Source organism: Tympanuchus pallidicinctus, unplaced genomic scaffold (assembly GCF_026119805.1).
Source record: "Tympanuchus pallidicinctus isolate F22 unplaced genomic scaffold, pur_lepc_1.0 scaffold31, whole genome shotgun sequence".
NCBI classification, from domain to species: domain Eukaryota; kingdom Metazoa; phylum Chordata; class Aves; order Galliformes; family Phasianidae; genus Tympanuchus; species Tympanuchus pallidicinctus.
The window spans coordinates 4,904,295-4,976,383 of NW_026294749.1; the positions used below are offsets into that span (position 1 = coordinate 4,904,295).

General features: G+C 47.0%; 1 long non-coding RNA gene across 3 annotated transcripts; it reads right to left on the minus strand.

Annotated features, from left to right (window-relative positions):
* Positions 1–4,811: 4,811 nt before the first annotated feature.
* Positions 4,812–47,747, minus strand: LOC128087937 (uncharacterized). Of its 3 annotated transcripts, XR_008210081.1 has the most exons (4): positions 47,627–47,747; positions 41,881–42,005; positions 34,735–34,874; positions 4,812–5,699 (listed from the first exon to the last, which is right to left on the minus strand). It is a non-coding gene; the product is annotated as an uncharacterized LOC128087937 (long non-coding RNA). The 3 variants fall into 3 exon arrangements; XR_008210080.1 differs by lacking the exon at positions 34,735–34,874; XR_008210082.1 differs by lacking the exons at positions 34,735–34,874; positions 47,627–47,747 and adding an exon at positions 42,287–42,633.
* Between the last annotated feature and the right edge of the window lie 24,342 nt (positions 47,748–72,089).

The following is a 72,089-nucleotide window of genomic DNA, read 5'->3' on the forward strand; positions in this document are numbered from 1 at the left end:
GTGCACGGTTTCATGGGGACACGCTGGTCAGCCGACCACAGCCAAATGCTGCTGCCCCAGCGCCACCAGTGCTCCTCAGCCCAGGCCAGGCGGCCACCTCCTTCCACAGCCTGAACCTCCAAGGCCAAAAGGAAATCTTTCCAAAATCTCTCCTTCCTCAGCCACAAAACAAAGCCAGCCACCCACACCTGGTTATTCCCTCTCCAGACAGAACTGAGGCTGCTATGCCTGCAGGTGATGGACTGGTGGAAGTCCCGTGAGGAGGTCAGCTCAGGCCCGGCAGGCACCCAGCCGTCCTCCTCAGGAAAGCCTGGACATGCTTGGAGACAGCATGGCAGCAAGCAGGGCCCTGCCTGTCTCACAGCCCTGCAGGTCCGGGTGAAGCACTGGAGCAGATTCCCCAGAGAAGCTGTGGATTCCCCACCATTGGAACTGCTCAAAAAATTGGGTGGGATGGGGCCTCGTGCATCCTGATCTGGTGGGAGGTGTCCCTGCTTGTGGCAGAGGAGCTGACTAGGTGATCTTTTGGGCCCTTCCAGCCCAAACCATTTTGTAATCCTATGATTTATAGAGGACGAGTTTATTATGCCTGCTCACTTTTGTGTCAGCATTGTCCTTTAACTTAAATAGCTCCTCTTCCTCCTTAGCGCTAGCCTCCAGGATGTATTTATAGAGAGCGATCATATCCCTCTTTCAGCTTGCCTGGTGCTGGACTAAATAAGCCAAGCTCTTTCAGTCTACTTTTATAACACCAGCTCTCCAACGCCCTAATCCTCCCGCAGCCTTTCTTTGCACCTGTTCCAGTGTGAATCAATCTTTTTTGAAAGTGAATGACCATAACTGCCCAGCATTGTGTGCATGGCATGTCACATTGCTTTCTACAACAGAATTAGTATTTCCCTCTCCTCTCCAAGCACAGACCCTCTGCATCGGGCAGACAGGGATCTCCCTTGCCTTTTCATTCCATAGTGATAATGAAACGCACAAGATAAGCTGAGAAGCATCATATTTACACAGCCACAACAATTATTTGGGAGAAATGCTGTGGACAAGATTTTTAAATGTTCGAGAGCCAGAAAGAAAAAAAAAGAACAGAAATTCTTTCTCTGTGACAGTCTTAGACTTGAAAACCTGTCAAAACTGAATATGGAAAAAATAATTGTGGAAGGGCTGTGTGGAAAAGGAGTGTCGTGAAACCATTCACAGATGGTAAAATTATTCTTCCAATGGTAGAGCTAAGTAAGATGTGTGCTGTGTGAAGAACAAATGATGGCCATTGTCCCACGTGCCTTTTGCAGTGTCCCTGTGTGCCTTTGTCACCATGTCAGGGCTGCTGCTGTGCTTCTTTATCTTCCAGCATCCCTACCGACAGCAAGCATGATCTCTCCCAGTTTTGCCATCTTTGATCCTCTGATGGACTGGTGAAGGCAGCCTGTTTTCTCACTGCACACATTGGATCCTGAACATGTAAACAGTTTCTTATAGTAACTCCAGGCTTTCTCTACACTCCTATTCTCTGCAGTGATCAGTGATGTGATGCAGCCACAGCCCAGATATATTGCACTGGAGCTCATATCACATCTGTCCAGACAGCTTTGTTCCTTTCAGAGCCCCCAAACACCAGATGCCTGCACTGATAAAGGAGGATGGCTGTTCCACATACTTTCAGCTACTCTCTTTTCATCCAGTAGGATGTTTCAAAAGGCTGGAAAAGTCCTGCAATGTGTACACTCTGTACAGAGCTGGAGAGGATATGGGGAAAGGAACTTCAGCCCATCTTCCTTGAGACCTCCTTGCTCTAGGAAATGATCCTAGTGCCACCAAAAAAAAAAAAAAGAAAGAAAAAAACCAAACAGTTTAAGTGTAATACTACAGAGCCACAAATCTCCAGGTCCTTCAGTTGCATCAGCCCAGGCATTTTTCTTGTACAATTTGTTTTTCATGCTGGATGGATCTTGTTTGTTTGCAGAAGGTGACCTGGGGGAGTGCATGTTGACCTGCCAAGAGGATGCTGAGTGCCATGCAGTCGTCCGTGCCCAGCCTGCCCCACTGCTGGTCACTAGGGGCCACTTGCAGTGCTGTCAAGGAGGAGCCAGCGGCTGTGTCTTGTCACAGTCCTCCCCTCCCTGCCCTGCCTGCTGCCCTGCTCACTGGAGCTAAGCTGGGAACCGGAGGGGAGAGCTGGAAGGGAGGCAGCTGGGAGGGAAGCGGAGCAGGGCTGGTGCTGACTGGGATGGTGGGAGGATGGAGAAGGAAGGGAGCTGAGGCTGGGGAGAGGAACATGCTGCTGCAAGTCCTCCCCCTATGACAACAGTACAGAAGAAAGCTGATTGCTGACGAGGAAGATTAGGAGGCCCTCCCTTGCCCGTGCCAGCCCATTCCTGCAGAAAACTGCAGCTTTGGTCCTGCCATGAGACCCTCAGCAGAACAGAGCTGGATCAGGGGTGCGGGAATGGAGGGTCTTTGGATGTGCTTGAATATAGGTGAGGCACAACCATTGTACATCCAGGTATCATTTCCCCAAACTGCAGGTGGAGGTAGCAGCCTCAGGGCCTTCAGAAAGGGAGGATCCACCAGGAAGAGAGTAAAGGGCAAAAAAGAAGGAGGCGCTGAGAAAAGCAGAGAGCAAGTGAGGCCAAGACAGGCCCTTGCCCCCAGAGCGTCCCAGCAGACAATTCTGAGACACTCTCCTTAATATAGCACCATCTGCCCAGCTATTTTCTCCTCTGGCTCATGTACAGTGATCTCCACATTACAATCAGCATGGCTGGCATACTTGAGCTAGCTGCAGCCTCACGAGGTCAGGCAGGGAGCAATCGTCGTGTATGCACAGCAGTGAGGATTTCAGCCTCAGATCTCCCAAGCTCCTGAGCAGCTTCTGCCAAAGCTTGTGCTGCTCCCTGTCCCCTGCTTTGACCTGTGCTGGCTCCGTCAGCCAGCACGTGCTGCCCTGCACCCATTGCTAAGCAGCCTGGTCCTTGGGGAAGGTAGATTCATGCAGCAAGGGCAGGTACCTCAGATAAAAAAGAACAGGTACACACAGGCACTGGGCTCAGAAGCAGTTTGGCAGCTTTCGTGATTTTGTCCCAAAACCCATTAATCTGTATTTTTTCATCACACCTCAATACCATCTTGCAAAAGAAGCAAGTAAGAAGAATGCCACATGTGTGGTTTGCTGTTTATTTATTTCCCCGAGCCTTGTGGTTTTGAAGATAAACTCATTTTTCTCTGATTCAGGAGGATGGAAGAAGGGATATTAGGACACAACACTTGTCTGTTCGCAGAGGATGTGCTTGCCTACATCTTTTTTGTCTTTTTATTTGTTTTCACTATGCAGACTTTGTGCTCTCTGATGCAGAAACAGGACTTCACCTGCTTCTCTGTTTACCCTGCGCCTCACAGAGTTTAATCCGTCATGCAAATAATAATTACAATGATTTTTATGTCTGAGAAAAGCCTCATTTTTCTTTTCCCTACAATGGGTACGACGGAGGGACAGAACGGGCAAAGTTTGCAGAACATTTGGTGCTGAGTGCTGATTCCTCCATCTTTTCACCCCAAGCTCCCGAGAAAAGAGAGGACTCCTGAGAAGAGAGGGAATTTGCTGGGGTAGTTCCAGCAGGGACCAAGGGCTTGCCTGGCACGGCAGAGGCCCGCGCGTTCCCTGCAAATATAGCATCCGTTGACTTGCACTGAAACCAAACCCAGCGATACATTTCCTCTCATATGAAGTAATCCTATAGCACAAATCAAGATTAATTGACATCCTCGTGTCTACCACAGCTGCACAAATGGTTGGTACAGCACAAGTGGGGCCTGTTCGCTAATCGTGAAGGAGCTAAGAGCAGACCTTGGATTACTGTAGTCTATAGCAATATATCACTTTCCATAAAAAGAAAGGAACATTGTGCTCTTTCCCAAAGCTGTTTCGCCCCAGCTCATCAGTTGCCCAGCAATCGCTCTGCTCTCCTAACACTCGCATGGCAGAAAGAGTGGTTCTTAATCCCCCAGAAGTTCTGCTGTGCTCAACTGAAGCAAAAGGAGCAGGGACAAGTGCGTGGGGGGAGAGGTTGTTCACAGCAGCAAAAAACTGCAGCACGAGGGGAGTTACCAGGATATCAGAAGTTTAAAGACCAGCTTCACCTTCGTAATGGCTTCCAAGTTCTCTCCCCTAATGGTGATCAGGAGAACGTATGACGGCAAGAGCAGCCTCTGCTCTCTGCAGAAGAATTTCATCTCTCTCTGAACAGTCAGACCTGCTGCTGAGTACAGCTCCATTTCAGATATAGCAGCCTTTTAAGGCACACAAGATCTCACATTGTGAAACCAGTCATTTCGCAAACTGGCTGAAGTTTTCAGTCATTTTGCAAAATGCCAGAAGGTATGCACATTAAATCCTCACCCTCTGGCTATTACTCACTCACTCACTCAAGGAGAGATAAAAAACTATTCTTATGTTCATTCCTATGAGCAGGCAATCTTTTCTAATTACTTCTAAAGCCGGACAGCAACACCCATCGCTTGACAGAGCTAACTAGTATTTTCACAATGGAGAATTGTAACATCACAGAAACGTCATCATAGAATCTTTTGAGTTGGAAGGGACCTTTAAAGAATATTCAGTCCAACTCCCCTGCAACAAACAAGGACATCTGCAGCTACATCGGGCTGCTCAGAGTGCCGTAACATCAGCCACCACATTTCAGTCTCGCCCATAACATCTGCCTCTGTCTTGCAGAGCTCTATCCTGCAGCAGGAACTCCATTACCCAAGCCAGCCTTCCCCAAGTGAACATTGATCAACTGTCTAAATCCATTATAAAGCTTTATTTCCGTTATCAGCCTCACCACCAGGAAAACTGAAAGAATGGTCACATAAAAAGACAACACATTTTGAGAAGATCAAGACCAAAGTACTATATGCTGGGAGAAAATATCGAAGTTCCCAAGATGGGGAAATTTAGATTGGATATTATGAATAATTTCTTCATGGAGAGGGTAGTCAAGCATTGGAGTGGGCTGCCCAGAGTAGTGGTAGAGTCCTCATCTTGGATGGTATTAAAGAGATGGGACTGAGTAGCTCAGGTTGATGGTTGGACCTACTGATCTTGAATGTCTTTTTCAGTGTAAATGGTGCTATGATTACACAGAGAATCCACTGGCTAGGTACAAGTTCTTCAAGGCAGGATCAGGGTTATGCCCTGAACATCAGTCTGTGCTATAATATCACTATGAAAAAGGCATGCAACATGCTGGACTTATAAACAAGAGAATAGTCCTCAGGACAAGTGAGGTAATAGTTCCACCCTGGGGACTGCTACTCTATTTTGGACACAAAAACACCAACAAACTGGAAAAAGTCCAGAAGGGAGGAAGGCGAAAGATAAGAGGTCTAGAAAACACAGTGAAAAAAGACTGGAAGAACTCCATCCATCCAGGAATATCCCAATCTATACAAAGTTGCTGGAAGCACAGTCACCCACAGAACAGTTTATTTTTGATGGCCGCAGTGTACCTGGATGGCCAGGGTTCCAGCATTCACACAAATAGTGCAACAATCATGCCAGGCAGTTTGAAAACATCTCCAGCTTTCAGTCTCATTGTGTGGCAACTGAGAAGTAAATGAAGCAGTGAGAAGTAATGTCTGTGGTTCCTGTCATAAGTTGTCCAAACTTTTAGTCATTTCGTCAGGAAAACGTTCTGCAAAGTTAAAGAAAACTGTGGTTAATCCATGAAATTATTTAACAGAATGACGATCCCGTATATGAAAACACTTTTCAAAATTAATCTAGCCAATTGGTCACATTACCCTGTTGTAAGACCTGGCAGCTGGCAATCACGGAACCAGTGGAGACTAAGAAAAGCACTCTTGGTTTCTGAAAGGATAGAAGACACTGAAAGCTGCTTTACGTGATTTGACCACAGAAAATACAGGAGCCTTTGGTCAAATCAAGATCCAAAATTAATTTTTTTGAGTTCAAGCCTGCTGCTCTCTCCATCACCATCAACACACATTCCTACTCTTGTTTACACTCCAGTACGTGTTGTAGTGTAACCATGGCTATATGTTGCACAACACAGCATCCTATGGGATAGAACACACATTATCCCCCAAAGTAGTGCTAAATCCAGTCACCTTTGACCTTGCAGGAAAAGTCACATTCAGTCTGAGTTGTGTCTGAAGTCACATCCCACATCAGCACCCATAGTCTGCATCAGACTGGGGATTGTTTTTCCTTACTGCCTCACCTACCCCACCTCACTTTTGTGCATAGGCACAAAACAGGTGTAGAAAATACATACATAAAGAAAAGCATCCAGGTACTACAGCACAGGGCAGAAAAGGCCTGGTTTCTCTCTGTTCTGATGGCTCTCTGTTCCAATCCTTGTTTGGCTGGAGGCATGTGTGCACCACTTTCATTTCCTCTCCTCCTCACTCGCTCTCACACGCACAGTTTCCCTGGAGCGAGCTGCCTGGCAATCCTCGTTTTCTGACTAGAGCAAGAGGCCTTTATGATACATACACACACACACAAAAAAAAAGAGCTGACAGAGTCAGCCTTCTCCCCAGCAGGTCCCCTTTGGTGCCAGCCAGTCCCTCTGAGCAGAGCTGCTTCGTGTATGGCAGATCGGCATACACAGGCTGGGAGCTGACAGTGCAGGGGATGATGCAGCACCCAAGCTGGGGAAGATAAAGTTAACCCAGCTCTGTCTGCATAGCCTGAAGGGTAGATGAATTGCTGCACAGATGCATCCCAAATTTCCACGCCTGCTGGTCAGCCTCGGGATGAGTCCCGCAGAGAAATCTGGAAAAATAACTGATTCCATAAAAGTAGCCTATCAGTGCTAACATCCAAAATCTTTTTCCTCCTGACAGCTGATAGGCTCTCCCTGCAGCCATTGCAGTGCTCTTGCCCCTTCAGGACCCCGGGGCTATTGAGGTGGAGGCGTGGATTTATGGCACTGGTTTTCACAGGGTATAACTCTGAGCCTCAGGGATCAAGGGTTATGACATTTTTATGGCCTCTCCTCTCCCTCGCATATGAATATGAAGCAACCGTAAGGAAAAACATCTGGTTTCACTTTTCTTTTCCCCACCACTGTTCCCATCTGACAAAACCTTAAAAACTTGCCAGTGCTCTAGCGAGCCGTGTGTGCCAGCAGCCTGCAAGGAGCCAAGGCTTTTTCAGCATCATCACAGTGAGTGTACACTGCCCTGGAAGAAATGGCTCCATGTGCTGCTCGAAGGCAAGAAGACCCAGACCTCGTCCCACTGCCAGGTGTGCTGGCAGCCCTCCTCTGATGCTCAAGCAGGATGGAGGGCTGCTACAAGGCTGTCCTCCATCTTGATCTCATTACAGGCTGCATCTCCAGAGGGAACTGTGGGCCACCACAGAGAAGGCTGCAAGAGGAAGCGACCCCAGCTAAGCCAAGTGAAAGCAAGCTGCAAGGAGATGTCCTGCCACCCTGCTCATATCAGGTCTCATCCATCATGGACACCCTTCAATAGGTGTTCTGCAGGGCAGCAAAATGAGCTTACTTTCCTTCTGCAAAGCACAGCTGAAGGAGATGGACTCAAAAATCTATGTGGCGGCCAGTAGCCTACAAGACCTGGCCATCCCTGCTTCTGGTGTCAGAGACTCTGAGCCGATCTGGCAAAGGTGGCCAAGAGCTGAATTCACACCTAGACACCCAGTAACACTGACACGGCGTAATTCCTTCCCTCTGGTTATCTTATTTATCTGAGAAAAGTAAAAATTAAAATATTGCAAGGAATTTGAGGGCCTTTCTCCCTGATCTAAAAGAAGGAGAGGCAGATAGGCAACAGGCAAAGGGCAGTGTAGCAGATTTGGAAAAATCAAGAAATAATCTCAGTCTCAGCTTCCTGATACAGAATCAGAGAATCAGAGAACCATAGGACCATAGAGTAACCATCATCCCATAGTTCCTTCCAAGGTCTTTGGAAGAGACCTTAAAGATTGCCTAGTCTCAACTCCCACCGCTGTGGCACCCATCTCAGGGCTCAGAGCCCTAGAGGAAGCCAAGGCAGTGAGGCACTGGAACAGGTTGCACAGAGAGGTGATGGTTGCCCCATTCTTGGAGACATTCAGGTCAGGCTGGAAAGGGCTCTGAGAAACCTAATCTAGCTGTAGGTGTCCCTGTTCATTGCAGGGGAGTTGGATTAGGAAACGTTTAAAGGTCTCTTCCAGATCAAACAGTTCTGTGATTCTGTGACACTATGACTGTATCCGGTAAAAGGGGACAACTTGAAAGAACTGTGGTGTTCTGGACCCCAGGGATGTGCTGAGTACAGGCCATGTGGAGGCCATGGGATGGAGGAATGCATTTGTTTCAGGGCTGTATGGCAATGAAGACCTCAAGTTAGGCATTAGAAACAAATCTCAGAAACAACGGTTCACCCAAATAACAAAACTGAACCCTGAAAAATGTCTCCGAGGGACAGGAAGGGTTCAGAGAGAAGGATTTTGACTATCAAGCTGTATGAAGAAAATTTCTACTCTGTGCTGCGGGATCCAGGAGAAGACCCAGAGTATTGTTTTCCAGTTTCTCGATCTCTTCCTCACTGCCCTTCTTCACTATGCCAGTAGAAAAACACCACTCCCTCCCCTTATTCTTTTTCTTTGTTTACTTAACTTTTTTTTCCTCATAGCAACACATAAAGATGAAACCATCCAATATTTCCCAGTAACCGAGACCATTATTCACTGAAAGCACTGGCCTCGGTCCTAATTGCTGCTGGTCTCATGCTCAACACAAGAGGAGCACACAGCTGTAAATAGCTCTGTACAGTACTCATGTCAAGTTGACCCTAATTCCTGCAAGTCCCTTGGGATAACGAATAAAACTTCATCAATACGTTACCAGAGAAAATAGGTGTGCTAGGTTCATTTATGATGGAAAAACAACGGCAAGAGGGAGAGACAGGGTGGAAATACCATTTTGCACTCTTTTCTAAAGAATGCAGAGGGGAAGAAGGTAAAAAGAGCCAGTAGTCACTGGTACCTACAGGCCATGCGACAGGTTAAAGAAACCTTACATCTCAGTGACGCTGGACAGTGAGGACTTTCCGGATCATGTGGCAATGCCCTGAGAATGTTTGTTGAGGAGGTTGGACCATTCACTTTTCTCATCATCCTTCCAAACCTTTGCTCCAGGCACGCTGCTCTTCTGGCATTACACAATTTCTTCACCCTATTTCCCTCTATTCACACAAAGAGCCTGTGTTTCGTATGAACATTTGTTTGAGGATAAAGAGCATCAGAACTGCGAGGTAACAACACTGCACTATGCGGGTGCTGTGATCGGTGTAAAATCCCTGCTAAGGAGGAGGAAAGCACTGTGCTTTGCTTTTCTCCTTGCTGGAGGCACAGAAAGGAGAAAAGGAGAGGGCAGAGAAGTTTTGCGACTAACAGCAAAGCGTGGTGCTTTTGTTTTTAGCCTACTTTGCTGCTATAACCAGTCGCAAGAACCTGACTATTTCACAACAAAAAGTCACTGCACTAATTTTTTTTGTTTTTTTTTCTTTTCAAAATACAGTACCCTTCAGGCACAGCAGGGAAAAGACTCCAGTTTGTTACCCGATCCCTGGAAGGTGAGGAGCTTGTAACGCTCCTTCACCCTTTTATTGCCCTTATTCTTCACATCCTGCCCATCCTCTGAGTGATTTCACACCTCCCTCTTGCTCTCCGTCCCATCTATCACACAGTATCTCTTTTTCCCTCACTTCTGCCTCTCCTCTGCTCTGCTCTTGCATTCCAGCTTCCCCTGCTCACCCCCAAAGTGTGTGGGGAGATCAGCATTCCTCCCATGCCTTCAGGCCCTCAGCCCACATAGCTGCCTGTGGCCGGCCAGCAGCTCCCACCCTGGCAGCAGGAGCCCAAACCCGCTGCTCCTTGCATCCAGGCCGAGTTAGCCAGCCAGAACTGCCAACACTTTGGCCAGAGGCTTCAGCCTAACTGAGGGAAGTGAGGAAGGACAGTGCAAAAGTCCACTGCTGCATTCCAGGAGGTGGAAATTGGTACAGCTGGTACCGTGTGCTTAGCTCTCAGCCAAAGTCCTTTCTTTCAAGGTTGTGCTGACAAACTGCAAAAACAACGGCTGAAAGCACAGTGTTCAGTGAGCGGTGGGGAACCTGCCCCAGAAGAAAGAATTTGTGATGGGGAGGTTTTAGCACTATTTGTTTTCAAGTCAAGCCCTTAGCAGGGACTTGCTGACGAGGGAGAATGAAAGGTGTTGATCCAGAGTACCTCTAATGCACTTGACACATGTGTGTTTCTTCCAGCAGAAGTCTTTAAGAATCAGTTCTTAATGAGCAAGATTATGGGAAGACTCCCTGGACCCTTTCATCTGCCCCAGGACAGGCTACACTCTGCACATGAAGGCATGTTGCAAGAAGATTTTGTACCTGGAACAAATACTTCTCACCGTTCTGGATGACTGCTGTGCCACACTGCATTCTTTCCGACACTCTGGAGTGAATAAATACTCCTGGGAGAATAAATAGATTTCTGCCATCCCAAACTTCGTGCTGGCAAGCCAGAGGCCCTGCCCCAAGTAGGGCTCTGCGTGCAACTGACTGCTTGTGTGCTGGCCAGAGGAAAGAGTTACAGAGCCATAAAAATAATATTTATTAGAGGGTGACTGACAGCCAGCACAGTGGAACCTTATTCAGAACAGCAGAAAAATCCCCTGTGCTAACAAGTTGATCACTCAAGATTTCCACGGCCATTTCGTTTGATCTCTCGCTCAAGTGCCACGTCTGCTGGGCAAATGCATTCCCTCTGTTCCCAGATGCCAAGTTTCACTTCAGCTTGTCCAACCCACTGCCTGGTGCTGCCGCACTCTTTCCAAGGGAACTCTTCCCCCTCCCTCCCTCCCTGCCTCCTTCCCACAGGTCCTACTGGTTGCAGCACGGGGCTGTCTAACGTCTGCATGATAACAGCAAGAACCAGGATTTCCTGGTATGCCAGAAATGGGTTTGCCACTCCTGCCTGCGTGAAAGGGGTGGGACGGGAGGAGAAGCAGCCACCGGGCGTTAGGCTCTGGGTCTTGTCTCTGCACCTTGACATCCTGCCAGGCTATAACAGGAGAGACCTGTAGGGAGCAACATATGTCAAAGTTGGTAATTTTCCTTCCTGCCTTCGCTCCTTGAAACCGCCTCAACTGGATCAATGCCCACCCCGTTCCTTCTTTGGACAGCCAACGAAGCATGCACGCCGCACGAGCGGCTGCCAGCTCTGCTGGAAAATGTACAGACCAAAAGATCACCTGTGACTGCGCAGCCTTGGCGTGAGCCCTTCTGCACGTCTGCAGCTCCTCGCTGCTGCTGCGGCTTTTGGAGGCAGTGGCAGCCGCCTGCGGCGCAGCTGCTGGAAACGCTCCCTGTAACAGGGCGGGTGGCCGCGGTGCTTGCAGCAGCCTCCCACACCTCCCCATTTTTAAGCCCGGCTGTGCTAACAGCGCCTCCTCTCCCCTTCTCTCCCCAGTGATTTCTAGCTTCCCTATCCAGCCACAGTGTTGGTGCACTGCTGGAAAGGGGGTCGCCGGATCTTTTGGATCAGCACTCACACTGGGACCGCGGAGCCTCGCCCCTACTTGTGACCGTGCTGCACCAATGGTTCAGCTGAAATGCAGCCCTGTGCCTGGGGAGCTGGGCTGGGAGATTTAAGCTACGCCCTTTTTCCAGAGGGCCCTCCAAATTTGGTCTCCTGGGTAGGATTACCAATAGTTGCACATAGGAGCTGCAGTTTTGGAGGTGTGCAGGTATTTGAGTAAGCAGTCAAGCATCCACATTCACTGCCTCCATGGACTAAAATCAGGTGTCACGTCATCTGAGGCTGTCCCAGCCCAAATTGGGGCCACCCTGGCTAGAGATTTCGTGTGAAGAAAACTGATAAGTTCCTGGAGCTCCCACAGCTGCCAAAGCAGAGCTGCCCTGCTCGTCCTCCTGCCTCCCTGTGCCAGCCCTGCATGCAGCCATCTCTTCTGCCACTCACATTCAGCCACTTTAATTTTAAACACCCTATCGAGGTGAGCACAGCAAGAACAGAGAAATGCAAACCAGGAGAGATCTAGAAGGCACTCTGAGCTGGGTATTGCTTGATTCCTCCGTCATTGTGAGTGATTCAGAAAACCCTTTGTAATCAGCCTCATCTCCTGCCATCTGTTTGCTGAGGCACTATAGAGACTGGGTATTGTAACGCATTGCATAACAGAGTTGCCTTTGATTTAGTGTACTTTGTGCAACATGTCCCACTGCCATTGCACATAGGGATCAGGGTGAGGCTTTCAGGCTTCTCTCTTTGTGGCATCATGATTCACTGTTGGTGGATGAGGGGGCCATACTGACCCTATGCATCCCCCCAGCTCTGAGTCAGAGGCTCTGATTACAGGGACATGCTTAGGATTACAGACAAGCTTTCACCAAGAAACTTCCTTCTCTCCCAGCCCTGCCAGCATTGTTGCTAACGGAGGTTTTGTGCTCTCTCAGTTGAGGTGGGAAGGATGGAAATTCAGGGACTCTCCAGTTGGCCTGCAACCGCATATCAAGATGTCGGATCAAAGGTACCAATCGATCAGCTGAGCCAGTAACACCCAGGTACATAGTGATGAGATGACATAATCCTGTCCTTTCTCACGCCAGGAAGATTTGTTGAAAACAAAAACATGCAGTGGCAGCTCACGTAGGTGGGTGCTTTGCAGTGCAGCTGTTTGGCACTGGCAGTCTCGACGGTGAGGAACACAGGCATCATTTTACAAACCTTTAAAGTCATCTGCTTGCTGTTGTGGTGAGAAGGCAATCTTATTTCTTGAAAGCATTGCTCCAGCCCAGCCTGATTCCCTCTTTCATTTGGCTGCAGCAGAGGCCAGAGTGATGAGTGGCACAAGAGCACCCAGACCCTCGCGGATAAACGTCTGCTTGTACCCACATTAGGGGCAGAGCTGGCTGAGCCTCTGCTTTTTGAAGGTATTTCTCACCTCCTCAAGTTGAGTTAGACAAATCCCCAACTAACTGGTATCTGCCAGAATATTGATATAAATAACTGTTATTGCAGAATATCTGCAGTGGAGGATGCACAACCAGCTCGGCTCGGCTCAGGCAGCACCTCCCTGTGTGTTTCAGCGTGTTGCCAGGCTGACCCATGCAGTCACACAAAGCATCAGCATTTGGGAAGTGACTCAGAAGTCAGCTATAGACACTGAAATGCACTTCAAAAAAAAAAAAAGAGAGAGGAAGACCTGACATCAAAGTCAGTAACAGAGGACCAGAATCCTGTGGATTTCATACTTGGTCAACTGAATTAATGACAGGGAAGGAGCCATACATGTGTGTGCAATAGAGTTCTGCCCCTGCACAGCTAGAAGCTCAGCAGTCTGTGAGATGTTGCAGAGGACCCAGTTGCACCATCCCTCCCCACCTCTTGCTCAGGCTTCCCAGGTGAGCATTTGCCATTGATTCCTATAGCATCAGGACCAGGTGTCAGTGCTTGCTGACAGCCACTGCCTTCACTTCCCTGTGGGGTAGCAGAGAGGAAGAGGAGGAACTGCTAGGCTTGCCTGCATGACCCCCATCTCTGTGCCCATGGGAAGCATTTACTCAGCCCACTTGCTGCTCTACAGCCACCGTAGCAACAGCAAAGGATCAGTTTATAGCAGGAGAGGAAGTTTACTTTTGGGGAGTTCAGCTGGCCATCACTAGCGTCAAGCATGGCTGGAAAACAAAAGGCCGGGGGGTGGGAGGAAACACATTTGAAGAAGCTTCCTACGTGCAAAGCCAGCCAAGCTTTCTCAATCACCATGAGATGCTGCACCTCCCTCCCCTTGGTCAAAGGCACGGATGCCTGTGGAGTGTTATCTCCCATCTCTTGCAGATGCCTGTGAATAGGGCAGCTGTAAATCACGGTAACTTGGAGCCATATTCCCACCTGCAGCACTGTCCTGCATCCCAACACACAGAGGCAAAGGACCAATGCTCACTGGATATGCAGAGGCTGTCTGCAGGCCTTCACAATGCCCCTTGTGGATGGGAGAATCATAGAATCATTAAAGTTGTAAAAGACCTCTATGATCATCAGATCCAACTGTCTTCCCATCACCATCACGCCCGCTAAGCCACATCCCTCAGTGCCACATCTATATTTTCTTGAACACCTCCAGGGATGGTGACTCCACCACCTGCCTGGGCAGCCTGTGCCACTGCCTCACCACTCTTTCTGAGAAGAAATTTTCCCTCATATCCAATCTAAACCTCCGCTATCACAACATAAGATCATTACCTCTTCTCCTACTGCTTATGACCTGGGAGAAGAGGCCAACCCCTACCTCACCTCAACTTCCTTTCTGAGAACTGTAGAGAAATATCTAGCACCGTTCATCTGCTCTGCAGGTAAGGCAGCAGAAGTGCATGCATTCAGACTGAGGTGCTCTATGTAGGGGCACTGGGGGGTTGAACTTATTAACATGAAACTTATTTTACAGCTGTGCCGCTAGTGGTATTCTGATAAAATCTGAAATGACAGTTGCACCCAGGAAAACAATCCATTTCCAAATACTGAGGCATACTTCCAAGACAGCTCACCTTCACCTGCACGGCTCCTCACTCTGTTGTATGTCTCCTTGCAGATGGAAAGGCACCAAGTGCCAGGAATACTGCCCAAGAGCTGGAAGAGTTGCTGTCAGCTCTTGTTGTAGCACTGGGTTGATGTCGGAGTACGGTCACCCTGGGGAATTGCATCTCCTCAGAGAAAGAAGCAATAAACATAGCATCTCTGCAGCTCTGAGGGAAAACAGACCATGTCCTGTAGTCAGTCTTTCCCCAGCAGTTCCTGTCACTGGCCCTGCAGCAGCAAAAGAGAAAGGATTCTTTTGGGAACTGAGGGCAAGGGGCTGCTCTAAAATAAGATATGTCCCCAGCTGAACAACCCCAATGCCCACAGAGAAGGAAAACATGCCCAGAACATGCTAAAATCCTCAGCTGAGCTCACCACTGTGCGTCACAGTCCGGAGTGAACGAGTGGTGCCTCACACATATGTATGTAGCTTGGGGGAAACAGGAAATGCCCAAGTGAGAAAGTGTGTGTCAGCCAAAGGACCAAACTTAGCAAAGAGGCAGCAAGCCATTGCCCTGGAGAAGAAAAGAGGATAAGGAAGAGCATGGACTGGAAAAAAGAAAAGCTGCAACAAGGCAGCTCTGTGTGGAAAAGAGATCTCCTGGAAGAAGACCTTAGAGACAAAGGAGTGAAACAAAGCCAGCTACTCTTTAAAGATGTCATTCTGGGGATGCAAGAGTTCTCCATCCCTCAGAATAAGAAAGCAGGCAGGGGAGGAAGGAAATCAGCATGGCTTGGCAAGGATGTGTTGGTCAAACTGAGGGAAAAGAGGGGCAAGTACAGACAGCAGAAGTGAGGGTGTATCACCCAGGAAGCATATAGGGATGCTATCTGGACTTGCAGAGATGGGATTAGGAAAGTCAAGGCTCTGGTGGAACTGAACTTGGTGAGGGATGTTGAAAACAACAAGAAAGGATTCTACAGGTACACAGGTCAGAAGAGGCAAGTCAAAGAGAGCATACCTCCTGTGCTAAATGGGAAATAATAACTGGCTACAATAGATACAGAAAGGGCTGAGGTACTCAATCACTTCTTTGCCTCAGTCTTTACTGACAGTCAGGATCCTCACATCCCTGAACCTCACATTCCTGAACCTGAACCTCTAGATGGGAAATGGGGGTGCAAACTCCCCCCACTGTAAGTGTAGAGCAAGTCTAAGACTGACTCATGAGAATGAATGTGTATAAGTCCATGGGGCCAGATGCATGCATCCCTGAGTCCTAAGGGAGCTGGCTGATGTGGTTGCTGAGCCACTCTCCATCATGTTTGAAAAGCTGTAAACCTAATGAGGTTTAGTGCAAGGTTTTGCACTTGGTCGAGGTAGTCCCAGACTATACATAGGGATAGAGAGGGAAAAGAACTCCTTGAGAGTAGCCCTGCAGAGAAGGACTTATGGGTCCTGGTGGATGAAAAGCTGGACATGAGCCAGTATTTGTGCACTTGCAGCCTGGAAGGCCAATGGTATCCTGGATTCCACCAAAAGAGGGGTGGCCAGCAGGATGAAGGAGGCGTTTGTCCCCCTGTATTCTGCCCTCATGAGGCCCCAGCTGGAGTACTGCATCCAAGTCTCGGGTCCCCAACACAGGAAAGACTAGGAGCTTTTGGAGAGAGTCCAGAGGAGGGCCATGAAGATGACTCAAGGGCTGGAGCACCTCTCCTATAAACATAGCTGAAGGAACTGGGCTTTTTCAGCCTGGAAAAGAGAAGGCTGCAGGGAGACCTCATTGCAGCCTTCTAGTGTTTAAAGGGAGCTGATAAACATAAGGGAAATCAACTTTTTACAAAGTAGATAGTGATAGGACAAGGGAGAATAGTTTTAAACTTAAGGAAGGGAGATTTAGCTTAGATGTCAGGGGGAATTTTTTTACAGAGAGGTGCTGGAACAGGTTGCTCAGAGAGATTGTGGATATCCCTGGAGGTTTTCAAGACCAGCTTGGATGGGACCCGAGGCAATCTCATCTGGCACATGATCTACTGTCTGGTAACTCTGTGGCAGGGGGGCTGGAACTTGACACTCATTAAGCTCCCTTCCAACCCAAGTCATTCTATGAAAATGATCAGGTCCATGGAAGAGAGAAGGGACAGTGGCACCATGAGGCAAGAGGCAGGAGAAGAGAGAACCCACATGGATGAGAAGAGTACTCTAGTTCATAGCTGAGGCCTCCAGAAAACAAAGTGAGAGAAAGGATGATGACAATGAGTGTGGGTGCAGCACTGGGGCTGAAATGAAGGCTGTGAGGATGTGAGAGGTCGCCTGGTGAGGTTAAGGAATTCACCCAGCCTGATGAGATGTTTGATTCACCCAAGAAGCAGAGATGCTGAAGATGCGGCTCATCTTATCATGAAGCAGCATCAGCTACGTGGTACATCTACTACTCTCTGAGAAGAGGACCTACTGTAATTATGCCAGAAGAAGGTAAATCCACAAAATGAACTAATACTTTTGTCTTCCAGCCCTGTGCTCCTGGGTGACAAGCAGAAGGGCAGACCTTTGGGATGAAGGCTGTGTGTATTTGAGGGTGATCTCCTAGGAGATTTTCCTCAGGCTTGGGTGTTGCCATGAGCTGGTTTCTGCACTGCTTCACTCCCAAGCTCATCAGCAGGGAGGGCTCTCCTGAGCAAACTTCTCAGGTGGGCTTCACTTCTGCTGGCAGCACCTGTCTGCACGTGTATCTGCCAGTATACACAGTGTCACTCAAGTCCCCACAGCCTGCTGTAGCCCTGGTCACAGGACAGTCAGGCTTGATCGCCTTACAGAGATTAACAGCTACCCTCCACATGCCTTGAGGTCATGGGGAGCCTTCCTACAGGCTTGGCTCCAGCCCTAGAACTATGTAGGTGAGCAAGAGGGAAATCATCACCCTGAGCTCAGACCTGCTGCCCCCCCCAGCTCCCCACAACTGCCCACATTCAGTGCAAAGGGCTGCTGCAACACCAGCCAAACCAGGCCATCTCATCTGCAAAAAGCAGGAGGACACCTGTGCGAATGAGGCACTAGCAATGCAGTCAGTGATGGTTCAAAACCTTGGCACAGCTCTTTGAAAATAGTACAAGGGAGTAGAACGGGCCATGGAGGTAGAAGAAGTGTTTTTGACATCCCTTTATTAATAATGTATGTAGGAAAATATCCTGAAATAACAGCCAGGATTGGCCGTAGTTCTGTGGCTCTTGCCAACTCCTCCTCCTGATCCTCTGCACAGATAGCAGCAGCAGGCAAGAGGTCAGCAGCTCAGTCCTGGTGGATTCTGAGACATGCGTGGTGCCATCATAGAGCAAACTCAGCAGAGATGCTGGACTTCCAGGCAAGCAGAATGTTTATTTTAGCACAGGCTTGCATCTTGAAGTGGTCAGGGTCTTTTGGTCCAGGCCCTGGGTGCAGGCAGAGGTCCTATGTATCTTCAACTAAGGCAAAAATATAAACCAGCTCACAAGATGTTGCATAAAGTTGCCAAAATGTGAGCTTTGGTACTGGCTCACCATCTGCCTCTAGGTACATGTAACAACATAGTAAATACAGTTTGCATGTATTTGCAGGTATAATGGTCAGATAAGTGGTAAGGATAGTATGGAAAAGGTCTGGTTAGGAACAAGAAATGTTAAAAACAGGCATCTCCATCTTTGTTACTACCGCTAGTTCATATAGAAATAATGCTTTCACTGGTTAGACCAAAAGTGGTCATCACAGATGGTAGGAATAATCAAAAGAGAAATTAATAGGAAGGTTGCTATTTATTTTTATAAGTTCTTCTATAGCCTGAAGAAGCTGAAGAACTGTCCCTGAGCATCACAGTAGGATCTGATGCAGGATGAACTCCTTTGGAAATGCAGCAGCATCAGCCTGTTCAGATTGGAGTAGAAGGGAGAGTCTCAGAACGAGTCATGTTTGAGACAGCGAATGGGAGACAAGGAGAGCTAAATCTTACCACAGGCATGTCCAACCCATCACCCACAAGTAGCATGCCACCCAGCACAGCTTGCACTGCAGCTGCCCCCTGCCCTCACCATCATGGTGATGGCTTTCCCTGCCAAGCAGCCTGGCTTGGCCCACAGCATGCATTTACTGCTCACAACAACCACACAGCGGTGTGCAGTCGGCACTGCCTGAGCTGCAACCGAGGCACAGAGAGGGTGCAGCACAGCGCTGACTCAAGTGATAGCATAACAGTTGTGTGCTAATAACCATCATAATTACTGCTCAGTTATCCTCACTTCTCTTGAAGAAATGCCCTGCGTACAAGAGGGTTTTATTGTGTGGCAGCATATGACAGATTGTACACTTTCAGGATGTGATTCTCCTCTACATGTAGCCAGATCCTTATGGAGAGGAGTTCTGTTCATCCCTCATATTGCTCCAGGGGCTCTCTTTGGTGTCTGGCACTTCCTGCCCCTGCAAACCATTGCTTCTTTTTGCAGCTTGCTTGTGACTGCTTCCTTTTATGCCTGGCTTAGCCTAGCTCCCAAATACAGGGGCCAGTTCCCCTTCTACTGGGGGATACTTCCACTTTCACATTCTCATGTGCTGACACACTCTGGTTGCATTTAGGTTCCCAGCTTTGCACAGTGGAGTTTAAAGACCTGAAGATGTCCCCGTGGAAGCTGCACCACATTTCAGGGGGATGCTACTATTCATACAGAGCAGGGAAGCCCTTACTAGAAAAGTAAAAACAACTACATCTTTGTTCCTACTTCTCGACAGTGTCCCTTTAACAGCACTCAACAGCTGTTAAATGGGATAATCGCCTGTTATCCTCATGTCATTAATTCAAATGCTAATGGCTGTCAGTGCATAAGAGGTTATTCAGCCATCCGGCACCCCAGGTACGCTGTGCATGAGAAGGATGCTGAAGCGATTAAGCTTCCTTCTGGGACTCTAGAAACATTTAAAAGAAATGCTTCCAGATGAACTCGGAGAGGAGATAATGGCCAAGATGGATAGAGAAACTGGGCAGGGAGGATGCCAGCAGGAAGGACTTGTGCATTTTGATCCTCTGAGGTGCTCCATCCATCCCTAAGCTGAGTGACGCCAAGCCTGCTCCAGCCTGAGCACAACCCCCTATGCCAGCAGATACAGTCAAGGCTGAATTGGATTTCCAAATGCTTAACCCATGCAGCAGCAGTGTTCAGAAAGTCCAGCCAAGGTTTCGCCGAGTGAACCGCTGTCCCATTTGCACACTGTTGCAGCAGTGCAATGCTTGCTACTGACGTGGATTAATTCACCCAGTGAATTTGGTTTCTACCACATCTGCCTCACCAGAACCTTCTGTTTGAGGGTGCCCTGATCGCAGACTCTGCCATCACAAGTCTAGCGAGTGGTATGGAAGAGGAGAAAAGAGATGTTAACAGATCAGTGTGATACCCTGGAGGAGTACACACAGAAGGAAAGGGGGGTAAACAGCTGGGAAAGAGGGCAGCTTTTCCATGGCACTCAGCCATTCTCACTAAAAACGTCTATGACCACGTTCCCCACAGAGATCAGTCATCAATGAGCACTCACATTTTTTTTATTTCAAAGAGTCTGTTTTGACATCAAAACAGTGGAGCATTTCTAAACCTGGTCTTAACCCCTGAAGGCTGCTAATGTTAGGGAAGTTGCATGGCTGAAGCGCATCCTAAGCTTCAGCGCCCATTCTCTGCTGTAAGTGCAGTAATCCTGAGTTCAGCTGCTCTGGCCTTGCACCTCCAGTCCCCTCAGTGCATCATTCCCAACAGTACAAACTCCACATCTTTGCCAACAAGTTCTTTATGCCCCAGGAAAGCTGTTCTCCTTGCACATTCAAATATATATATGTATCTGTTGCTATGACAGTGGTGTGGGTTGCAACCAACAATTTTAGCCGCACTAAGCTTAAAACAGCAACTGAGTTAACAACTGCTCTGCTTCCTCCCGGGACACGCAGGGCCGGATGCAGGCTGCCAGCTCACGGGTGCAGCCAGGCCTCTTCCCTGCGGGCTCAGGGCGGCCACCATGCTGCGGCATTCCATGCGGCCTGCGGGGCTGACCCAGTTTCTCCCTGGAGCTGTCATGGCAACCCGCGCGGTTGGATCTCCTGCTGCATGGAAGCAAGGCCCTGAGAAGTGCTGGGGGATGAGAGGGAGGGGGCTTGGCTTTTTGCTCCTCCTGCACGCAGCCTCCTTGGCCTGCCTCAGCAGCGTGGCTAAGAGGCTGCCTCTCCTTGCTCCCATCCCTGTGAACGTGGGGCCGTTGCCCACCCAGAGCAAACACAGATGTGAAGGCCGTCGAGTTGAGCTTCATCCTCAAAACCCATCAGCCTGAGTGGGAGGGGAAAAATGCTCCACACTGTGGAGCGGACGCCCAAAAATCGCTCCTTTGTCATAGAGAGGAGGCAAAGAAAAAAAAAGCTGGCTGTGAGGTTTGATTTATAAAGGGAAATTTTAGTGTGCCCAGCCTGGCTAAGCAATGTCAAGAACAAGGAAAGTGAGAAGCAGCCAGCAAGTGCCGGAAGGGCCCTGGCAGCAGGAAAAAAGGCACCAGTGTGCTTGCAGACAGCAAGAGGCACAGAAAGCTCATGCTAAGTGGGAGCACAGGGATGACATTTGAAAAGGGGGAGATTTAGGCAGAGCAGCAGGAAAAGCTTCATGACAGTGAGATCTATGCGCTGGAGCCGTCCCTCAGGAGCAGCCCTGGAAGCCTCATCACTTGGCATCCGAGAAGCGAGCCGGAGGAGAGCTGCAAGCCCTGGAAAAGCCTCAGCCAAAGCTTGCTGAACTCAACAGCCAGGCGTGCATTAACTGCAGGAGGCTTGGCTCAGAGAGAACTCTGCAGACAGGGTTGAGCCTGCAGAGAAAAGAGGGGCTTTGGGAGATGACAGGGCGATGGAGGATCTGAGATGAGTGGCTTCCCCATGACGGGAGCTGGGAAGCAAATAGGGATAGGGAAAGAAAGCATCCCTTCTCCTTTAAGAGAGCATATCTGCCAGTGAGGAGCTGCTCTACTCTGGCCATGGCACGGAGTCAGGGCTCAGGCTTCTGTTAGCCTGGGCCCCTGGGAAGGCCAGCTGCCAAAAGGAAAAAGAAGGGCAATTTTGCTTTAGTCAGGAGGTAGAGCATGGGTGGGTGGAAAAGAAAATGAGGGAGAGAGGGGGTGAGTACACACAAGAGAGAAAACACATGCACCGTACGTCTCTGGATGCTGAGCAGCAAGCAGCCGGTAGGAAAGGGGTTTGGATGTGGGAGCAGAGGCAAAGGATGCAGGCAGGAGCCACAGCTCCACTTCCCTCCTAGCAAGGAACAGCTTTGCCCCCAAAACTGTGCTAAAGATCCTTCTGAGGCTCTCTAAGTCACCAGCCTTTCCCACCACAACAGGAACTTCTTTTATGGGGAAAATCTTTGCTTGGATTGCCCTTAGGACTGGCACAGCCTCTAAAGCTTGATGCCAGCTTCACATCCCACATGTGTTCCTCCTGTCTCCCCAACAAAGGCACCTGTGCATGAAGGGCAGCCACTGAGTCATGCAGGAGACGGCCAGGTGTGGGCAATTAAAGGACTAACCAAGCTGTATGTGCAGAAGCCCTGAAAGTGCTTGGTGCCTTTGCTACCCATCACTGCTTTTGTTGCTGTATCCCACTATTTCAGTGTGCTGTCCTGTCCATCTAAACAGCAAAATCCACAGGGCAGGAAATGACAGCCTGCACTATGGCCAAGCCAACAGAAATAAATGGCGTTAAAGTGGAAAGCCTAATTTAAGAGGAAAGCACGGTGGAGAGGTTACACTTATTTCCAGTCCAAGCATCCCAAACCCAGGGAAACCAGAGTTAAAGTTATGCCTAAAATAAATTCAAACTTGTAGAAGTGTGGCAGTGCGGAACCAAGAAGTACAAACAGGCTGAATTCTGCCCTGCAGTGACACATAACCATATGACTGTGATTAAAATGTTTTAGTACTTGTGCTCCTACACTAGATTACCCTGATAAATACAGCGTTTTTTCATATTCCTTTCTCTCGTCCCTGCTCTTGCAAACCTCTGCCCCAGATAGTGACAGCAGCACTGATTTTCCTGCCTGCCAGGAATGGCAATCTGCAATGGGAGCCTGGGGCTCACAGCTCAGAGATTACATCCCTGCTGCCACTGAGCCCTGCGCTGTGGGAGGGGAGCTGAGCCCTGCATCAAGGCTGCTGAGGAAAAGGGAAGGCTTTCCCTCACACCTTGTGTACCACTGTATTCTACACCCACATTGTTATTTTACAAGCCCATTAAAACCTGGGTTTTAAAGTGCCGAGAAAATAAAAGGGAGACAAAGAAAAATCATCTGGATAAACAATTATGGCTTTTTGTCAAGGACTTGGGAGATAATCGAGTCCAGATCTGTTCCATGCTCATATTTACATGCAAAATTGTACTTACTGAGCTAGAAAAAATGTCTGATCAGTATCAGGAGCCAGCTGTGCCAGCAGCTGGGTACATGCAAGCTAAAAGGGGCTTCCCGTGCTAGCAGAGGGCATCACCTGCCCCCCAATACCTGCAATGGCCACGTAAAGGCTGCTTCTGCCCCAGCTGCCCTCCAGTTTGATCTGAAATGCCTCTGCAGAAGTCCTATTTAATAGGAGCGTGGGTGGCCTGAATCGTCCCCATGTGTTTGAATATTGGGCATGAAGTTACAGCCATTCCCTTGTTTGCACTTTGGCTGCTGGGCAGCAGGAATACCCTTGGCATTACTCAGAAGGAGATATATTAATAAGCTGGCAGATATTTCATCATTTACAGTTTATCATTCTATAGTTTGCATAAATACACACATGCACACCCCATCTCTGCTTATTCCTCTGTTGACTTCCTGCAGGTTATTTTAATTGGCTTTTCTCTATCATTTTACCAAGTTTTCTGCTGAGTAGAGGAGCAGGTCTTGTCATCAGCAGGCCTTTTGTATGTTACGTGAATCCCAGTGACAGCATTGGTAGTATTATTTCTTTGCAACCTGTATGCCTAATGGATGCTAATTGTGAATAATTTTTGTTAAAGAAAGCATTAGAGCTTTTACCAGGATAACGCTCTAGAGTGGACTCAATGGGAGCCAGTTTGGATGTCATTTTTTGGTGTGTGAATAAAGCAGTTTTTCATCAGAGAAAAATGCTTTATTTGCTGACACTGAAGTTTCTTGTGGGAATGCATCACTTTTTTAATTAAATTTTCATCTGGAAGTTTTTTTCAGGTCAAAAAAGGAATTTCTGGTCAAAACCATAGCGGGAAAGAACACACAGGAAGCCAGGCTGTGATCTGAGCCCAGCAGATCCTCTCATATCCCAGCGATGGAGCCAGCAGCTGCCCTGCCACACAGCCACCCACACCCTGGGCACCAGGAGCATCCCCAAGCAGGAGAGGATCCTCTGCTGCAACGTGATCTAGGAGAAGATGCCTGGTCCCACCCACCTTCCCCTCCATATTGGCAAACTGCTTTTAGGTAAAGCATCACCTCCATACACCCGTCCACGTGGCACAGCTCAGCCAGGATGCGGGATGTGGGACATGGCTGTGACCTGCTCCTTGGTTCACCCTAGCAAGGGTAAGTCACAAGCGTTGCAGCTCCTTCACTGCAGCTGAAGGAGAACTGAACATTGTCAGTAAGGATCAAAATCAGGCCTGGAGCATGTGTTTGTGTGTGTGTGTGTGTGTGGTTTCACAACACCACCCTCTCCACCCCAGCAGCCACACCAGTTTCCTCAAAGAAAAGCAGAACAGTGGAGCACAGACCCAGTGCTCTGCCGTGATGTATTAGAGCCTTGTTTTTCCCACTGCTTGAAGAACTGACCCAGCCCCCTCAAATGTTCCCAGCATATTTGGATTGTGAGTCAGAGACCACAATGGAGATACTTGCCTGGCTTGACAAAGTTTAAGCATCTACTGCCAAGTAGTAATCGCTGATTTTTGCTCTGTCACTCATAAGCCCTGCTCCTGCTGCCCTCCCCATGCAAACATACAGCCTCATTGAGAAAGCAAGGGCTGCCTCTCAGGTGCTTATCTGCAGCATCTGCAGGTCCTCACACTGCCTTTTGTGCAGAGCAGGATGGGAACCTGCAGGTACCCACAGTTAAAGCAAGGAAGAGTGAACGGAGAACAGCAGCAATACTGAAAAGAGAGGAAAGCAGGAAGGGCCTCACCTTGGCAGTCAGGGTCTAACATTCCAAATAAAAAAAATCAAGACAGATTGCTTGCTCTTTGCAAGCAGTTCGCTTAGCAAAACATCCTAATGCTGAAGAGTTAATCTGTGAGGGACCATACACACTCCATTTGATCACCACAAGCAGCACTGCAGTAACCCCTGGCAAAAGGGAGCAGCCAGGAGCAGGAAACATTAACTGTGTCATTCGCCATAGATGAAGCCACCTGCTGCCATAAGATAGCATCCAAAGAAGCAAAATATTTTTGCTGCTCTTTGCCCTGCAGATGCAAGAGGGCTGCAGCTGTGAGTAAGCCTTTCCTCCCAGCCATGCTGGGCTGCGGCGCTGCCACTCATCAAGAAGGCATGCAAGGTCGCTCTGCCTTCCAGCACATTAACCCAGCACTACCCAAAAACTTCATCTTCCCCAGTGTTTTTTCCTCATTGCCGTTTTTCCTTGCAGCACCAGCAGAAATGCTGCCATCCAGGGGCAGAGCTGAGAGCAAACACAATGTGGGGCTGGGCAGATAGGCTCGAGTACGTGCCCTATCCAGAGCCAAGTCTTTCCAGTATCTAGAGGGGTGCTATAAGAAAGAAGGGGACAGACTTTCAGCAGGATCTGTTCCGATAAGACAGGGGGAAATTGTTTCCAACGAAAACCAGGGAGATTTAGATTAGATATAATGAAGACGTTTTTTTACAGTGTGGGTGGTGAGGCACTGGCACAGGTAGCCCAGAGAGGCGATGAAAACTCCATCCCTGGAGACATTCAAGTCAGACTGGTCAGGGCTCTGAGCAGCCTGATCTCATGATAGAAGACCCTGTTTGTTGCAGGGAGGTTGGACTAAATGACATTTAAGGGTCCTTTCCAACTCAAATGATTCTGTTCCATGAATCTGTGATAAGTCTTCTACTTCTTTTTTTTTTTTTTTAATTAGCTTTTTTCTCTTCTCTTTCTCTGTCACTGAAAGCCAAGATTCCCCAGCTATCTATCTCAGTACTCTGTCAGGGAGGCACGAGGCCTTCCAGGAAATCCCCGTGCATCACCCTGTGAGGCTCCAGCTGGCAGCACCGTGCTGCTCCTTGGCACCCAGCTATGGGGCTGTGCTGGGAGAACTGGGGGCCGAGAAAACACTCAAACACAACCAAACCCTCCAGCACTGCAAAGAGCTGTGTGTGTGTGTATGCTTGCTTCCTTGTTTGATTTTCCTTTTCTTTCCACCACAGCTAGAATTAGTGTTTCTACAGTGGTGCTATGCTCTTACTTGCACCAAGAAACTGTGCCCACTATCTCTTTCATTGTCAGGCCCAACACAGCGAGCAGAGGCTGCCTGTGTTTTCAGGCTACAAGATGGGAGAGACATGGGAGCTTCTGGGTTATGAGATGCTTGAGAAGGATGGAGGTGACTTCAGCTGTTCCTTGTCTTGCTTCACAGGAGCGCTGCTTTCACCTCTGCAACACCTGCTGTAGGGAGCATGGGAGGGGGGGGGGGGGGCAGACATTGGAGCAGCAAGAAGAAAAACTTCAAGCAAGATTTTCTCATTTCTTTAACAGTTATCCTTGGGGGGGAAGAAAAAAAAAGAAAAAAAAAAGAAATGGTAATGTGGGGGATGAACAGGTCCAAGTAGACTTCATGTAATAAATGCAAACACTGCACTTTGACATCTCTCAGCTTTTCAGGAGGGGAGGTGTTTGAAGTCATAGCTGAAGCCACAGACAGAGACCCAGGAACTTTATGATTTCCATTCCAGCTGCTCCTCAAACTTGAGGTTCCAGGGCTGTGGTGTCCTGATGACAAATCTGAGCCTTGTTAAAATGAAGATAAAATGTTAATGATTCGTCTTAACCTCCCACACCCCAAGCATGTGCTGCCCTGAGCTGTGCACACACGCTTGCCTCTCCCATTGTAGTCCTGTGATACCCAGACTTGCACTCCACCCCACAGGCTACCCTGTAATACAGGAGAACATCCTGGAGGAGCACAAGAGAAAGCAAAAGAAACTAAGCTGAACTCTGTAATGCGCAACAAGAGGCCAGATCCTAAGCCCTTCTAACTCAGGGGGTTTCCAAAGCCTCTGCTGGGCTTTGTCTGAAAGCAGTAAAAACACTGTTAACTACCGTGGCAGCAGGAATGGATCTTGCAGTCCTGGCTGAGGGGTCAGAGTCTGGGCTGAGTGCTGAATAAGCCCACAAAGGGGACTTTGCCAGGACGGCTACATTGGGAAAGCCACGGAACCCTGCTCACTGACCTGATTACTGTGCAATCTGGTTTCATCCATGAGCAACAAAATGTGGCCAAGAAAAACTGCACCAGCTAGTGCTATTATCAACACCACTCTGAGTGCTGTAGTACAGCAGGAGGAAGGGATGCCACCCAAATGGACCTGAACAATCTGGAAAGGCAGGCTCATGTTAACCTAATGAGATTCAAGAAGGCCAAGTGCAAGGTGTTGCACTTGGGTAGGGGCAATCCCATAACTGTGTACAGACTGGGAAAATAACACCTTGAGAGCAGTCCTGCTAAGGTTTTGGGGGTCCTAGTGGATGGAAAGCTGGACATGAGCCAGTAGTATGCTTGTAGCCCAGAAGGGCTGCATCAAAAGAGGAGTGGCCAGCAGAGAGAGGGAGGGGATTGCCCTCTGTCCTCATGAGGCCACATCTGGAGTCGTGTGTCCAAACCTGGGGCCCTTAGTACAAGAAAGACACAGAGCTGTTGAAACAGGTCCGGAGGAGGACCACAAAGATGATCAGAGAGCTGGAGCATCTCACCTATGAAGATATACTGAGCAAGCTGATCTTGTTCAGCCTGGAGAAGAGAAGGCTCTGAGGAGACCACTGCAGACTTAATGGGAGCTTATAAGAAGGAAGGGGAGAGACTTTTTACATGGTCTGATAGAGAAAGAACAAGGGGGATGGCTTTAAACTAAAAGAGAGGAAATTTAGGTGAGATGTTAGGAAGAAATTCTTTACTCCAATGGTGGTGAGGCGCTGCTGCCCAGAGAAGCTGTGGGTACCCCATTCCTGGAGGCACTCAATGCCAGGTTGGATGGGGCCCTGGGCAGTCTGATCCACTGGGAGGCAGCCCTGCCCAAAGCAGATGGTTGGAACTGGATGGGCTTTAAGGTTCCGGCCAACCCAAGCTATTCTATGATTCTGTGATCAGAGGCGGGCAGAAACAGGAGGCAAACAGGTGTACCATAACAGTCGAGCAAGAGGCCTTGGAAGCTCCTTGCATCACAGCTCAAACAAGACTTAAGCCAACCAACTTAGAAGGAGAGCCACCTTTGCAAAGAGGTCTTCTACAGCCATCTGCATGAGACCACCCTCATCTGAGCTGAAGGGAAAACCCATCTGCGCAGCCACAGTGAAAGACCAGGCCAGCTCCTGTCAGGGGATGCGGTGCATTTTTAGAGCACACTATTCTGGGCAACGAGATTTGGAAAGAGTGTCTGGTGTTGGAGTCAGCCTCACAGTGCTGGCTCTGAAAACATGCATTTCTTGAAAAAAATGTTTTAAAGAAATTTGGATTGTAGTCTGAATGCCAGCAGCTTTCTTTTCTCCCCCCTCAGAGACAATGCAAACAAGACCAAGCAATGCAAGAAGCATCAAGTGGCCCTGGAAGAGCTTCAGCACAACGCTTGGGCTTGTTCCTTGAGCCAGAGAGATTCACCCAGACTGTTCTTGGTGCTGTTTGCAGAAGCAGTGGCTGCAAAGTTCTTTCCCGGGTGCCATCAGCAGAGCAGAGAGATGGGCAGCTGCTCCTTAGCCAACCAAGTGGCTCCTGTTATAAAATCTGGAAGAGATGGAAGCTGAAACCAGAGAAACTGCAAACAAGGGCTAGCAGCCTCCGGCAACAGAGCAGGAAAATCTGCTGACCAAGAGAAATGCTGGCACTTGGGAGAGCTTTTCAGTGTTGGGTGCTCAGGAAACAGGTGAGCACGGGCTCAGTGTGCAATGAACCACTAGCTCCTTGTGTCTGATATGCAGAAGTGAGGACATTGGGGGCCTGAAGCAGCAGACACACCTCTCTCCTGCCCTGCAAGCAACAGAAGTCCCCCCTCCAAAAAACCACTGCCAGCACATCCATCCCCCAGTCATCTGCAGCAGCAATACGCCCTGACAGATGGGCTTGGCAGAGCAGCCTCCCCACCAAAGCAAGTTTTGTATCAGGGGCTAAAGATCAAACTCCATCTCTCTGAACACACCTTTGTTAGTTTTGGCTGCACCTTTTCAGGTGTCACCTGCCTCCCCAGGCAAACACTTTCCTGTCCTGTTCTCTGCTGGCCTGCTGCACTCTTCTGAGAGACAGTTCTGCCCTGTGGGCATCTCTGCACCCACCACATCCACAGCAAGCAGCCAGAGAAGAGGGTCCTCAGAGCACAGCAACCTCAGCAAGGGTAGAGCAGGAGGAAAGGGAAGGAGCTGGAACCAGCTCTGCTGTCAGGCTGAGGCTGGAACCAGGATGGAAAGCTGGCAGCATGGACATCCTGCCACCCCAACAAACAATGCATTCATATACAGAGCCACAGAGCTGCAGAGCTACAGTGCAAACGATACACCAGTCGCTCATCTGGAGAACAGGTTTCTCTAGCCTGGATTAAATGATTACATTGCTGCAGCATGTGCTGCTTGCTGCTTTGGGAGATAAAGGAAGCAAAGCAAAAAAGAAAGGCCTGACCCCAAAACCCAGCTCCAAACTCCTTTGCACTCTAAAAACTAAGGCCCACATCGAGCAGCGTGTGCGGAGCAGGTGCCATTTGAAGAGAAGCGTTGCAGTGCCGTTGCTCTAATTGCCAACGCAGGGGAAAAAGTTTGAATTACAGGAGGCATCTAGTTTGACTCAAGTTACTGCCTCCAGATGTGCAGCAGGCTGAGCCTGTTCCCGAGCCTTCTGCTCCCTGTTCCCACAACACACACAGAGCTGAAGGGTGAATGCACTTGAAGTCCAAAAGCACACATGCAGTACTGACAAGCTCCACAGAGCACTGCATCTGCATCCACAGAACCCCTGCTGAGTGACTCCAAGGATGTGACTGCAGTCATCTCCATTCCCAGCTGTGAGCACAAGTGTGGCTGTAGATATTGGAAAGGAAAGGAGCATACAGGAGAAAGTGCAAAACAACACTCTGCCACTCCCCATGCACTTAGAATAAGGGAGATTTCCTCTCTAGCAAAAAGTTCCTTGGCTGCCTTTGGCAGCCCTGTCAGTTTCCTCACATCAGTCTTTGGCAATGAAGAAAGGCTCACACCTGCTTAAAGCTCAAACTACACCCACGGCCCCTGGCAGCACTTCCACAGCCTGCACAGGCAAATAGAAGATGCCCAAGGAACCAGCATAGCAGCTTTGCGGCCCCTAGGACGCAAATGGGCCGAACTCCAGCACCAGGAGCTGGCAGCATCCTTCCTGCCCCACACTCAGGAGAGGACGCAGCTGCAGCATGGGCAGTGTGGAAGCATCCACCTCCCTCTCCCCCACCACATTTTGCAATGTGTATAGTAGATACTGCTTTTGCATGTGTCTATTTTTGGGGGATGGGCAAATCCACACAGAGGCCCATAGCTTGTATACAGGAACAGCCCAAAGGAAGATTTTAGGCCAAGCAGCTGCAGGCTGACAGACTTCTCAGATATCAAAAGTAAGGTCTTATCAATGAGAAGTGTCACGGTGGCTTAAGCAACACCAAGATTTGTCCCCACATACAGTGGCCACGAACACAACATGTCCAGTTGGGCTGGCTCCCACTTGGACATTTATGCTTGCAAGTGATGAGCAATTTTTTTAAAAATATAGCCACCAGATACACACCAAGGTATACTTAAATCCACAGCACATGACCAAAGAGGTGGATTCAAGCTCAAGTGACTCAGTCTCCCAGTTACAGAAACAAAATTAGCAACCACTCATAGAAGCCTTAAGTCTGAAATGGGGCTAGATGGCACTGTAAGTTAGTGAATGCTCAAGCCCTTCACCTCAGGAGGTTTCACTTTGGTATATAATCAGTGGAAAGCCAGGAAAGCTGGTACTCCTGGGGTGTTTTCCAGAGCTGGACTAGCAATGTGTGCTGACAGACTAATCCAGCACATTTCCTAGGTGCCTAGTTGGGGGCTGTGTCCAATAGTTTAGTCATTCTCTGGAATTTACTTATTTTATTTTTTGAGCAAATACTTCTTGGCTCACAAGCATTTAAACATGTAATATTTATTATAAAACATATGTTTTTCCCCAGTTCTGAGCCTACAGTTTCCCTGCTTTAATTTATCCCATTTCTCCTGTTTAACCCCTGCCCCCACCCCCGTTGTTCCCATGCTGGATGCCTCTACCTCTCCCAGGAGAACAATGATGAAATGACATTCGCCTCACAGGCTTCCTGGCACATCACCCCTTCTCACTGGGATCAGCTCTACGAGGCAGAGAGCCCTCTGGCCTCAAGCCTCAGAATCACTTAAGGATGCACTGCTGAAACAGAGCAAGGCGCAGCCACAGAGGTGCTGGCTGCAGCTGTCTTCAGGTTGGGGCACTCAGATCCCTGCAGCCTCCAGCCTCCACATGAGCCGCTTACGAGACACGAATGAGCAAGGAGCTGCTGCAATTGGAAGGCCAGACCTTCCGCAATCCCCTTGTGCTCCCTCCTCAAGCGAGCACGCTGCGGCTGATGGCAGCCTGCCATGGCAGGGAAAGGCAGCCACGTGCTTGGGGAGGGAGAGGGGGACGTGCCGTCCTGCTCAGCCTCCCGGGCCGGGAGGGGAACGGCTACCTCCTTAGTAGAGACCACATTGCCAGCATCTCCTCCTCCGATGAGTATCTCTCTCCCGTCATTTAACGAGGGGACCATCCCTCTGAAAAAACTTTTCCCAGCAGTGAATCTCATCGGCTTCCTGACAGGCTGGGTCATTCATGTCTGTGAGTCCGCCTTCCCTGTTCCTCAAGTAACAGATTAGTCACGTACATTTGCAATGGCAGCGAATCTGCCAAGTTGCTGGGGAGCAGGAGGAGGAGAGCAGCAGCATGGTGAGCACAGGCAGGGGAAGAGAAAGAAGATAACCAATTTTTCTTCCTCTTCTCCCATGCCCCTTCGGTTCTGAACAGTGTTTGCGTGCAGAAGCTGCAACACAGCTGCATCCCATGCTGAAGGTGAAAAGCAGGCATGGTGGAGCTGGGAGGCCTGGGCATCCCTACCCCTGCTCTGTTGCCTGCTGGCTGCAGGCCACAAGAACAAATAGCTCTTCTGAGCTGGGACCAGAAGCATACCTACATATGGGTGGTATCTGGCAATGGGGAAAGGAGTTCACTCGAGCTCCCATCTTACAAAGTGACTGACAAATGCCAGAGCCCATGAGGGCTGACAAAGCTTGGGCCACACAGCGTCCTACTTAGAGGCTGATCCCTGCGAGAGGAACACAGGCATGCAAAAGGGCCCCAAAAACCCAGCTCCTGATTAATACACAGCTGATGGGAATCAGCTACTTCCTTCTTCCAGCATCTTGCTGGAAAGGTCACCCTGGCTGTCAGAGCAGTAGTGCATGCATGGAGCCTGTGAGCAGGTCAGCCTGCACCTCGGTGCTGAGTGCTGCCTACACAGATGTCAAGCTGCCCCTGCCCACACTGCCAGACAGAAACATCCCAGAAGGTAATAAAGAGGGAGAATCAAAGCAAAAGAGCACCAGAGCAACAGGGGAAAAAAAATAAAGGGAAGGGATAAAATAGGGGGAAAAAAATAGGGGGAGGCAGATGGGCAGGTTTTTGAGATGAGCGTTTGCTGCTGCAGAAACAGATAAGGAAAAGTGCAGGCGATCCTTGACCTGCTAATAAACAACTCATAATACTCTGAAATACACATTGGTTCTGCCAGCCTCTCCAGCACAAAACCACTTGCTGCGTGTCAGCACCACAGGACTCACTTCAGCTATTCCATGCAAAGAGAAAAAGTATTGCAGGCCAAGTCCCAGCACACCCTATGCCATCCTTGTTATCACAAAAGTGATGCTCCCTCCCTGCATCCCCCACTATATGGTGCAGTGCTGAAGAAGGAGATTATTACTATCTCACAGTAACAGTGTACTGAGCAATTTATGCTAAAACACATGTGGCACTACAGTCTGGTTTTAATGCTAACTGGGGAGGTCCTGACCCAAACAACCACCCTTTCTAGTGAAGCGATGTATTTTGGGAGGATTTTTTTTTGGTTAGCAGTTTCCAGAAATGCACTAGAATACTGTTTTGCTTAGGTTTTTGCCTCAACATATATTTTTTGTCTGTTTACTTTTCAATCTCAGAGTAAAAATGCAGAGCAGTAACCAGCGCAGCACATATTTAACATGCAACACGTGTTTACCCTTCCAACTCACCCATGTCTTGTTCCTGTTCTGGGTATTTATTTTTGTCCTCCTGCGAGGGCTCAGATGTTCAGGAAAGATGCCATTTTTAGAATCACTGGACCTCCGGCACTGGAGGTACAAAAACAAGCAGTGTGCTGAGGCACAGGGTGCCAGCAACTTTCCTAGGTGGGTGGTTATCTCGCTAAGCCAGGAGCACACAGCGCAGAGCCAGCACAGGGGATGAGAGTACGTCTCTGTGGGATTTTTGTGCTCCACAGAGGTGCTTTCCTTACACAAAATCATAGAATCATAGAGTCACTAAGGTTGGAAAAGACCTCTAAGATCACCTGATTCAACCGCCAAATCATCCCCACCATGCCCACTAACCGTGTCCCCCAGTGCCACATCCACACAGCTCTTGGACACCGCCAGGGACAACGACTCCACCTCCTCCCTGGGCAGCCTGTGCCACTGCCTCCCCACTCTTTCTGGGATGGGTTACTGGAGGGAACTCCTCTTCCCCCAGCTGCACGCTTACCGTCTCCCTTGCTGCATTGCACTGAGAAGGAGTTGTGTGCCACAAACTGAACAAAGCCAAGCGAAAAAGACAGTGCAGCCTCTGCTCTGGCCTTTGCTTGTTTCACATGCCCATGAGCAATGAAAACACAGCACTAAAAAATAAACCACACTTTTTCAAAAAGCCCCCAGGAGGCTATATGCAATGGTATCTTTTTTTTTTTTCTGCTTCTTTCGGATTCTTTTTTTTCTGTCGGAGTTGACATCTTTTCCTCTTGCTGAACCAGCATTTCCTGACAGCAAACCATTGTCAGAAATTTTCCATCCAGCTCTCGAGTGGATTTCAACACTCAGCGTTTGCACATATGTATGAGAAGAGGTTAATGTCAATCTCAGAAAATTATCTACAGGATGTGCACAAGGTACCAGCAGCAAGGAGCAACACATTTGTTTGGAGAAATTCAGACACCAGCTGCTTTCTTTGCCTTAAAGTTGGTGTCAGCTCTGCTCTGCTCGATTATAGCTGTAATGGTGATCCTCTCTCATGTGTTTACTGCCCAGCTGACCCGTCATTAGGAAAAAATCCTTCCGTGGTCAACACTGCCTTTCGTGACACAGCAAAGCTTCTTTCAAAAGCCCTGGGACATTCTGATGGTTTTGAAAGAAAACATCTAGGAGAAAAGCTCTGCAACACAGCAACACAGGCTGGCCTCAGAAGTAAGACAAGCGTGGCAGGGCCTGGGTGGGGGGACATGCTAACTAATGCAACAGTGGGCCCTTTAATCACTGACGAGATCACTGCCTGTGTTGCCTGAGGACAATTCTTTATAACAGCTGCCCACCAAATAGCAGCAACAGGACCAGTCTCCGCGTCTGAAGAACTTTAACCAGCAAAATCTCTCCAAAGATAACAACACACTGGGAGCGTTCGCATGCCCAGGCAACGTTTTAAAGGAGTTAAAAAAGAAACACTCCCCACAGTGTCACAGATCTGCCAAGCACGATGCAGCCCAGGGTCATCAGCCTCTGCTTCTGGTGTTGGCATTCTAGGGATGTGGACAAAACCCCAACTCCTGGGGCTTTTAAGGGACCAGGAAGGGAAGCAGTCAGTTCCCATTCATATTTCTGCAGCCAAAGCTGCCTTCACATGCATACTTACAGGGAGGGGGTCACAGCATCCCAGGAGATCACCTTTACTAAAGGGGAGGGATGATTCATCGCCCTGCTGAAGTACCATGAGCAGCCTCAGCTGCAGAGGCCGGACCTGTTTGGCAGCAGCCAGCCGGCATCAGCTGCCTCCTGGGGGAGAAAAGAAAAAAAAAAAAGCTTTGAAATGAGAGAGTGAGCAGTGGAATGGAGGGGAAAAATGACTGGAGGACTGGAAGGGGTGGGCTTGCAGCCTTTGGTTGGGTGACAGGCTAATTCCCTCCTGCTCCCTGCCCTGACTCCATCTAATTACCTTGTTTCCTCTGAGCTGATTGGAAAGCAGCCTTGTGTCTGGAAAAGGCCGTAAGCATCTTATGTGCATCTGTTCCCCCTAATCCCCAGCAACCAGTGCCTGTGTGCCGGGAGAGGCCATGGGGGAACCACACGCAGCTGCTGCCACCGTGCCCCATCCCTGTGCCCCATCCCTGTGCCACATCCTGCTTACTGGGATTGGGGCCTTCCAGGCAACTGCAGTTGTTCCTCTTCTGCCCATTTCACAACCCAGAGGCCTTCTTTCCTCTTTCCCCTTGCAGGAAAACAATAATAATTTTTTTTTTTTAAAAAAAAAAAAGGGTGGCAGGCTGGGGTGGAGAGAGGGATGCATTTTGCTGAGCCCTGCTGCACTTCAGAGCCGTTTAAGCCACTCATTTTCCCCTTGTCCTAATCCTGCATTATCCTTCAGGAATGACGTTCAAGTCCTGAGAGCGAGGGGAGGCGAAAAACTGCTCTCCAGGGCCCTGCCTGGTTTGCCCAGGAATTTGGATTGCACTTCTGACGTACAGCTCTGGGAAGGGGCAGAGGGACAATTATGCAGCCACTTGGTAGCATGCAGGCATATTTTCAGCAGGCTCCTATTAGCGGGAGCTAACTCGATGCGAGGAGAGTGTGGATAAACAGTTCCCTTTGCCAGCAGCAGGATTGTCACATCTGGAGTTTACACAAGTTACGAGGAGTCAGGAGCCTCTATTTTGTTTCACTCGCACTGCATCGTAAAACATGTTAGCACGTTAAGAGCGCTGCAGCACCGACGCACGCAGGGTTGCATGCATCTGAAGGGGATATCTCTGTCTCTGCCCCGCTGTGTCCTCACCCCACCTCCTTCACAAGCCATCTGCATCTCATTCAACTCGCTCAGCTTTGCTCCGACCCCCAGAGCGTTGAGGATTTGGGCCTCCAGTGAGTCCTGGTTGGGGCCCCACTTCAGGCCTCCGTGTGACGGCCTGGGGTCTCCTCATGTGGGATGCCAGCAGGCCCCTGCAGCCAGACAGCCGCCTCTCCGTCTAACCCAGGTGGAGGCCAACTGTTTTAAACCTGTTTCAGAAAGATTGCCTGAACTTCCATGGGGCACTTATTTCCAAGCATCTTCCATGTTTAGCCAGCCGGCTTCCTGCTGCTTTCCTTTGGGATTTCTGCAGCTGCAACCACAAGCGCTCCTCCAGGGAGGCTTCCTCTCTCATCCCTCAGCAAAAGCAGAGGTGGTGATGAATCCTGTGGACTCAGCTGCATCTGCTCGCCATAGGAAGCCCTCATCCTCACCCTAACAAAGATGCTGGGCACCACTCACTCAAGTGGGGAGATACATTCTTACCAGACTGGGTCGATCCCGTCACTCCTCCCCAGCCTCAGCTCCCTTTACTGCTTAAATGCTGACTACAGGCAGTCAAGGACTTCTATGCCAAATTCTGCTTCTGGGAAGGTGGCCAAGTTTCCAGCAAGAAGAAAGCTGAAGTCCAGTGACATTAGCTAAGTTTTAGGTCTTTGGAGCATCACACCTGCATGAAGCCCATAAAGATGAGCAAGCTAAAACTCATCAGTCCAGCTTTCCTAACCCTTTTTTTCCCTCATTTGTGTCAAGTACCAGCTACCCAAGAAATCTGCTATCTCACAACAGCTGGCCTGAAGCGGGACGTGCTTTCCCTGTTGATTTTGGGTTAGACTTCGGCACAAGCTGGCCTCAACTGCCCTTCCTCACCAGCAGCTCTGGTGAGAGTCCCTGAGAGTAGACTCAGGAATGGAAAGCGGGGAAGCCTACACCTTCATGCAGACACAGATGTCCTCAAACCCCATGTTGGAGTCACGGTCATGAACTGTATTCACAACTGGAGATTGTTTGGGCCAATGGATTTTGTTGAAAAGCTAGGCTGGCCTCAGCAAAAGAAAGCAAGCAATAGTAGAAAAGGCGTCTCTTGGCCCATGGCAGGGGTTTTGAAACCTTGTACAGAGGTCAAGACCTGGAGGCTATGGTGTGGGAAGTAGGCTGTGAGCTATTTCCCTACCTCATCCTCCAATCACAGGACAAAGAGCTGCCTCTGGGAAACACATTTCAACTTACAGAAGTCTGCAACGGCTCTCAGCCCCCCTCTTCCATCAAGGAGGAGACACATTGCCCCAAGTCCCAGCAGCACTCACACTCTGCCCAGGGAGGATGGCACGAAGCTGGGAAAGTCTGCTGCCCTCTGCTCCAGCTCTCGTGACTGGCTTAAAAAGTGAAGTGAAAGAGAGCTATGGGAAACTGCATAGTAGCACTTGGCCTTTAATGCTGTCCTCCCAGTTCAGTCTTTATTCATGTGTTTTATCATAAAATTTTGTTTTCTGTTTTCTCACATATGTTAACTGCATGAGAAAGTTGCACTGTTTTAACTTCAGCTTTGTTAGCATGCAGAAGACACTTCAGATCACTTGAAGTAAAATTAAAACCCTTGTGACAAACAAACTAACAAACCAACCAACAAACAAACTCTCTAAAACTTCCATTTTAGATACCTGGTAGGTGGCATAATAACTGGAAGTATCCAGAACCACCAGCAATTTTCTGTTCATTCAGCCTGTAGCACTGTGAAACTGGAGATGTGCTCGGTCATGTTGTTCTGGAGCTGCAAAGACGACTTTGCTCAGGACTTTGGAAAGCCAGGCCATGGATACTGGGTTGTAAGAAATCACTGTCGATTCTGGCTTGACCTTTTCCTCCATTCTTAAAAGAGAGAAAAAGTCTGAAGCTTCAGTTTGAAACTGACATTGGGTAGGGTAGGAAAACAGAAGTAACCAGGGCATGGCTGCATATTCCCTCCAGCTTCCTGAAACCACACTTCTCTGTTACAGATGCTCTTCTGCTAACCTTTCCTTTCTGGAGCTTTTCAATCACAGTTAGGGCCAGAGGTTTGTGCTTACAGTTCTGATGACAATCTCACTCCTTCCTCCTCAATATCCGGCCAGCACCAGGTAGGACAAAACCAGCTGTGCAGCAAACTGGAAGGTCTCCAGCCCCATGAATAGCACAGCCTGGTAAATTCACACTTAGAAAAAAGAAAACAAACAAGCTGTTCCTCAAAAGCCCCACTGACAAGAGCTCTGTCCCCTATTACATCTCTGAATGACCAGAGCTATGGAGGGTAAGTGGGAAGAAAGTTCGGCTTTGATTTCCTCTATTAAGGAGGCTGCACGGGTGAGCATTTATTTACATCAGGACACCTATTACCTGGTATTTCCATGTTGCAAATGGGCAATTCAACAGATGGATCAAGTCAGCAGTGAAGAGCTCAGGTGTATTTTACACTCAGAGCAATCTTGGATCTCAAAACACTTCAAAACAGCTTTCTGTAGAAAACTTCAATCCATCTGAGTGCAGAAAATGGGAAAAGTTGAAAAGAGAGGGTAGGTTTGGCTGGTCACAGTTAGCGAGTAGCCAGCTGACTGTTCCCAGCAACTCTGAAGCTGTGTCTACAGTGCAGAGTTGTGATAACTGAGCCATCTTTGCACAAACTCCTTCAGGAAGAGCAGTCAAGCTACAGCAATACAAACTTGCGTTGGCAGTCCTTCTTCATGGAAGGTAAATCCCTTGCACCCTAATGGCACAGTAAGGAAGTTCATTTCAGGCTACTTTGAGAATCTCTATTTTGCTGCACTTAGAGCCATTAAAATTGGATCCTGTGACAATGTTCTCCAAGCTATGAAAATCAGTGGGGGAAAAACCAAAGACAAACTAGGTATCCAAATACTTTTGAAGATGCAGGTTTTCAGAGCCGGTAAAAAATTTCCTAGCAATTACTTGCAGAGCCTGGGGGAGATATGCATGCACAGCCATCTGCACTTCCCCTAGGAAGTATCTGTAGCAAAAGTGACCACAGCTGAGGAGCACAGCTGTGGTTGATGGTCCTGTGCTTCATATAGAGATTTTCAATTTCTTTGAGACTAAGGCATTATACTATTGACCAAAAGCAGAGCCAAATTTGCATGAACATGACCGGATCCAGATTTTGGCTGTGGTACCAGATACCCCTGTCTGGCTGGGGATGCATGACTTCAGGGCACATGGACTTGCCAGAGATCCACTATCCCCTTTGGGGCTATTGATAGTCAGCCAGGTGACCACTCTTGAAGTTTTCAGCTGAAAGAGTTTGCCCAGGGCTACACAATAAGTGAGTTGGCAGAAGCACAACATGAGCCTCCATTTCCCAATTCCACAGATCTCTTCTTTAGCCACAAATTCTGTGTTAAAAACTTAACTGTTGTAACTTTATAGAACAATTGTGTTGCCACAGTGCTCCAGAAAACACCTGCAAGATCCAATTAACCAATAAATACCACGCCAATAAATAAATAAATGAAAAAAGGGAAAGGGAGGGAAGGGGAGGAAAGGGGGTACTCAAGCCAGAAAGGTAAAGCAATGGCATTATATTTTCAAGTACGAAGACTTTTAACAGTTTATATTTTAATGTAAACCTCTGGTTAAGCTATTAACTGAACTATAATGCAGATGCTTGAGAACTTTAATATTCTGAAACGAGAAAATGTAATTGAGAAATTTCTCAAGCAGATATCAAACTGCTTTACAAATGATGAAGGGTATTTAGAGCATATCACAAACATTACAGACTACCCAACTGAGAAGACACAAACCCTACACATTTCCATTTCTGTCTGAGGTGGTGGAAATGATTCAGTTGATCATTAGCACAGCAGAGGTCTAGGTGTTCATTCTGGCTGCAGCTAATTCTGCTATGACTTATATTCAAACGTTTTTTTTCACACCAGGGTGTGGGGGCTCCCAGGCAGTAAGTGATACAATGAGATAAAAGGGCAATTTGAGGGCTGTTTGACATTTCATCCTTACTTCTTACCTTGCCTTTGCGGGTTTAAAACTTAATCTTTTTACTAATTAAATACACAGGAATATTCTGTTGTCTGCAAAGTGAAAATATAATCAGACTCAGGAGAAAGATTACGTGTTCTCAAGCTGATGCTAACACTTCAGCATTAAGGTACCCAAAATACCAGTAAATGTAACCGATGAGCTTCTGCTAATAACACACTGTCTCAGATCTCTAGGGATTGTCTTACTCCAGAGCTCTTATAGGAACATATACTGAAAGGGGCCTGAAGCAGATATCCTATCATTTATGACCGTACTCATTCCCTTGTGAGAAAAGATGGCCTTTGTACTAAACTGAGAGGATTTCTTCCATTCTCTTTTGGGGGGGGCTGAAGTTAGTACACGTGATCTTCAGAGAACAGGAAGCTGTAAGGAGCCTTTGGGTATTTTCAATGAAAAAATGAAACCAAACCATTTTTAGTTATTCTAGCTCCATTCAGGACAACTTTTCCTCCTTTGAAACATGGAGAAATCTCTTAAATAAATCATACTAGTCAGGGGCCTTTCTGCAGCTCACAAACTGAAGAAGCATGGTGCTGCTTTATACTCACAATGCACATACTTTGGAAGTCATGCTACCACTTGGTGCTATTATTTTGCCATATCACATAAATATCACCCTCCTATTACTTTCCTCTCCTTGGCATTCTTCCCATTGTTTTCAGGTTGCTGGTTTTGGTTTTGTTGATTTTTAACAGAGGTTACCTTCTCAGCTCTCACATGATAATGCCTTTCTTTTCTCCTGTGTGATTTGACCAGCCTAAACAAGAAGACAAATACTGTGGGGAACTGGCCCCTAAATAACAAGTTTGGCTCGTACTTTTCATGAAGGTCTATATTTTTTTAAACTGTAGATCGTCTCTTAAGACAGAATGGAGAAAAGCCTGTTGTAGTGAAACAGGAAAAAAGAAGAAAAATCCCCTCAGGATATTTCCTGTGGTAAAATGGGGTAAGGAATATTTCAGGACAGTTCCAGACAAATTCCAAACCAAATCTTCAGTGAGGTTCAGTGAGCTCTGCAAATTACGTTTCCTCCAAAACCCCAAACCAGGCAACTTGAACTTGATTTTGGAATGAGTACAGATGCTGGCACTTCTATGCCCCTTGGCAGTTGTGAACAGGGTAGGATTTTTTTTTGTTCCAGAACAAAACCAAAAACACAGTGGGCTAGCTACTGAAAATCAGCCTATATCAACTGGTATCAACCCAAGATTTAGACAAGGAAAGGAAAAGATTTTCCTCAGTGCAAGCAACCCTCAAATTTCCCCTCATCATAAAAGGAAAATAATAGCTAGACACCTCAGAGAAAGGCCAAGAAATAACAGGAGATGCAGCCTCAGTGTCAGCAGTACCAATGACATTACTAGCGTTGCCCTCAAGTTAGCACACTGTAATCTTGATGTGAAGAAGCAGTTTTCAACACAGATCAGCTTCACTGCAAGAAACAAACCTCCAGTCAGAAGCGTAGTTACCAAAACGTTATCTCTGTAAACCCAAGAATGCAGACATTTTACTTGTTTGTGGGAGGCACAGACCTCAGTTCACCACTTTCATTCATGTCAAATTACTGGCTGGGCCAAACTCAGAAACTCCTGGGGTAACACTGCTGCTCAGTGTGTGGCTATTTGTGTAGGTTCTAACTCCTTAAGGAACTCCCTTCAACAGGAAACTGAATGACTGTTTTTAAAATAAGTTTACATTGTGGATAAAACATGTTCTCTGCTGTCAGAGGTTGACACGAGCTCAGGTTTAAATATGAAACTCTGAAGTTGAGGGAGGGGTCAAGAACGAAGTATGGATGCCCTTCACAGCCCCAGACGAGGCAGCTTTGGAAAGCACTGGGATGAAACAGGTATTTTAGCTAAAGAGCACTGTCCTCAGATCCCATCTAATGTCAACCAAACTAAAATAAAACCTCTAGCCCTGGTGGAGCCACTCCATGCCACTCACCCTGTGCTGCTTGCAGGAATTTGATGATTGCAGGTACTGACTTGCATCCACCCATGCATCCAGGAGCCTTCATTCACTTTTCCTGAAGTCCTTTCCTTTTGGGAAGGAAAACCCAAAGCGTCTGCCTGACAACATGAAAACACACCACATAGATATCTCAATCAGAGCTGCTGAGGCAGGTTGCTAAACTTAATTACCAGTTCCAAGGGCTGAGGTTTGAATGACAGGTCAATTCATGCAGTGAGTTAGCAAAGATTGCTGATAAATGCTTTCTAATTGGAAGGATGATAAAACACCTATTAGTCACCGAGAATACTGAAGGATGAGTTAGTCCTGGGGATTTCTTACTCCATGAAGATCAAGAAGCGCTAATCTCATCAGCACTCTGCCATCATTTCCTACCCACCTTGTCACTCACATGGTTCAGGAAGGATGGTGATATTGCAGAGTGCTGACAGGTCACTGCTCACTCATTCTATTAAGGAGATGAATGGAAACAGGCAGGAGCAGCATGGCTGAAGTCTATTGTACTCTGGAGGATATCTGACATTTTTGTGAGCTAGAAAAACAACGAAGAATAAAAATAACCTCTCTCATAAAGCACCCTTGGAAAACTGGCTGTATTAACAACGTATCTTATCCTTTGCACAGCATCTTCTAGCCCAAAGAGGACTGTGCAAGCTAATGGGCAATAGGAGGTTTATCTCCCGCTATAGCAGCAGCCTGCTGAATGTGAGCAGCTTGGAACTGGAAGGCTGGACTTTGCACTAGGAAGATCACTACATAGGTATGTGTGCCTTTTTCCACTGACCAGGGCAATAGGACAGTAACTCTGGCAGTAGGACATGGCAAACATGCAGGAAGAGGAACACTCTCGAATTGTCTCAGTAGGAAAGGCCCTGAGCATAGCTCTGACCCAGAAGTCACCTTCTGCAGCATTAAGTGACACAAGTCTTGCTGCTGGGAACGCATGAAAACACCCACGAGCAGGAACCTGCATTGCCTTGTTTCCACGCTGTGTGACCCTGGATGCATTTCTCAGCTCTTTCTGTTTCTCTTTCCCTTCTTGCTCTTTCTGATGGCCTTTTTACACCACGAGAGCTTTGGAGTGAGGTAGACTCTCGCCGTGTATTTGCACGGTGCGTGGTGCACAGTGGGGCAGCCTGGGTACTGCTGTCATGTAAATGATAACTCACAACACTTACGCATGCAATGGATAGCTGACATGCAGCCACGCTAGAACTAAGGTTGGGACACGGCCAAGTGACACAAGCCACAGAGCACATACGAAATGCAGTTTTGCCATGGGTGGAAGGTCAGGCCATTTTCAAGTCCTTGAAGAGCAGACATCACCTTACCTATTAGGATGCTTTATTTTTCCCTTTCTCTCCCACTAACATGTACAGTTTTCCTACGTGGTATTTAACATCTACATCCTGGAGCTCAAGGTTTGCCAGGGGGTTGCAGCACTCCTGAAATTGTGCTTAACACATTTAACTGGTGACAGATTTAGTGGCTCTACATCTACAAAAAATCCTTTATATATAAAAAAAGAGCATTTCCCCTGGAAATGAGTGTTCCAGGCTGAAATGTCTGACCAGACACTGGCATGAGGAGAGAAATAAAATAGTTACATTAATTAAAGTGTGAAGGTGGTCTAATGACAGCATGATTAGCGATGCTTGTACTTATAGACTCAAATAGTATAGAAGCTTGTACAACTGTTAGAACTTTTTCTTTTATTTTCAGACCCCCAAACTCTTCTCAGCTCAGATTGTTCTTGGTCAGATAGCTCTTGTTGTACTCTGTATGATTTGCCTCAGGCTAAAAGCCTCAGGCTATGGACAAACACCCTCTGTGATGGTCAGATGGACGGGTAGATATTGTGACTGAAATGCACAAGGCAAATCAGATCAGCAGCTCTGCCAGTACATCTTAGAGATGTAACTTGCAGAAAAAGGACAGTGATGACCAACTGTGGGCAAAAAAATTCTTCCAGCAGTTGGATCCAGGTGACAGAATAGTGACTACAACATTACATCGGAAACAAGCAGTCTAATTTAGTGCCTTGCCACAGACAAAGGTCATCACATGCTACCTGCTTTACAGTGCACATCTTAGGCCTGTCCTCTGTATACTCTCCACACGTTATAATTATGTACCAAATATAGGTGGATGCTACTATATATACATTTATAATTGATGTGATCTCTAAGGGTATTGTCTCTGCTTTGCAGGTACCTACGCTGTTATAAAACTGCCTTCAGCTGATGAAATATAATAGCTTTCTAACTTGTGAATAAGCCTTGCCCCAATGGAAGCATATAAACAGTCAAGCTCACGCTCTCACTGCAAGATTTTATACAAGATATTTGGAATAGTGCCTCTGTTGAAGTCACCCAGTCCGTACTTGATATGGTCACACAGAATTTTAACAGAGACTCCAGTAGAGGCTGCCCAGACATTCTCACACATGCTCTTGGCGTATCTCTATGAAACAGAAGCTCTTCTTACCTCCACACTCTTATCATCAGTGAGCATCCTTCTGATCAAAGGCTTGTTGTCAGATCCCAGAAAAGGGCTAAAAGCCTTATGGCTTCCTTTGCTCTGCCCTTCTCTGTGTTATGGTGCAGTTTAGGCATTTGAGCCTACAACTATTAATTGGGCTGCATTGTAAATCAGATCAGCAAACCAATCTTTTTCTAATTTTCTTTTTTTTGTTGTTTTAAATGAAGATACCTTTCCTTCTCCAGGGTGTTTTTTTTTTTTGTTGTTTTGTTTTGTTTTTCCTTAAAACACTTTCTCAAGCCAGCTGCAGCTGCAGCCTCCATCTCAACAAACCACAGGTTGAATTAGCATCCATTCAAACGAATTAGAAAGATATCCCAAGTTTTACGTTTCATGCCTACTGCAAAGCTGAGCAGATGTGAAGCATGTTTACAAATGCAGAGACATTTTGGGAGTTGCCCTGTTTGATGTCTGGACTTGTTTTGTACACACTTCCTATATTGCTGCAAGTTCTCAAATGAGGATCCTTCTATGGTGACTTTAGTAAATGAAATAAAATGAGGCCTCCTTCTGTTTGAGCCAAAGGGAACTTGGCCTCAAGCTTTCTTTGCAGTTGCAAGATAGCTCTTCAGCTTATATCTTACTGTGTCATCAGTAATTAGACATGTACAGGAAATCAATCTCAACAGGGATGTGAGACTCAAAACCTGCCAGTAAGCGTTAGATAACAATTCTTTTTAAACACAAGCTCTTCAACTGGATACTCATTAGTGAAATACAGCACCCGAGCCAAACTCCTAGATAGCCTGACGATTATTAATTTTGTGCAAAATAAGCCTAAAGAGTTTCAGTGACCATCAGGGCAGAGACCACCAAGGTAAAACCTGGCCACGACTCCTCCAGGCTGAGAAGTATGAATAGGCAGCATGACAATTGCTGAAATTTAGGCCTGGAAAATTAATGTCAGCTTGTACAGAACTGTTCCTGTTAGCCTGGAGATTCAGGATGTACTTACCCTGTACAAAGCACGAGGGTTGCTTTCAAGTCATTTGTTTACTCTGATTGTTTGCATCAAAAAGCTTTCTCAGGTAGCTACTGTAGCTAAGATTTACCTGAGCAGACAGGAAAACACAGTAAAGCACAGAATTTGCGTTCATAGATGTACTTCCATTTCTCTAGCCTGACACTACAAATATTCACAAGTACACAGGTCAAACGCTGAGTTGCCAGGAGGGAGTGTCAATCCACTGACTGCATGCCTACACACATAACACTAGGTTCAAACACAGATGATGTAAATTGGAGATGCCGTGTTTAAGTCAGCAGAGTTAGGCCTCCTGATGCTGATCTAAAATACCTGTTGTGAGTATACAGGTAGATCATGCCCTCATAAGTCCCAACAGATTATAGAATCATAGACTGGCTTGGGAAGGGACCTGAAAGCCCATCCAGCTCCAACCCCCTGCTGTAGGCAGGGCTGTCACAGGCTGCTCAGGCTGCCCAGCGTCCCATCCAACCTGGCCTCAAACGCCTCCAGGGATGGGGCACCCCCATCTTCTCTGGGCAGCCTGTGCCTCACCACCCTCTGAGTAAAGAGTTTCCTCATAACATCTCACTTGAATTTCCCCTCTTTTAGTTCAAAGCCATTCCCTCTTGTCCTCTCACTATCAGATCACATAAAAAGTCTATCTCCCTCATGTTTATAAGTTCCTTTTACATACTGGAAGCCTGCAGTGAGGTCTCCCAGAAGCCTTCTCTTCTCCAGGCTGAACAAGCCCAACTCTTTCAGCCTGTCTTCATGGGAGAGGTGCTCCAGCCCTTTGATCATCCTTGTGGTCCTCCCTTGGACCTGCTCCAACAGGTTCACATCCTTCTTGTGCTGGGAGCCCCAAACTGGAAGAAGAGCTACAGGTGAGTCCTCATGAGGGCAGGGCAGGGAAGCATCCACTGAATCAGAGATAATTTACAGAAAGCCAAACCTGCTCTTTTTTCCTTCCACCTGCAGCCCATTAATCCACAAAATCTGGAAAATCATGAAGACTCACTGCAGTTTATTATTAGATCTAAAAAGTCTTGCAGATTGCTGGATTACTTTCAGGAGTTATGCTAGGGAGTTTGCTCCAGCAACAGTTCTTGAGCTGTAGTCAGCAAACCAAGACTGAAAAAACAAAAGAGCCCACAAACCAAGTCCCAGAGGACACCCAGCTACTTTCATTGCTTCTGATAGTAAGGTAGCTTACGCCACGCATTCATCTGGGCATGTGTCCGTAGTGATTTTGTAACTGGAAAGGACCTAGTAGATATGTTGAATTGGGGTACTGCCAGTAGCTATTGCTTTCAAGACCTTTACACACTGAGATGAGAAGAATGTGCCCATGAAATAGATACGGGACTGTGTGTGTTTGTGTGTCAGCTTCAGAACCAGAAAGATCTGAATGAGTTAGATCTGTAAACTTAGCTTCCTTTGGGTAAACTCTTCCTTCAGAAACCTACTACTTTTTCAGAAAACACTGCTTATTATTGCAGCTCCCTATTTTATAAACTGTGTCATTCCAACATGCAGTGAGATCAGTATTTACGCTGGCATAAAGGATTCCTGCAATTATGGCATGAATGAGAAATAAAATAGCAAGATCATCCCACAGATACACTAAGAGATCTATAGGTAGGCTTAATAAACTAACATTCATGAGTAACAGCGCATGGCTACTTGGATACATCTTCATCCTTGCTCACAGCAGTTTTCACTTAATGAATTATTTAGGCAAAGCTCTTCTGTAACCCAAAAAGAAACACTGGAAGACGCTCTGAAATTGAATGGACATCACAATGCTCTCCCTCTCTCTTTTCATTTTGCAGCCGTACCCTGTGATTTTGCTCCCACCTCAAAGCTGGAAAGAGACAAGATGCAGGGAGAAGACAACAGCAGCCCCTCCACAGTCACTATGATGGAAAGATGCGGGTGGGATGGAAAGTGGTTCACAGGACATACAGCTCAACACCGGTCCCTCCATGCTGACTGTAGCACCCCCGTGCCACTTCCAAATATTAGCTGTGGTTCACAGGCCCTTTCATCACACTTAATTTCCAGCAACAGTCTGTCCTCATGATTTTAGAGCTATCTGCTAGCTCTGCAGAAAAGGAGGCAGCCAAGAGGCTGGCGAGAGGCAAGTTGCAGCCCTCCTATCCACTTCCAAAGCTCTCTAGGCCAGCAGAATTAGGAGGAAAGAGCTCCTACCCCTCGACCAGCCATGGCAACTGAGATCAGCTGGGAGGCGCCTGCAGTCAGTGCTGCGTTCGACCCCTCCAAGTCCAGCAGCAGGGATTTCTCAGATGAGTGCTCCTGCGCTGCAGCTCGCTCCCCTTGGCAGCTGCTCAGACCTTGAGTCTAATGACCTTCAGGGCACCATGCAAGCCTCATTCGTTTTGTTTAACATTTGATTAACTGTTTCTGGGTTTCTCCTGTAATTTAACCCAAGATTGAGGCCACCATAGCAATCGGGAATGAGAAAAAAATCTTTTTTTTTTTTCTACATTTTTTTTTCTACAAAATACAGCATGACAGCACAATAAATAGAATTTACTCAGCGCAATTGAAAACAAGAAGCAATACTGAAATGCACACAACAAAACAATCCCAAAACTGACAAGCCTAAAAACACTGCTAGGGGTCTGCAAAAAGTTGGCTGGCTCTATTCCAACCCTGGCAAAGAAGCAGCACCAGAGATACAGCAAAGGGCCAGATGAAAACGAACAATTAGTCTTTTTTGTAGAAACACCTGTTACGCTAAGGATGCCATAAATGTTTTCCCATTTCTTTTCTCTCTGAGCAGTTGCTAGAGCTGCTACAGAGCTATTTTGCAATTTCAAGCACAAAAGGAGGTGGTTCATCTGGCAGTCAAGATGTAGCTCTCATTATGAAAGAGTGAAGACTCTTGCATTGGCATGCATACACCAGCTACTCCCTCATGTGATCCTTGGTGCTGCAGTTCACCCATTCTCCATTTTTCTTCCAGGTCAGGACTTTTTCCTGAAGTCCAAACTACTTGCCCAGAGCTTCAGATGCTCACTAACCACAAACAAACTGCATCAAGGAATGACAGACTAGCCAAAGACTCATGTATTAGTTCCTAATAACAAAGAGGAGGGGTGGGAGAGATTTAAGGGAGTTTCAGTTTTGCTTGTAATTTGACAGTTCCTAATCAAGCTCCAGCTCTCTAAATGCTTCCATCTCCTTCATAACTTGCCATGTATCTGCAGAACTACATGGGTTTCCAAGCAGCTGCATAAGGGGGAGAAGGAGGAGAGAAGGAGAGGGAGAAGAGAGGTTTGTTGATATTCCAATGGTACTTACAATTCACATATATACCAAAGCAGTGCAGGGTTTGCTTTCAGAGTCAACAGGGCTGGAGCACACTGCATTTCCTCAAAGATAAGAAGGAGGACAATTTGCCACTTTACTCAAATTTGCAGTAATACAGTTAAGGTATATGAATTGTGATAGTAAATCTTGCAGTTCACAAAAGACTCTTAATTCAAAGTCTTCTGTGTAAGAACTTTCTCTGTCTCAAAGAGAGCATTATGGATCCCCTAGGTAGATCCCACACAGCAGAAACCTACTTTAGTGCAAAAACCACTGAGATCTCTTTGATCAAATCATGTCTACTTACTGGGCAAACAGCAAACCACAAGGTCAAACATGCTCATACTCGATGGGCTGGACCTGGTGAAATCCAGAAAAGGGAAGGACCAGGTACTACATTTTTTTTGTGCCTCACCCATACAAAAGGACAAACTACTGCATTAATAGCTCCTATTAATGCCACAGGTAATGTTGTGCCCCTTGGGTTTTCAGCTGTGAAGGCTTTCCATTTGATCCCTGGTAAGGCAAGATAGCACTCAGCACACATACAGTATATGTTTTGGGGAGCCCATATAAAACAATGCATGTTCAAAACCTAGATCTGCATCCATATTTTGTAGCTATTTTGCAGACCTAATTTTCACTAATAGTTCTGCAAAATAATAGAAGGGCAAATCAAAAGTTTCCTATTCTGCATGATGGAAGTCCCTCTTAAGTAAATTTCTTTGCTATTCTCCAACAAAACAAGATGCCAGGCATACAAATTTTACCTAGCTGAAAGCATGTGTATACCCCTACTCTGAGGCAGCATTTCCAGACAGACACCAAAAGGCGTAAATGAAGAACAGAAGCCATCAATGAATGTGAGCATCAGCACACAGCTGATGAGAAAAGGGGAGGGAGGAGGAAAAAATTCAGCAGGAGTATACAGTGGAAGTCTGAGTGATTCACAGGAGAAGCAGCTTTCACTCATTACAACTATTGAAATACACTCCTGGTGCCCACACCACAGCGTGTCAGTGCTTACAGGAGGTGTCTTGGTGTTCACGTGGCAGGATGAGCGTGGGGCACCTTGACATGCCTGGAACTTCTCCCTGTTCATTTGGTCATGGAGTCATAGAATTGCTCAGGTTGGAAAAGATCTTCAAGATCATCGAGTCCAACCATGACCTAACCATACCACCCTAACTCTAACATCCCTCCGCTAAATCATGTATGTCCCTGAGCACCACATCCAGACGGTTTTCAAACACACCCAGGGATGGTGACTCAACCACTTCCCTGGAGAGCCTGTTCCAGTGCTTAACAACCCTTTCTGTAAAGAAGTGTTTCCTGATATCCAACCTAAATCTCCCCTGGCATAACTTGAAGCCATTTCACCTCGTCCTGACAGGGTCACCAGTGAGAAGAGACCAACACCGCTCTCACTGCAATCACCTCTCAGGTATTTAAGAGAGCAATAAGGTCTCCCCTCAGCCTCCTCTTCCCCAGACTAAACAGCCCCAGTTCCTTCAGTCTCTCCTCACAGGACACATTCTCCAAGCCCTTCACAAGCCTTGCTGCCCTTCTTTGGACCTGCTCCAGCACCTCAGTGTCCTTTCTGTACTGAAGTGCCCCAAACTGAACACAGTACTCAAGGTGAGGCCTCACCAGTGCCAAGGACAGGATGACTTCCCTAGTCCTGCTCACCACACCATTCCTGATCCAAGCCAGGATGCCATTGGCCTTCTTGGCCACCCAGGCACACTGCTGGCTCATATTCAGCCAACTGTCCATTAGTACACCAAGGTCCCTTTCCATCAGGCAGATTTCCAGCCACTCCTCCCCAGGGTTGCCTGAGGTTGTTACCAAAATGCAGGACCCAACACTTGACCCTGTTGAAGCTCATACAATTTACCTTGGCCCATCAATCCAGTCTATCCAAGTCCCCCTGTAGTGCTTTTCTGTCCTCTGGCAGATTAATACTCCTTTCCAGCTTGGTATCACCTGCAAACTTACAGGGAGTGCTCAATCTCCTCATCAAGATCATTAACAAAGATGTTGAATTCACCAAATAGCAGCACGACCCACAGGTGGAGACCCACCCTGCATTGCTCCGAAGTGCTGCCTGCATCCCTTTGCTTCAGGGCTAGTCAATGCAGGGTGGCTCAGGGGTGTGCTCCCACAGGCTACTGCTGCAGTGGGATCTGGGCCTCTGTGTTGCTGCAAATACGACTTTGATTTTCTTTAATTTTCTGGCAGAAGTATGGCAGTGGGAAGGATAGAGAGGGAAGAGGAGATCACAGAGCGTGTAAGCGCCCAGAGGTATCACTCACCACCTGGGAATCCCCAAACATTTGCCAGAAAATTAGCCAGCTCTTTGGGGCTCTGGAGCATCTTTTAGTCCTCTCTTGTCTTTATTGAGGACTCAGTATTCACTCTTTTAATTCACTTAATAACATCTTTCATTCACTTTCCACACCCAGTCGTGCCCTAAAATCAGACTGACCTTTGTAAACATGTATCACTCTTTTCCTGGAAAAGCTTGGCATTATTTCCTAGTAATAACTGCAGAATCCTTATGGAAGAAGACAATTAAGCAATAAAGCACAAGAAAGTATTATGCTGAGATAATAATTCACACCTACAGTTTTGCTACTAGATTCACACCTGCAGTATTACGTAAAGCCAAAAGCCAGGAACTATTAAAATAAGCCAGCCAGTTTATTATTACAATATAATGCGTGCCTAGGGATACACTACAGATATTTATAAAATATTGGTATGTATTTTTACTTGAGTGTGAACAAAAATCTGAATTTTAAAGGGGAAATAATCGAGTGGTTTAAGAGTAATATCAGATGTAGCTTGATTCATTTAAAACTATACAAGACAAAATACTGAAAAAGAGCCTGGAGGCTGAGGGTCTGGAGGAAGGGGAAAAGGGAGCAGGTGAGGTGATGTCTCATGTCTCGTATCTGCTCTATGGCCCTCTCTGACAGAACAAATACTCAGCTGATCTGAGCTGAAGGATTTCATTGAAGTCAACAGAGTTATTATGTACACTGAGCAAGCTGCTGGGCTGGAAGCAGTTTGATGGAAAAAACTAAGTGCTTAGTCACAATATCTAGCGTGCTTTCCCTTTGAAATGTCCCCCAGTGATAGCTATCATAATTGTACTTCCTCACTCAGATTAGTTACAAAGCAATTAGACTCCATCGTCCATTCTTGCTCTGTGAATAGTTTCAGCTGAGTTGAAGGCATGGAACAAGGTACTATTCAGCTGTGTCAGCAGCTGGCCTCCCTATCCTAAAGCACTTCCAAACAAGGAAGAATTTAAGCCAACAAATCCAGAGATCGTCAGGACTCCTCTTATCCCCAGTTCTTCAGAAAACAAGAAAATGCTGTTGTCTTAGGCTCAGTGCATGAGCAGGGCTGGACTTTCACTTTTCCCTTGGTGTTGTTCCTAATTGAATCAGTTACAGAATATGAATGAGGCAGCTGAGTGGCAATATGGATACTTGGGGCATACCTTAGCTATCTAAAATGGCAAGCCAGAGAGCAGAAGCAGCCTGATGGTGCTTTAACACTTCTTAGGTACTGGGGAGCACTGGGGAGTTGCCATGCCAGAGTTTGTTGTTTGTGCAACAAACCTGTAACTCAGTGCCTGAAGCCAGCCACGGTTTTGCAGGCAAAACAAGGTGCCCATTCTCATGCAGTGTCTCAGAAAACACAAATACTTGCAATGACTCCTATGGCAGGCTGGACCCTAACTAACGAGCCCCATAGCTTCCCTGTCTCCTCACAAACCTGCCCCGCCTGAGGCTGGTTGCCTCTACTTGGCTACCGCATCCTCCTCCTGCCTGACCTCCCTGCGTTCTCTTCCCCCCATCTGCCTAATGAGCTGCCACGAAAATAACCTTTCCCTCCTGCTGCTCCAGCCTTGTCCCGGGGTGCCCTGGGAGGCGAAGCGCACAGCAGCTCTGCTGTACCTTGGCTGGTAACACTTTAACTGCAAGCAGCCAGGCGGGCAGGGGAGAGGTCAGGGTGGTCCCCGTGCATTGCCGCTGCTGAGCAAGTGCACCTTTCTCTCCATGTGCCCCCACCTACAGCTGCAGCGTTGCAGAACGCTAACATCCGCCCTGGCAGAAACCCTGCCCTTGTCTCAGCAGGGCAGGGGCTGCAGGGGTGTGAGGGCCTCCGGTGAGCCCTTCAGAGACCTCCAGGCTTCTCCAGGTGCCTCCGGGGGCCCACATGCTAAAACATTTGGGCCCACCTTTCTGGCAGGGAGCTGAGCACAAACAGCAGAATGTGGTGGGAACCCCACAGATTACAACCCACAGAGCTGCTGGGGATTATGCCGATTAGTTCAAAAAACCCTTCCCTGCTGGCATTTCTATGGAGACTCGTGGCCTTAGCCTCCACTGGGGGTGGTGGCACTATCCAACTGCTTCAGCAACCGTGTCCAGGAACAAACCGATGGCTTTAGGGATAAGTCTGCGAAGGGGAGAAAAAGAAGGGCAAAAACAGTGGAAGCTGATGGACTTTGAGAAGAACCTGGAGCATGCCCAGGGCTGTATTAAAATGAAAATGAGTGAAAATGGCTCAGATCTTTTTTTAATTAACACTACCTGTTTATGGGACTCCTTGAAAACTCATCACAACCAGAAGCGGGAGTATTTAATGCCTCTGAAAATAGAAAAAGAAAAGCAAACTCTTCTTTCTCTGCTTTTTTCTGTGAAATGACATCCCTGTGTAAGCACTGTTCAATACCTATGTCATTAAACTACCAGACATACACACACCTCTAAAACCTAGAAACACAGAGGAGAGGGGGGAACACACTATTTTATTTTATTTTATTTTTTTGAGAGAAGCCATTTGTAAAGATGTGGCAAGGAAAAAAAAATAGACAGACACATTTTATATTAGGACCAGATGTGGAAAGGGGCTTTGGAGGTGGAAATTTGGTCTGTGCCAGCCAGCATCAAGCAGGATTTTTATGCTTGGTCTTCAGAGCTGAGCCTGCAGCACGCCATGCCACATGCTGGTATCAGTCAGTCTGAGGGCTGCGGCGTATCAGCAGCATAAGGCTCTTGCCAGCAGAGAGCAGGGAGCTGGTAAACTAACAGCAGCACTTCTCTCTGTGTAGCACTCGTAACCTTTCGGACAGTTAGTGAAAGGCAGTTCAAACTCCGCTGCAGTCCAAACTTCAAGCCCATTGAAAGGCTTGCTCTGGCCCCAATCCAAAGTCCAATGTTTTACTACCAGGCTCATGTCTTTCAGTCCCTGCTCTTCTATTATCCACTTATTTTCTTTGCTTTTTAAAGAAAAAATTAATAAAGCATCCTTATAGTACGACTATCTTAACAAATTCTGGTACAGGCCGTGGACGTCGTTAATTGATTCCACATCCAAAGCGCAAGACTTTGGGCTATTTTTGTTGTTCAGAGCTGTACATTGGCCAACATCCTCTGCATATAATTAACCCCCTATTTCCATGGAATCTCTGCATTAACTTATTACAGGCTCAGCTAGTAATGAACTCCCAAGAGAAGTCCGCATACAAACACTGGCCATTGGCTTCATTGCCCACATGTATTAAACAAAAATTAATCTCATCTATTTGGTTATTCATTTGGTGTCTTTAAATTGGAGGCGTTTTTCTGCTTCGTTTGATGCACACAAAGAAAGAGGGATCTGGCTACTGAACTTTATCCAGAAACATCCATGTGTGGAGCAGATTAATGGGAACTTTTCATACCCATAATAGCTTTACAGCAGCAAAGTAGAACATGCAGTTCTCCCCGGGTGACTATAATGCTCTGGGAGACAGGGAAAACAAATGTGGCTAGAAGATAGTAATGTTTTGCTCATCAAGCACTGCGTAGTTTAGACATCATTAAAGTGACATGTTTAGAACCGAGCCTGGGAGGAAAGTCAGCTACTAGGAGGTTTTTGTAAATGCCTTTTTTTTTCTTTATTTCTTTCTTTTTTTCTTTTTTTGTGGTTCTCTGAAGCTTTCGGACACCGCAAGAAAAAGAAGGATGTGACAGATACAGATGTCCCAGAGCAGCTGCTGGTATCAAGTGACCATATGTAAAATGGTAAAAGGGAACTGACAGGAGGGCTAGTAAGGAAAAGCAGCCCAGCAGCAGGGCTTACCAATTCCTCCTCTACCTGCTTCCCTCTGGAAGTTAGGTCTTCTAAATAAAGAGATCAGAACAGCTATTTTTATGCCAGCTTAACAAGTAGTGACTACCTGGCTGGGACCCAAGACACTGAGGTCCTCCTCGAAGCTTTACAATGAGCAAGGATAAGTCACTGTACAGCTGTGCCTCAGTTTCCCCATTGTTAAGCTGCAGTAACAATAACTGCATCCCTGGAAAATGCTGTGAGAGATACCAGGGGAAAAGGCTGTGGGAGTATAATGCTAAACAGACTCTTTTCTCCCCTGCCTCCTACCCGTGTCATCAAACTTCTCCTCAAAAAGGGGATGGCTCTTGGGCTTGGGGGTTACTGAATATACCACAAGTGGTCATCAGGTGGGTGGTAATTAATTTATCAGCTTGCATGGCATTGTCCTTGCTGTTCTCACACCACCAGAGAATGCATTGCAACATCGTCCCTCTTCCTGCAGTTTTGGACAGCTTGCTTCATTATACCATGTGGCCATCTCCAGTCCACAGACTTACACAGAGCTGGCCTGAATGGATGTCATGGGACCTCCTGGTCTCCTCACTGCCACAACCAGAGAAGCTGACTCTTGGCATAATTTACTTTGATATATTAACATATGACGATCAGTTCAACTGTGCTGAGGAGCTTCTTCAACTTGAGAAAGACCAAATTCATGGCCTATGTTTAGTGGTCAGTACTAGCCCAATTTCTCAACTGAGGCAGCAGCATAGCAGACTTGCCTTTTCTGCAAACACTCCCTCTATGCTTCTTGTGCGATTTTGGTTCAATTGAGAAAGATCTCATACTTGAAAAAGTATTTATGCAAATTTTCAGCTGACAGTAGGGGCCCACAGTCCTATTTAAGTCATCTCCTTGTATATAAGATGCTGTTGTTGTAGGCCCTTCAGGAAGAGGAGCAGACCTGGACATATGCTTTGAGAACTTTCCTGGCCCAAATCAGTGCTACTGTTCTTCTTGCACGTCAAAGAGAGAACCCATCAGGGAGCAGGACCTTGATCTGACCTCAGAGGTAGCTTGAGCAATCTGGAGGGCCAAAAGCAGAGTGGAGTGAAAGGGATATGCATAGCCCTGCTGCTGTCCAACCCAGCTGTGACAAGACACACAGACCCAACTCCGTCACCTTTATACTTGCAAACAGGAGTGATAAGGACAAGGAGACTGCAGTGCCACCATTTTCAGGGTGAGCTCTTCAAGCTCATGTGGCAACATGGGGACTCGTTCAGGTGGTTGGAGTTTGGGGCAGCAATTCCCAGTCTGTAAGCACCAGAGCCAGCTGGATTACAGCCTACATGCCTCAAAGCCGCTGACGACCATACAGCCATTGCCTTTGACAAGCAGGAGCAGATGGGCCCAGGGGACAGCAAATGCGGTTGCCCAGCTCATTCTCTGAGGCATCACTCCCTGCCTGCCCCTACCTTTCTTGCCAGCATCTCCTATGTGTTGTGCGGCCAGGGCAGGAGCCAGCTGTTCCCCTGGCTGCTCATCTCTCCATAGTTTTTGTTCAGACTGACAGACTAATGACAGGACCATGAGTGGACATCTCGTGCCTTCTGTGAGGTTATAGGGCAGGCTTTGTTTCCCTGACAGAGGTCTCCATTTACTTCTGAGTGCCTCCCACAGCCAACTGGCCAGCATCTCCTGCCAAACAAGCAGAAGAGCAGGAAGCAAAGGGTGTCCAGAAAACGGAAACCAGGCTTGAGAGCACAACACAATAGCAAGCGGGGAGGTGCCTGGGGCCCACCCATTTCTTCAGAGCAGCTTCTCAAGTTGCTGTGCCATCAGTATTTAGTCAGGCAACAAGTTCATCTCACCAGCTGAATCAGCAAGCATCTCCACTTAAACTGCACTGCTGGTACATTCTGAGCTCCCATGCAGCTGCTGTTAGGGCATTAGTACTGCTCAGGCACAGCTGGAAACTCATTGGCTCAGGGACCGACTGTGGCTGTGCAAATGTGCAGCAAGGCACACAGTTGATCCAGCTGCTGCAGGGCTGACTCAGTTTCTCCAACACAGCCACCCCAATTGTGTTTTTCCAGATCCAGAGCATCCCTGCCTGGTAACAGTGAGCAGAGAACAGCTTTGAACAGCCTAAGGCACAGCAAGAAGACAAAGCAAAGCAGAAATGGCACTTCTGTTTACTGCATCAAAGTCAACATTGGAAGGACACTGCTGTAGTTGACTGTAAACAGCACAAGATGGTTTCTGCAGGCAAACAAATTGGTTGAACGTATCCAGGCCCATGTTCATTACCAGCTTGGAGATGAAGTTGGTGGGATTCTTGTGGTGCTGAAGAACTTGGCTTGGTACAAATACACATTCTCACATATGAGCTTTTGAACAAAGTACAAAAAACAGTACAAGAATTGTGTCTGTAAGAGCAGGATTGTAGCTAATCTAGCAGCCTTACTTGCTGTTAAAATTCCCATGAGAACAGCAGTGTGATTGCCCATTCTTCAATATGTACTAATGCCTCTAAAATACGGGGAAGAATTTCATAAATCATCCATTTCCCTACACTTTATAAAGCAGATTAAATCAAATCTTAAAAATTACAAGACATGCAACAACCAGAGAAGGTCTGTATGAAGTTAACTAACCAGCCAGCAAAGTACAGCACAAAATTTTTTCAAAGGAAACTCAATAGCAGAGCATTGCTGAGGATGTGATGAATGAAGACGGCTGAGATGTCTTTAAGAAAGGAGTTCACTTCCACTGAAGTCAACTAGACCCTAGGGGAGAGATTTAAGGAATTCATTTCTCATTCAACCTTAAGTGTTTTCAAAGCAACTTGCATATCCACACCGATACCCAAAACCTACAACCCAAGCCCCTAAAACTCAGACCACCCACAGCAGTCACACATGTTCAGGTCTCCCCAGCCAAGTTAAGGGGAGCGCAGTGGGTCTTCAGCTGCTCTGTTCCCTGCTTCTCATATTCCCTGATTCCTACAAACCACTCTCAGAACTGGAGGGAGTGACAGGTGACCACCACACATCTCTGAACCAGGCACCTCATGATCTTCATCCCTTTTTAGCAAGATAATAATCAATCTCTAATCAATCAAAAAGTACTATTAGGCAATTGTGATGAGTTGTTAGGACCCAGTAATTGGTATAAATCACCTTTGCTGTTTAAATTTGGGAAATAAAGGAAGAAAGTCTATTTATGGTAAAAGCAGGTGGTGCTGTCTCAGGAAAGACTAGAACTTCCTGAACCTCAAAACATTTAACAGGGTTTTTAATACCCAATCCCTCTATGTCAAAATTGTAAATTTACAACAGATTCAGTTACTTTTCCAAAGGTTTCTCCATGCTCTCAGAAGGCCTCACACTGACACAACGAGCAACTTCTACCAGCTCAACAAATGACACAATCCTTAAAGCGAGGTACTCAGATACTCAAATGCTCTGTGAACATTTACTTCACTTTTGGTTTATTTTGGTCTAGCTTTAAATTGACTTCAAAATCAATTATTCTGGTTTAAAACAAAGTTGTCCATCCATGACTTTGTAATAATTTTAAACTTTGTTTTCAGTCATGGAAAGCAACTTTCCCACGTATCAGAGGACAGGACAAGTTTTAATTCACGCCCTTATTTATTTTAGAATTCCTGAGTGGAACAATTCTTCTTTGGAATTAAAATAAAAGCACTCATGCACAGACTCAAGTAACGAGGGAATCAGAGCCCATATAATTATTTCTGAACATTTTGTGTGTACACCAGCACTGTACCAGAATGCCTGTTCTGAATGCCAATTCCGATGTAGTGACAAAACACACTGTAACAAATTCTTTCAGAATTAAAACCAAAACAAACAGGTATTATAAGGAAAAAACATTGCCACATGAGGGCATGCTTCGTCTCTTTCTAAAGCTTTCCTTTTAGTCTTGGATATTTGAGGCACATTATATTTCAAATCATAGTTTTAGGGGAGAAAAAACACTCAGTTTTTAAACATGATTTATTAAGTTTCTTGCGTATGAATTAAGTGCAAAAATTATCACAAACTTTGGGAAGAAATATTCTTCATTCCCAGCCCTGAATATACTGCTTTTCTAGGCTGACAGCAGCACACCCTTTGGTTTAAGAGCAGAGGAGATGAGCTATCTGGATTCATTTCAATGTGTAGTACTCACGTTTTGTAGAGTTTGGTTCCCTGCAGCAATCATAGGAAACAAAAACACAGAGCTACAAAGGATCTCAGTTTCACCTTTTGCCCAACAGGAATGGTTTCCTGGTCAATCAGCTATAAAACAAGGAATAAGAGAAAAGGGTGACATCTCTTTCTGTCCTCTTTCAAAAAAAAAAAAAAAAAGAAGAAGAAAAAAATAGGCAGGGCTGAAGAGCTGCCCAGCTTTAAATCTATCTGGACCTGTCTCTTCCTAGGATCTATCATCTTTGAGTAAGCACACCCACAGAATCTTCAAACCACGAGATCATTCCCAAACCTCCACACCACCACTGAGGAGTCTTATGAAGTCTCCTGAAATCCCTCTGTGATTTTATCGAAGCCCAAGTGTCCTGCATCACTACCTTTTAGGCAAAGGTCTCCACTTTTTAGGCAAAATAAAAGTCCCTCTTTCAAGTGAAACTGCCACCATCAGGCTTCTGGATCCCTGGGCTGCCAATTCATTTGTTGTAACAACTCAGAAATGAATTAGGCTGTACTGATGAGGAAGTGAGAGGTTAATCTCTCCCACCAGAGTGCTGCACAAGGTCAAGGAGGATCCTCAAGGTTGCCAACTTTCTCCAGTCCTCAAAGCAGGGTTTTGGGCCCACGGTAGAATACAGAGACAAACTAGGAAACATCAGCACACAAGCTTTTGAGTCACTAGAAGTAATTCTTCCAGCGAGTCACAGTGTCTGCACATCCTTTCTTCCTGGAAACTCGGAGTACTTAAACATGCAACACCTCCCTTGAGCATCACGTCGGTATCGCAGAGATGATTCTTCACAACACGGGGGATCTCCTGCAGCCTCGCGCTCCAGTCAGTGTCCATGGATGTTCAACACACAACAGGCCTCAGCCTTGTCATTATTTGATTAATTCAAATGGGACGTTTTCCAGCAACTTCCAGAGGAGCAGGGTCATGCATTCGGTTTCAGATGCCTGACACTTATCTGACCTGGGCTCAGTCATTCCTGCCAGGGGAACAGGAGCTCCTGGAGGATTCATCCTTAGCTTAATCCAGGGAACCAGGAAGCTGCAGGGGCTGTGGCTGTGACAGCACACGGCTTCGCAATTTTGGCAGTCTGAGATCGTGCTGACTAAGATGTTAGTGCTGATAATAAGAGCCAGCTCATGGGGGAATCTTTCTTCGGCTTCCCCCTTAATCCCAGAGATGGAAATCCACCACGCTTGTCTTTCATCATCATGCCTATGCTCACAGATGGATCTCATGTGACCAGAGAAAAGACAGATGGAACATCAACATGGAACATGGTGGAAACAGGTGCAGGAAAAGCCAGAGGTAGTGGGATAAACAACTGATAGATGGGTTTTAATCCAGTGACCTGGACAGTATTAACTTCACTGATGTTTTTGTTGTTGTGAATGTGCTTCTGCTATAAAATTGAAAGATGCCAGGCTTCATGGCTTTATCATACAATATCAATGGAAAATGCACAGTGATGTTGGATGGGAGTACCGGTCAGCATTCTGGGTTAATTACAGTTTTTCAAGTGGGTGACTACAATTTTCTTCTGAGATTTTAACCAAGAGTAGTTTTGAATTTATGCATCAATACTGAAGTAAACAAATATTTATAAGCGTCCATCAGTTGTTTCTTCAGATAAGCAACCAACCCTGGCAGTTTCGGGAGGCCACCGCAATGGATTCTGGGCCCATGGAGGCTGTGGAGGGGCCTCCCTGCTCAGCACCAGGCTCCTACAGGCAGGAGCATGGGTGTGAGCTGACCCTGATCCAGGCTGATGCTGCCATTATTCAGGCAGCCTTGGCTGGGTGTCAGCAGGGCCACGGCACACCCCTGTCAGGCTGGAGCTGTGCGGGCCTCCCTGCAGAGTAAACAAGCAGGGAGATGTAGGAGTGATTTCAGTAGAAGGAAAGCTCTTCTTTGTCCTGGTTAGGCAGGAGAAGGACTTCAGGTGTCCCCTTCCCAGCAAAGTGCCTGTCACCTGGTACGAAACCCCTTCAAGGGTGCAGACATCCTCCTTCCCAGGCCTGTGACAGCTAAGGCACTCGCTTCCCAGAGGGGCACCAGCAGGGCTGCCAGGAAGAACCTCACACTGCTCCTCCCCCAGGCAGAGCAACTCATCGCTATGCTGATGTGTTGTAAAATCTCCAAGCAACTGATGGCATCCATGTTCTGGCAGCTTTCTAACCAGCCCTCACTTCAGTGAGTGGAACTCCCGCTTGCAGTCCACTATGTGCACTTGGAGATCTCTCTTGCTTTTTCTTAATCTTGAGAGATTCCCTGTTGACTAGAGAGGATGGGAAATCACAACACCCTGAAGGTTTTAAAGGCAAAGCTTCGTCAGGAGCTGAGTGCTGAAGTTCCTTTTGCATGCCTGTAAACCTCAGCCTAAGCCCTCAGGCACAGCACAGGTGGGTTACTCCAGCTCACAGGGTGAGCACGCCCTTACGCAGCCACTGCTGTCAGGAGGATATTTGCCCCACTCAAAACAAAAGTCTTTTTATGAAGCCCCAACTTCCTGATGAACCTTCACCACCAGTGCTGTAAGTGCTGACAAGCAAGCTCCAGCTCATCCAGCTTCTGTGGCCATGGTGAGATCTCCTCCTTCCTGATAGCCTCCCTGGCCACAGGAGAGCCAACCAGCAACCATCCACAACCTGGCTGCATCATGGGCTCTCATGAAAGATTTCCCCTTGCCACCACAGAGGCACAAGCACGTGTTTTGTTTGCCTGGCGGCCGTGGCACAGTGGCAACAAACACCCAGGTTCAGATAGCCACCATTTTCCAAATAGAGGTGAGTCAAAGCCCTGGCAAAAGAGTACATAAATGCCAAATGAACACCTCATGTTGTACGGAGACGCATAAGGCAAAAATCACCAAATTAAATGCTTGGCTTTCCATGGAGTCAGAGCTAAGCATGATCTCTTGCATCAGACAAGGGACAACTGTGCTCAGGCTCTGCAGAAGAGAATCCCTCTTTGACTGGGGAAGAACCCAGGGAGCAGCACAAGGGGAAGAGCACATGGCAGCAATCATGAGAGAGTGGCAAACAGCCATCCTGACTGGTGGTCACAAAGCTGTCCAGCAGCTGCAGAGGGGAAAAAAAAAGAAAAGAGCTAGAGAGAGATGGAGTGGAGGAGGAGGGGAGGAAGTTTTAAAGACAAACAGATTGAAGGCAGTCTCTCAAATAACTCAAAACTCTCAGAGACGAGTACGTTCTTCCTCTGAGTAAAAAAGTCCCAATAAAGCAGGAGGCAAATAAATAAAAAAGGAATAAAGCCTGGACAAGTAGGAAGCTGCAGTCAGTCAGCTTCATACATATTCAACAGGGATGTTCATCCAAATAGAGGCCTGTCTGTAGTGCACTGGAAGTGAGTCTGCTGCTCAGGAGCACAGAGGAAGCCTCACTCACAGCCAACCAGGGCAGAAAGACAGAGGATGGCTCGCTGCAGTCAGAGAGGCCAAGGAAAAAGCAATGCCAATGCAAACACAGGAGATGGTGGGAGCTAGGAAGCCCCTATTCCTGTGTTGCTGAGATGCTGGGGAGGGGACATGCTCTCCAACCCCAACTCAGGCAGACAGGAGAGACCATGCCCTGCTTTGCAGAGGAAACCCCTCTCTTGGCACAGGCTGCAAGGGACAAGCGCTGCTGCTGCCTGTGGAGCTGGAGCAGCTGAGTTGTGTCCCAAAACACAGCACAGTTACCCAGGCTGTGACAGCCCTCAAAAATTCTACAGCTTTATTTTCTTAGCGCAGTAGGATGTCAGAACCAGTGTGTCTGCAAAGATGTGTCTTGTATCAGAGCAACTCCACTGGCAGCCCTTGACAACCCCTCAGCACAGGACATCACTCAACAGATTTATTAATAGATTGGGATTGCCCCTATCAGTACATAAATGAAAAACCCACTTTATTAGCTTGGGAAATGTCACTGTGAGATTTCCCCTGCCTATTGTTCTCCAGCAGCATCCCTATGGAACACAAAGACAATTCCTACCAAGACAAATTACCTTTCTGGCCAGCACAGCCTGTAATAGGAGTTCTGCAACCCCAGCTACGTCCTTGCTGACACCTGCTCAGCCTCAGAGCCCTCCAGGGGTTTGCACAAGCACGCCTGGCTGAACTTCCCAGCAAAGCACAGGAAAACAGGCCGCCTCATCCTATGGGAATCGCTACAACCCTGTTGACACAGCTCATGGGGTTTCCAGGGCAGACTTCCCTCTCTTTGAGATGCGCAGGCTCTCTGTGGGGCAGAAACAATGGTTTCAGTCCCCCCTGTCACCTATGGCAAGCGAGCATCAGCTCTCACCTGGCAGATGGGAAACAGAAGGAAAAGGGGAGCACACCCACAGCGCGTGACAGTAGTATGTGATATGTTCCAGAGATACACAGAAATGACGGTGATGAAAGAGACAGGAGAAAAAAAAGAAGAAAAAAAAAAAAAAGAAGAAAAAATAGTTTCTTGGCTCATGTCCAGGGGGAAAGGTTCATTTCTGTCACCGGACTTAATGGTTGAGTCTAAGGAGAAATGCAAATGCCATCAAGTCCTCTCCTCTCACCCCAGAGAGAGAGCAGAACCAAAGGCAGCCCCACCTTCCTTCCCTGAGAGCGTGCCATCTGCCTCAGCCTGACCTGAGGCTGGCGGTTGTCCTGAGCTGCCACTGTAGCCGGGTTTAAGGCAAGCAGCAGCAGCCCAGTAATTACTGCATCATGCAGGCAATCACAAGAATCACAATCATCAGAAGTACTTTTGCCTCAGGCACCACGGTAAGCTCAACGGGAACCCATTTTCATGCGTCAGATGTAGTACATGGATGCCACACATCCCATTTGGCAACTACCTTAACTTTTGCAAGCTTTCTGGACAAAGGGACTCCCAAACTCTCAGGATCTGGCACAGTACTCGACGACTTGAATTTAGACTTACATTCTTGGCCAGAAGCCCTGACAAAGCGCTGCGCTGCGAGGGAAGTGTCCTCGTCCCTCTCCCTCCTTCCCCTCCTACCCCCGAACGGAAGGCACGTTGAATCACTCCTCTTCACAGACCAGGAGGACTCTTCTCCTGGAACAAAACCCTCCGCTCTGGGAGCTCCTCTGCTCCTGCACTTCTCAAGCCATCAGAAGCAATGCTGTTAGGATCCTGCTCTGCTGGAGACAAAACACATCACAAAATCCAGCTGATTTCGCCAGGATTTCATTCAGGAAGAAAACCAGGAAAACAAAGAGTTCCAGCAGTGTTGAAACATTTCTTTTCAGCATGTTTCCAGCACAACATGGCTATTTTTATTTTTTTTTTTTTGCTTTTTTTTTTTTTTTTTTTAACTTGAACACTGCTGTTGTTTTAATTTTGTGTGTCAGTTTAATTTGGCGTGCATGTATTGCATCAGGTAAGCAGCAAAACACAAAATAAAAACTTGCAATTGACCCAAAGCAAACAGAGAAGCTGGGAGTAAAAACACAGGACACATTTTTAAATATGCCAGTTCAAATTCTGAAAAATAAAAATCTACAAAACTACAAAACTGAACACGAAACTGAATTTTCATCATCTGTGAAAATGTTAAACGTTACTTTAAAATCAGTCTCAATCCATGGACTCTGCTGGTGGAGATAAGCCTCTGATACTAGGTAGGATGGAAAAAGTGGTGTGTTGTGTAAAATGTTGTTATAAAGGTGTTGTAAGTCCAGTTAGGAGTTCTAGATGCACAGCATCCAACATCTAATTTTTTTATTTTTATTTTTTTAAAGAATCTCCTCACCGATAAAAGTATCTAACCAGGGAAAAATATATCTTTACATCAGGATTTACAGGGTCAGGAATTAGACAATCCGAAATGACATCTCTCAGCATCAGTCCTCTAGAGCATGTGCTTTTCAAAATGGGGAATTATTTCAGCATCCTGTGTTCTCACGTGCAGAGATGTAGTTCCATTGCTCTTACAGACTTAAGTTAGTGCAGGATCTGGTCCTTTACATCCATGGCCCAAACTGAAAATTGCAAATCCTTTCAGGAGGAAGTGAGCCAAGAACACTGGGGCTAAAGACACAAGAAAATCTCATAATACTGACAGTAGCAATGCTCTGTGTTAACTTCAATCTAAATAAAGTATTTGGACTTCAGATGCCTGTTTTGTTAAGTACTGTGTAGGAATCACTGAGCTGAGCACTAAAATAAAGCCACTTCAGAGGAGGCAGCAACTTTAAATCTACAGAAAGCAGCTTTACATTCCAACTGCAGGGAGAGAGCAAAGAATACTATACTTAAGCAGAAATTGCAGGAAGCATGTGGGAGGCAATAGCCATCCTCCACACTAGGGTTTAGTGGAGGACAGTGACTGGTTCAGGGAAATCTCTGCTCCACAGTGGGATGTACCAGCAAGGGGAACCCTGCTTCCCAAGGGCTTGCAGCCAGTCCAGGGGTGAGAACCCTGGAACTGTAGGAATGGACTCAAAATTAGAACAGCCGGAAATAAAACGCAAGATCTTGGACCCAATACAATAGACCTTAAAGGTTGTAGAAGAGTCATAGGGATCAGATGTCACCCACTGATTAGGGAAGGGTGGGATAATGTCAAAGAGAAGGCAGGCTAGCTACGTAAAGAGGAAGAAAACTCCTTCAATTAAACCCTAGATCTATGAGTCAGAAGATGTAGTTTATACACTTGGTACAGCTGAAAACTTCCTGTGACATCTTCAGTAAATATGCCTTGCTCGGGGATACAACTGGATAATAATTTAGAAGGTCCAAAGCTTTAAACCAACTCAAGTTCATAGACTGCTTGGAGCTCCTGAGGTAGGAAGCACTCTTACCTCAGAACCCCGCGGTGAAACTCCTGCTGCCCATCTGCTGCACGCGGTGCAGGCACTCCCAGTAGGACATCATACGCAGCAGCGCTCACACTGATGTAAAACATGCTTTAGCATTTGCTGCTTAGCGCCATTAACAACAATAGCCCAGCACACCGCTTCCTCCTTTGCTTCCTGTCCCTCACAACTAGCTATATCCCACCGCATTCCTCACGAACGGGAACTGTTCCTATCATAACACCAGGTATGGCCAAGTAAACAGGAAAAAACAGATTTGTTACTGGGTGCTGTGGGAAGGGGAGAGGATGGTGACGGACAGTTTTGGCAGCAATGTCATTGGTGCCAGGTGTGGCAGTTTTGTTAACTACCACCCTATCAAAAAAGCCAGATCTATGGTTCCTATGTGAAGGAGACTCTTCGACACACTGTTGGCTCTTATCTTGAACCAACATTGCATGCTGTTCATCACAGGCCATGACAGAAATTTTATCAGCATCAGCAGCAACCAGAGTAGCAGAATATCCTCTGTGGAATAAATAAACCACCGAAAAATCCTTGCTGTTTACCTTGAATAAAATCAGTTGTTGTATGTTTGTAGCTTCCAGTTGTGGTTCTTTGGCTCTGAGCTGAAGAGAGCAAGTTCAGAGTGTCAGCAAGAAGGAGTAAAGCATCCAGATGTATTTGACAGAAGTAAAAACCTATGTAAGCCCTACATTTCTTGTCTGAAAGTCACCGCCCCAAAATAGCTTGTGATCAAGTTATTTTTATTTAGAAGAGCCTGTGCCTTGAGTTTGGATGCTAGTCCAAATTCCAGCAGAGTTTTGGACTGTTGTTAAGGTAGGATGCTTCATTCTGGCCCAGTTCAGAGACAGAATGGCCATCAAGGATGACCGGTATTCTTGCTCTGTTTTGCCTGTGCACAAGCCAAGGAATCTCCAGCAGTTCTGTGTTTTTGGATCTGGAAAACCTGCACGAATTCCAGGATGTGTTTAAAAAAAACCAGAGATTTTCATCCCAGTTCTTCCCATTTCTCCTGTTTCTGAATGAACACCCAAATGCATTTCTTCTTTGCCCCAGCTTAAACATTTTATTGTAACTTGCTGCTTCAGCTTTAACCGTAATGGTATGAATATAATCATTAATAACAATTTCTTGTAAGAGCTCTGTTTGAAAAGTTGGATAATAACAAACTCTTGGTTACCTGAGCTTTTGCCACATGAGGTATCTGACCCTGTAGGAGGCTGACACATCTACACATGCATCATTTCAGTCACTCACATAAGAAACAAGCATTTTATATATATTTTAAGCACAAGATCTATACAAAATATCCAAGCACATATTCACTCATAAAAGCAAACCCCAAAACAGCAGCTGTTGCAGAAGATGTACCCAGCCCCACACGCACGTGCCTTGCCCATCTTCAGGCCCTCAGGAGGCAATGCAGAAGCTGGCTGGGGCTGTGGGAATGCTCTGTAGGGTAGGCTGAGGTCTTCTTTTCTCCTTTCTCTCCTTTCTAAAACTCACAGTATGTGAATGTTCTCTCTTGTAAAGGTAATGCAATTTCAGCTGTGTTAAACAACACGACCTTTATCAGCACTTATAACTATCTGAGGGACTTCACCTGATAGATCAGGAAGACTTTGGACTACCTTTTCTAACAGCAGAGCAATGGTTATGGCAACCATCAGCAGAGGGTTGGTAGCAAGCATCTGGAATGGCTGTAAGATCTGCAGCCAGCTCAGCTGTTTGAAAATAAATGCCTGTCCACAGCCCTTTGGAACTGAGCTGATTCGTCTTCAGACATCCCTTACATCAATCTCCAGTAAGCTCAAGAGATTTATGATAAACACTTGCTCTTTCCTTAACCTCCAAAACCTTTTCCACCTGCTGAATAACATAAAATTCTTTCCCCTCACCCAGCCTGTTCAATATCTATATAAAGCCTGTAGAGAAGATTCAGTGGCACCATGGACTGACTTGTCAGCAGTACACATATGACACCCATCTCTCCATCATCTTCACCTCCCATGCAAATAACACCGTTACCCAGCTCTACAAGGGCTTGGCTGAGATCAGCAAATGAATGAAGAGAAGTTGGCAGAGGCTGAATTGTTGCAAGAGCCTGGGCTGAAGATGATAGAGGAAAGCATTTCACATTTCCATAATGTCATTCTCCATCACTGGCATTAAGACAAAATGGAGATTTAATGTTTATCTGAACTCATTCCTTCTAGAAATCCCAACAGCTGTTGTTGCAAATACCTCCGTTCTTCTTCTCTGCTATATCTGATCAGATGACCTGCTAGACTGAACTTGTTCCTTATGCTTGATTTCTACGGACACGATGGGTTTAGAAATGATGCCCCAAACAAAAATGTCAGTCTGTTTATTCAGCAACACAAGACCTCCAAGCAAGTTCAAACTCTGATCTTTGCTCTGCTCACCGCTTAGTCCCAAAGGCCTTATTTTCAAATCTTTCAACACCTCAGCAAAAATTGGTGTAAAGACAGCCGCAGCTATGTTGAAATCTGGCAGTCGTACTGCTCTGTGACACAGTAAATACCCAATTTGAAGGATAGGTGCACTAGGGACAGATTCTCTAGCGCCTAGGACACAACTGCAAAATCCTGACTACATACAGGGGAAAACCATAAATCTCAAAAGGCTAGAACAAAAGGAAAAAACTCCAGGTTTTCAACCCAGCCTCCCCTCCTCTATTCTAATTGTAACCACCAGTACTAACAGGTAATCCATGTCTGACAGATGTGTTGAAGACTGATTTCCAAGGGCCCAATACAGTGCAGTTTCACTGATACACGGTAAAAGGTGATCTGAGCTGACAGCACCAGGATGCCTGTAGCACAAAAAAGCCCTCTCCTGTACCTACCTAGCCCTTCTTTTTAAAACATTCTTGGAATTTCAGTTTGAAATTTCAAATATTTTGCCAAATTCAGTCAAAACCAACCAGCAAGCCCATACTTTTGGGGAGGTTAGGGCACAATGAAATCACACACACAGACAGACTTACACACAGAGCGTGTATTCAGACACATTGTTTTACTGGGAAAGAAAATCTTTGGCAAAACTAAGAAGTCCCTCAAGTAGAATGTAGGAGAGGAAAAGCAAGAGAAAAGCTGAAGATGCTTTGTATTCATTTTTATAAGCATGTAAAGTCATCTGAGGCACACAAATTAAGGTACCCAGGAACATCTTGTGAGTCAGTGCCTTCCAATACGCCGGCTACAGCCAGGCAATCACAGCCTAGAGAATCACGCGACCATTTTCAAATGAGCCACAGCAATATCCCAGATTTTTCAGGTCTGAAAAAAATGTGTTTCCTCCTAAAGGAAATACAAAGGCTGTTTTTCAACTGTATGAGCTGCAACCCAAGTCAACGAGCCTAGGAGATGCCACTGAAATGCACCTGAATCTGTGTTCTTAACTCAGTTTCACATGAGAACAAGAGAGGCTTGTATGAAGGTCACAATTCCATGTTACTTTGAGTTACCTGATCACTGCTCAGTTGCAATATATCTAACTATGTTTAAATTGCCTGCCAAGGAAAGTAAAACAGAGGAACCTCAACAGAGGAATCAATGAGCAGATGTTCTGAAAATGCAGAATCCTCCCAACACATCTAGTATTGCATGATTCCTCCAGTTGGTTTCACTTGGAAGGAAAAACATGACTGTATGAGCAGGAATAGTGTTCAGATACAGCACAACAGGCCTGCAATCCATCCTGTTTTCTTCAGCACAAAAACAAGCTCTGAAGAATACACAAAGATATTTATTTCTGACAGCAACTGGCAATAGCTTGTGCACTTCAAGTGCAAGCCCAAGAACCTTTCAGATGGTTAAAGGCTTGCAAAGGCTGAAAAGCTCAGAAGTCTTGCCAAGGATGATACAACTGATGAATTTGCTAACCTCACATTGCTGTGAATTTTTCACCACAGCAAAAATTCAACATGCCATCTGCCTAAGTCTGCTCAGACTTTTGGGTTCACCTGACAAGAAGGAAGTTACCAGGTGGATGGTCTGAAGAAGAAACCTGGAATGACCAAAGAGGCCCACTCACAGCCTGTGCCACTGTGGGGTTATATCTCACCAGGCTCTCACGATGATTGATTTCCGCAGCAACATTTGTGTTGGCACACAGTGCAAGTGAGTCAGCATTTTTAAGTTACAACTGTGAAAACAAGTTAAAAAAAAATAAAAGAAAAAAAGAAAAAATGTAGTACTGGTTTCACTATTTGGTAAGGCAACCAGCGCATCACAGTGCGAGAGCCCAAACTTCTCTGCCGTCCAACCTCCTCCCCGTTCCCTCCTAAAAGTTTGCCTTATTTTCCTAAGCTGAACCAAAAAGTGTGCTGCTTCCTTCTGCCTCGTGTCCTCTGTCCTGCTCGCACATGTGCTCACCCAACAGCAGGCACCCAGAGTGAAACAGAATTACGTTCTTCTATTCTGGAGCGTGAGCACAGCCCGGGGTGGAGCTGTCGGAGGATCAGCTCTTAATAAGGTGTCCAATTTATAGTCTAGCAGGGTGAGGAGCAACTGCCTCACACTGAATAGCTCTTCTGTCTTACCATCTCCTGAGGCTGGCTGCCTGGCCAGCCTGCCTCATCCTTTTCTCTCTCTCTCTCCCACAGATGTTGCTTTTGCACGAACTTTTTGCTGTTTCCCAGGCTGGAAATATAAAGAGGAAGGAAAACATAAAGTATCCACCCGTATCTGGTTGGAGACAGCAAACTGCAGCTAAATGCACAAACTGCCGTGCTAGCTTAATAGGAAATAAACCCCTGGCATTTGCTTATTCCAAGAAGGCAGAATTTCAACCTACAGTCGTGCTCCCGGGGAGTGCCTTCATGCCAAGAGACGTCTGTATAAGGAGCGCTCTGTACAGCAGCCCCGGACGTGTGGGACAGCAGGCACCGAGGCGTGCGGCTGCTGGGGAGAGCAGCAGCACAGGAGATAAGCAGGGGGATGTGATGCCTTCTGCTAAAGAGAGACTAATTCTCTCTCATGGCTGGTTACACCACAGGAGTGCAAAGTTAATAAACCAACCCTTTTAAGTGCTGTTTTCCACACACGTTGCCTCGAGATGTACCAACCACATTATCTGCGATGTCGACGTTTTTTTCCTTGCACATCAACGCGGCCACAAACGTTTGTTTTCTCCAGAGGTTCATCAGACGGAGCTAGCTAGCTGCGGGGCAACCAAACCAAGCAGCCTGGCAACCACAGCAGGGGCTGGCAGGCAGGGAGCTGGCTGGGGCCGCAGCCTCCCTCGTCCCTCTCGCATCCCTCCCGTCCCACCCGTCCCTGCCGGCCGGCGGCACGGCGCAGCACCCTCTGCTGGCACTCGGCAGCCGGCGGGGCTGGACCGGACGCCGGGCTTCATCCTCCTCTTCCTCCACGAACACCTGCTGCGGCCGCTCGGGAGGAGAAGTGCTGGAGAAATGCCTGAGAGTGAATTGGGAGCGAGGTTAGGGTTGGAGTTGTGTCGCATCTCTTGGCATTTATAACTGTAAAAAAAAAAATAAAAATCTTGAGATACAAATCTATCAGGCTGCTGGATCAAGCAGGGAGTTCCTGTTTCATCCCCAAAATAATTGATGAAATGCGTGTTAGGTACTGGTGTGAGCAGGATTCAGATTATGAGAGAGGGAAGGAAAAAGGAGATTTTGTTGCAACACTGCAATAAACGGTCTGAATAATCTCTGCAAGCCCTACGTGGCATTTTGAAGAAATATCCTGACTTACCACCTGGCTCAGAAATGACCCAAGAGTGGTTGCAGGAAGAATTAGTGCTTTGGTTCTGCAAAGACTTGCGGCTCAGCTCAGCATCTATTCCTCCCTTCTCCGATCTCCAAAGTGACTGCCTGTCCAAAAAACTCATCCCCTGCCAAGAGACTTGCAGCACAGGCTCCTGTACCCCCCAGAGATACATCCAATGGATTTATTTTCCATGCTGATGATCTGACCTGACCTCTCACAAAGCATCAATCCGTAGCACCCTGCATGTGAGAATTACAGTAATTGCACGCATTCTCAGACACCAGTAGTCCTCCTTTTCATCCCTACACCGGTTCTGCTTTGCATAGAACGACTCTTTCCATCTACATCACTGAAGCAAAAATAAAACACATCTCCACCTGAAAACTCACCATCATTCTGTGTTTCCACCCTTGCC